Source organism: Empidonax traillii, unplaced genomic scaffold (genome assembly GCF_003031625.1).
Source record: "Empidonax traillii isolate 1590-97213 ecotype Southwest subspecies unplaced genomic scaffold, ASM303162v1 scaffold102:size1114253, whole genome shotgun sequence".
Taxonomy (NCBI): Eukaryota; Metazoa; Chordata; class Aves; order Passeriformes; family Tyrannidae; genus Empidonax; species Empidonax traillii.
The window spans coordinates 91,810-163,898 of record NW_020955295.1 but is presented as its reverse complement, the minus strand read 5'-3'; the positions used below and the strand labels follow the sequence as shown (position 1 = coordinate 163,898).

The following is a 72,089-nucleotide window of genomic DNA, read 5'->3' as shown; positions in this document are numbered from 1 at the left end:
GCACAGAATCACTGGAGAAACTGAAGTTTACTCTAATTCTGAGACAAAGGAAGATGAAACAGTTTTTGAAGTATAAAGGCCTACTTCCATGATTGCAGAATTAATATTTTCCAATTCACACATTTGTTTTATTACCTTTTTCAAATTTATAGAAAGGAATTACAAACTTTTCAGTGTCCAGAGCTGTATGTTGTATTGCAGTTACTGAATCTCTGGTGTTAAATACCATCTCGTTACTTTGTTAATTACTTTCATTTTCTTTTGATTCTCAGGCCTCTTGACTGGTGATATTACATAAAATATCAAAGCATTCTAGGATATTTTAATTAATATAAGGCTATCTAAACCAAGAAAAGTTGTTTTATGCTAAGCTCTACAAGTTTGGGACTTCAGGTATAACAGAAGCAGATTTGCTGATAGAACAGCCATGTGTCAATGCATTACTAATTGGCTTTCTTTGTTTTCCTGAACAGGCAATTCCTCTGTATGTATAAAAACCCGTTGCTTAGGATTTAGTGAGTAGGATTTGTATGCTTCTTAAGTTACAGCCCTTTCAAGATGCTCAACTTGGCTCCCAAGGGAAGCCAGCATTGCAAAATAAAAGTACAAAGATACCCAGCTTCTTAAAGATTGAGAGAGTTTTGCACATACAGCCCTAATTATCAGTGTAGCCTAAATACAATTGTAACAGTGATTAAATATAAGCAGGATTTAGGCATCTTTGTGCTACCATTGACAATCTCACCCTTTATGTTGGCTATGCAGTCAGTTTTAGTGCCCTCTGTCCACTGGCAGAATGGAGAGCTGTTCATGGAATTTATTTTTATACTCGTTTCTTAGTTTTTAAGGTTACTGATCTGCAAGAGAACTGTTCTCTTTTATTGTGTGAGAGCTTTCCTTTTTCAAGCACTCTCTCAGAGATCCAAGGACAATGATTTGACCACACTACACCTCTCTCCACGTACTTGTTGACTCCTTCAAAGAACTGTAAGAGGCTCAAAGGACATACCTTCCACCTACACAAGCTGCATGACTTCTTCCCTTCTGGTTATCCAAATATCTGTCAGTTCTAGTTTTCATTCTCATTTTTAGCTATTTACCTGAAAGTCACAATTGTTTATCTATAGTTTCTTGCACACCTGATGGAGTCCCTTTCAAAGCCTGGGGTTGCATTTGCTGCCTTCCATTCCTCAGGAGGTGAAAAGGATTTAAGTGGCAGATTTTATGACACCACAGTTAGTATGTGTTTTGCTTCCTATTTATGTGTAGTCAACTTTTCTCTAAGGACTTGAGTGCACAGGAGCGTACAAAACATCTGTTTAAAAGCTGCATTTTATTCACCTACTTCACTGAGAGGAGGGAGAGGCACTAATTTTTCATTACAGTGTAAATCAAATGTATTATTCAGCCAGTGTGACCTTGCTGGCACATCCTGAATATCTTCCAGTCCTTGAGATTTTATTTAGTACAAATTCAGTATTAGCTGGAAGAAGATCAAATGTAAATGCTGACTTACTGGTTATTAAAAAAAATGAACAATTTGTTAGATATTGATAGAATATTTTCCTATCACTGTGTTCACAACAAATAACTAAAAAAAACCCCAATAATCAATGCAAGAGGAAAGTCATACTTTATTCTTTATTTCCATCTGATGCTATCAAAAAAAGTATAAAGGGTTTTACAGTTCCATTAACGTTTTTTTCAGAGTGAGCAACAGTCCACAGGGGCCTCTCCTTTTGTTTTATAACACACATGTTGTCAGGAGAAACAGGTGGCATGAATTTTACTAGAAGAGCAATTCTCCTTATCAAAAATTTATCCTGTGTCTGGGAATAATTCTCAGTTCATTTTAGCCTGCTCTCACATGACCCACATTGGCTCAGTGATTTGAAACCCAGATGATTTTCAGACCATTTGTTTATTTCTTCTAAATCACAACTGTTTGCTTTTTAAATTTTATGCACATTGGCGATTGGTACCTGGTTTTATTTCTGCTCACACTGTGCTGACCAATCTGCTACAAACCCACTATAAGGGATTGGCAAAATTCTTTTTTCCCCCCCCCCCTTTTTCTTTTTTCTTTTTCCAGCCAGGTCAAGGTACTGTTCAAATGACTCAACCATTTTACTGGAGAGCAATAAGGCTATGCTAAAATGATTTTTCTTTCTTTATTTTAGAAGAAAAACTGGATATATAAAACATCAGATTACTTTGTTTGCTATTTTTGTTTTCTCTTCCCAGTGGAATTGCCTCACATAGCCAGGACCTTAGCATGGGGGGCAGCAGAAAAACTCAGCCTGAGCTTTCTCGTCCCTGTAGCTGGACACTAACACTTTTCAGCAAAAAGTTCTCTCCACCAGTTATTTGACATCTTGCATTATTTCTTTTACCAAGGGACTAGATAAGTGTTGCACATTTGTTTCCGGCAAAGCTGAGCTAGTCAGGAAACAGAACAAGTCCTTTATTGGTGTGACTAAGATATGTCTCTTGCTGGAAAGAAAACACTATTTAAATACTATTAAATCACACTTAATTTAGGAGGAATCAGAATAACTTCCCTTTAAAACTGCCTGCTGCCAGGAAATATTTTTACTGTCAGTATTAAATAAACACAATAGACAGTATTTTTAGAAAGTGTCTATTGTATTGTTTAGGATCACAGTGAAGTTGCCAAACCTGGAAAGCTTCAAATTGTGCTAGATTATATTCTCATCTTTTGGAAAATATCTCAGCCTTTACAATTCACATATTTTATTCCTTCAATATTCCAGAAACAGCTTGCAGTGCATTCCTGCTGGAGACCTGCACGGATGAGCAAGGAGCTTCTGGCAAACCCCAAAGGGAAGAATGAAGTTTACAGAATGTGGGAAAAGGGGCATACCCTTGGAAGGAAGGTAGGAATGCTGTCAGAGTGTCCAGGGAATTAAATCTGACAAGAGATGTCACAGACAACACGCAGGGCTTCTTCAAGGGTATCAGCAACAAAAGGAAAACTAAGGAAAATGTGGGCCCAGAGCTGAATGAGGTGGGTGTCCTGGGGGTGAAGGATACAGAGAAGGTGGAGGTACTGACTGTCTTCTTGCTTTAGTCTTTACTGCAAATGCCAGCCCTCAGGAATTGTAGACCCTGGAGGCAAGAGAAAGGAAGACTTTCCCTTGGTTGAGAAGGATTGGTTTAGAGATCCAGCAACAGTGCAGGGAGGAAATTTAAAGCTTTCACCTACAAAGCAAATGTAAATAAAGCCATTCCCTGCAAAAACATCCCTGTGTAAGCACAGGAAAGAAAAGCTGTTACAACTCACTGGTGTGAATACTCAGCCAACACTGAGTCCAGCTGGCAGCAATCAGGAGGAGCTGATCCTTGTTTCTGGAGACAATAGTGGAAACAGAGATCAGGCTCCTTTTAGGTGGTGTGAAATTGGAAGCTCTGAAAGCTGACATGGGGTCATCGATAGATTCTTGCCTCTGACATTTTTAGTCTTTTCTCATGGTCCAATTAATAAAGAAAACCTTAAGGTGTGCAAATGAAAAATTCAGCAATAAGGTCTTTTCCCAAAGACATGCACAACAATTCAAGGGCAGAGCTGGATGCATGGCTATTGCCAGGTCTTGCTCACATGTACAAAGGTTATAAAATTGATAGGAAAATGCAGCCCCTCTAGCCCTTTGCAGTGGTGTTTGAATGGCTGTTTTACACACTTAGGGCACTGTAATTAGTAGATAATGTAAGAAATTATTAGTATTTCTGAAGTATAAACATCATGGCTTTTTGCTGTATTGCACTTGCCCCAGCATATTTGGCCCCTGTTTCCAACCTGATTTATGCCATTTTTGCAGCATTGACATTGACTTTTTTGTTGTGCTTAAATAACTTTGCTTGTTAGACTGTGGTTCCCTTTGCTCATCCCTGTTGACCTCAATGTTTCAGTTGATATTACTGCCCGTAGCATTCTGGCACAGCCTATTGGAGTCAGGGATTTTTTGTTTCTATTTTCTACAACCTACTCAGTAACGTATCCACTGCCATTACATTTACATTAATGACCTCCTGTTAAATTATGAGGGTGTCTTGCCCTGAATTTCTTATCAGACCTAGTTCTGGAAGTCATCACCTTTCTGTGTTTGTGGCTTAGGAAAGCTCTGTGATACAAATTTTTGAAGGCTAACCAAATATTCTGAGGAAGTATCACAGCACTGTTGACTTGTTCACATAATCCTTTAGATATCTGGTTGTGGTCATTCAAGGGAAGAGGTGCAAGGAAATAATGATGTTGGTTCTGATGTAAAGGCCATTTTATGTATTCAACCTGTGATGCTTTATTACTTTTAGGCAGATACCGTGGAGATGCATATTCTTCATGCTTACCAATGACTTTGTCCTCTATGAATTCCTTCAATTCTTATTAAAAGGATTCAGTCTGTAGCTGTGCCATCCAAGAGGGATCCTAATATCCCCTCTGAGTTCCTCAGATTTGAAATGTTAGGATAATGTCAACCAACAGTGAGTGTGGTTGAGGTTTGCTGCACTAACATCAGCTTCAGTGCTTCTTTTTAACTCATTTCTTTTTTTCATGTTCTGGCTAGCATAAAAGGAAAATAATGAAATAATGCAGCTCTTAATTGGCTGTAAATAGACAGAAATACGTGTTAACATATGGTGACAGTTAATGGTGGCTTACTTTGTATAAAAGAATTCTATCACTTGGCTGTCCAAGTGATCTCACCAGAGAAGCATGGCAACATTTAGTGTGATACCTGTTTCTTTCAGTGTTTTCTACATGATAGCTAGAGTTTAATATTAACCAACTCTATTTTCTGTGGCTTGGTAGCAAATATGATCTTTGATTGTAGATCTCATTGGTACCACCCTTTTTTTTTCGTTTAGTAATTTAGTGTGGTTTAGTACAAATGTGCAAAATAAATGTGGTTTGCTGGCTACCAAACCAAAACAAATGTATTTTCCCCACTTAACAATCTTCACATTTGCAGTTAGCCTTGTGCATAGCAAAACAGAGACTGTGGAGCATATGTGAGGATTCAGTTTTACTGGCAGAAGGAAAGCTTTTTAAATGTGAAGCACACCCACTGGGCAGTTTGGAATCCAGGGCAAAAATTGCTATTTCACTCATTCCTTCCCCATATTTACAAATCTTTTATATAAAGATCCATAGTGCTTATTCAAAAGCAGTTCTGGAGCTGGCTGGCTTTGGCAGGTGGGTAAAGCATCTGAAAATTTTCAGCCTTAAAGAAACAACTGATGCTCGATAGTGGATGGTAACAAACAGTGCAGTGCAAATAGGAAAAGGAACACACTGTGAACGGTCACTTGCCTCTAAAGGATGAGTTAATTTACTTACAGCTGGTTTGAGTTTGCACTGTTCCTCTCCATCAAACTGAATTTTGCAGACCGAGGTGAATCTCACACCTCAGCAAAACCAGGTGTACACGTGCACAGTCTTTATAGATTTTAAATCATCAGCAAAGACATTTCACTTTACAAGCGTTCCATACGTCTCCTTTGTCAGCTTACAGAGAGCTTGTTTGAATTATCCTCTCAGTACAAATTAAGGAAGGTTATAGTGTACATATGGATTCTTTTGTCTGCAAGTACTACCACTGTGCCTCTCCCTGAGACTGTGTATGAACCAGAACTACAACTACATGCAGGTCAGGGAAGAGTAAGGGAATTTTAACCTGCACAACATGAAGGGTCATTTTTAAAAATTTCTAAAAATAGCTGTAAATTGCCTGTCATCCCAGCAGTGGTCTGTTGAGTCCCAGGTAGCTGCTCCTCGAGGATGGCTCTGAGCTGCAGTATGTGAGGAGGTTCTGGCAAAAGGACTGGGGTACAGTCAAGCCCTTGGCTTCTGGTCAATGGAAAGTATGGCTTAATATTAGAAAAGGAATGGTTTTTAGTGTTCCCAGAATGCTGCTAATTATTCACACTTCATGACCTCAACAAGCTGTAAATAGCAGGCAATCATGCATTATTTGTGCATGGTGTCCTTGCAGTTCTACTTAGTCCTACAACATACACAGTTAATATGGAAACCTGGGAATCATTCCCAGGGAAGCATTTTCATGCTCTGTAGACACCTGGATTAAAAATTTCCTTGCACACTTTTAGAGATGCATTTTTTACTTTTTAGTGTAAACCAGATAATGCTACAAATTGTTAATGTATCTGTAAATTTTGATTTTGATCTGTAAATATTTGATTTCTTGGACTGCCAAATACACTAGGGGAAATCCTATTTTTTTGCTGTTTACTACTTTACTACAAGATTGTTCTTCCCGTAGCAAATGCCATCCCATCTGTGGGAGTTGCAGGCAGAAGCTGTAGGAAGTCTCATGGTTTCCATAGGCACGTTCAGTGAGACGCTAGAGTTTTGTTCTCTCATCAGATTTCAAACTCAGTTTACAAGTTTTTTATTACTGCTCTCATGTTTGATGCAGCCTGGGTGAGATTCCCTCTCCCCATTTGCATGATGCATGTTGTCTCCTCCTTGTAGCACTGTTGGTCAAGGGACCTTGGAAGATCTAAGGGTCAGGCACAACCACTTGATTATCTTCTGCAGAAATGTGTATGGTATGAATTTTGGATAAGCTGAGCGTCCCTTTTTTCCTCAATATATGCCAAAGTGCCAGAATCAAGGTACAAGTCAAGTGAATGGGCTCCCAGGGATGAAAGAAATAGTGAAGAAGTGTTGAAGCACATTTTTTATGGAAGTTTATCTGTTCTGCTCGGCCAGCATCAGGTTAAGATTGCTAAAAGAGGTCTAAAGTATTAAAACTCGTATCTGTAGATTGCATTCTCTCTTTATTACCTGCAACTAAAATTTAACCTTTTTTTTTTTTTCCCCTAAATATTGGAAAATATAAACAAATAGAGACTTAAAAAAAATTCAGACCGCAGTGGAACAGTAAGTTCTCAGAACCCTGATACTGCACTAAAACCCAGTTTTCTATTTCTGAAAACATTTGTGTTGTTCTGTACTGCATTCCAGTGCACTTTATAACACCTTAATCTAAATTTATTCTTTATAAGAACAAAAAAATCATGAATTCATGATGAAACTGGCTCATATTTTATGAGAATCAAGAAAAAAATTATATAAAAATTTTAGAACACATTTGACATCCCTACCATTTATATTTTGACAAGGTGTCTTCCAGGTTATGTAAACATTGAGCTTGGGTCTTTATATGTGAAGAGACTGGCAAGTGCAATATAAAACCAATAATTTAACTTTGTGTAGTAGGTTCATCACTGTTTAATATCCTTAAGTAATTCCTGAAAACGATGAATAGGAAGGCAGCAAAATTTACAGAGAATAAAGGGATATGGGTTAGTGGTCACTAACTGAAGGAAGGCTGCTTATGGTGTGTGGGATGGAAAGATGTTCATATTGGATTTCTGGTTTAAACATCCATGAAGTATCAGGCTCAGAGGCCCCATGGTCTTATTCAGTAGCTTGTGCTGATGGATGAGCTTCACCAGGATCATGACAGCAAATGAGCCCCACCATCAATATATGCAAAGTATTAAAACATCTATGAAAGTGCAAAGGATTGGGAATTAATTATTCAGTTCAGGAAAGAGATTTGGATGTTGTTACAGACAGCTTAATTAAGACTTTAGTGATGGCCAGAAGTCCAAAAAGACATTAAGAAGCAAAAGGAATAGGGTGGGGAATATCATATAAAACACTATAATTAGACCTGATTGGGAAATGTTCCCTCAGCAATGGGTAATTTTGATAACCTGAACAAAATCCACACATTTATATGTAAAAAAACTTCCAACTGTGCAGACCAAAAATTTAATAACTTTCATAAGGAGTCTAGTCAATTAATAACAAGAATAAAAATAAGAAGGGTGTTCAAAATCATTTTTGAAAGAGGTAATAAGCTGGCTGTTTCATTTCCATGCTTATCCCAGTAAGGAAATACTTAAAGGGAAAGACTGATTATACCACAGATTTTAAAAAACTTTTATGCTGGACACTGTTAGGAACAGAGAGAGGATCATAAGGCTAAGTGAACAACAGGATCAAGCTAGCATATTGTTCCTATATTCTTGCCCTTTGCCTATGCTGGGTGAAAATTAAACCATGGCAGTATTTCATCCTGAGCTCTTTTGATGGAATCAGGGTCTGGGCAATGTGCATTAAAAGGTGTCTCATAGATCAAAGCCAAATGATATAAAAATTTTAAAAAACATGAAGAAGAATAATATTAAACTACAGGAGATTTGGTGAGTGCTCTTACATGAAAGGTGCAAATGTTTTTGAAATTTAGTGGAGAAAAAAAAGGATATTGAAGTGAATTATTAGTGCAAAGTCATATAGGGCCTGGGTCACACAACTGCACTCCACTGGCCTCAGTACAGTACAATATGCTTACTTTTAATTGTAATAGTTTTATTAAGTATCTGCTTTAGGGTGTACTAGAACAGACACAGTCCAGATTCCCCACTTGTGTAAATTACTGTAGTTCCCTAGGGATCTTAATAATTTTAGCAGTCATGATCTGATCCAGGATAGCCTGAACATAGAATTTCCCTCTGACCTTGTGACACTGTTTTAATTAATTTCATAAGGAAAGTAAATGCAGTTGAGCAGAGAGTAGATCCTACTAGATTTGTAACAGTGTTTTCCACAGAATGATGCAGAAGCAGAACGATCACAACCTCCATCAATAAGCAAAGGATACTGTAGAACACCTAAATGGAATGGAAATAGTCACTACTTGGCTATCAGGGCAAAATAAATGTATTGACATTTGTCTTATCCCCCAGCCAGAGACAACAAAATTTGTTCCCTCTGTCAGTCTCAGTAAATTCTCATTATCTTTTCTTGTCAGTCAGGAATGTTTGTTTACCCCTCCCATATTTTGGCATCCTTCTCACCTGCCCCTTTTTTTATTTTTTTTTTTTTAATCCTAGCAATACTGTACTCTTTAAAACTCTTACATCCCATCTCCAGATTATTTTCATTTCCTTTGCCTTTATTTCAGACTTCTCTTCACTTTTTTTTCTCCCTTATCTTTTTCTTCCCTCTGTCTCCAGAAAGTTCAGTGTGCAAGTTAATCTAACAGCATGAAGCTAACTGATATGATCAAGACTTGTGAAATAGAAACTAAGCTCTGACTTTTAGAGCTTATTGGTGGCAAATCTCACATGAACAAATTGGTTCTTGACATTTGATCAGGTCTGCTTGCTTCTTAAAATGGGCTTTAAAATTAACCTGTAAGTCTTCATTCTGGAAATGTTGTACAATTGTTTCACAGAACTTACTTTTCCATAGAACAGTTCTTGATTTGATAAATATAATCAAAGTCAGTTATAGCAAGTTCACACTTCCTTGTAATCCCATATATTAATGAGAAGTTATAGTCTCCTGCGTTTCTATAAAGATTCAAGCTTCATAGAAAGAATAATATCTTCTTTAGGTGGTTATGCCTCTCTTATTCAGAGAATGGTATTAACCATGTGCGTTTCAAACAACTGCAGCAGTCCTACTAAATTTACCCACAGTTCCAAATATACGTGGAGTATCATAGCAGTAACGCCCTCATTCTGTCACATTTGCTTGAAATGTGTGTATTTGTGTATTAGGTAGTTTTGCTCCGAGTGGAAAAAAGTACAAAAAGCAGAATTAACTGTTTCTCAGTCTTCAGACAGCTCCATTCTGTCAGTGCTGTTAAAAAATAGAAATAATTGCTTGGAGATCAGAGATAATTATCTCAGGGGCCTGTTGATACCGTTTTCCTTATAATTTTGTTTAATACAACTTTTGTTGCATTGGCTCAGCAGTACTTTTTAAACATTCTACTCTAATGGAAATCTTGTAAGAAGAGTAAGGACTTTTAAAAAAAATGGGAAATAAATGAATGGACTTGATAAACAGAAAACTTCACATATATATTTTGCTACAATAAAGTCAGTCAGTGCCAAAAAAGGCTTTGCATATATTCCATGAATACAGATAGACCATATTAAGTTGGTGCCAGAAACACCAAAAGGCAGATTCTTGACTCCTCATGGCATAAAATGGGACGGTTATGGATTCCATTTCAGAGGGAAATTATTCAAGACCACAAACTAGTGGCTTGGAGCATGCTGCAGCATTTAAAATTCTCTTTTCAACAACACATTCAGTGTCGCCTTACAAATTGCTTTGTTGCTGGGAGGATTTTCAGTTATATGAAAACTTCCTATAATAAACCACTGCTGCTCAAATAAAGTCTTTATTTCTGCTCCTACTGAATTTACATGGACTTCAGTGATACAGGATTGCAACAAAAGGGTGTAACTGGCTTGTACTATCTTTGATGGCTGCATTTCATCCTTTTGCAATAAGAAAAGGAAAAAAAAAAGTAGATAATGGGCTGATATTTTTAGAAGAGTTGTCCTTACAGCCTGAATTTACTTTCATACTTAGCATGCCTTAGATTGGAAAGTGAAGGGTATCAAATAGCAGAGCAAAAATAACAATACGTATTTTACACTTCAATGGCTCTTTCTACCTGGGACTCTCAGAACTCTAAATACCAGCTGATGGAATCTAATGACTTGTGAAAAACACACAAACCCCCTTTTAGCAGAGAAAGAAACATTTCTGTAATTAATATGACTCATCTGTATGATTTTCAAAGCACTGTTCTAAGTTACTTGATTTCTCAGTTTGCTGTTCTTGCTATAGAAGGAAATGAATGATGTGCATTTACCACACTTACAGTCTACCTGTGGGTACATTTCCTATAGGGAAATCCTTATCTTCCTAAAATTTTTTCTGGATTAGCTCACAATTATGCAATTATTGCATGGATGAATTGCCCTGTTTGATCAGTTGATATCTGAAAAAGTTCTTTTATGTAATGTAAATGAAGAAGAGAGGTAGTTATTGTTGGTTTGTTTATTTTATAAAGGAGAGAAGTGTGGATAGGTATGAACTGGGAGAGAAGAGGGCTCACCTAAAGCAAGAATACAGGCTGCATTGCATTTCTGTCTCCTTAGCACAAAACAATAGAGTAAAATGTGCATCTTTATTATTGCAGAGAGCGAGTAATAAAAAAGAATGATTATTTACTTGCTATAGAAAGTAATATCCGTGGCTTTCCAAATGAAGATTAATGGTGTTGGTTCTGTGATTAAGATGCGAAAAACCCCATTCAGGAAAGCCTTTGTTTCGTGCATTGCATTACCCATTTTGTCAGCAGAGATCACAAGAGGTGGATGGAGGAAAGTCCATGTGGGAAGGGGGTCTAGACATCTCCAGCTGATCGCTCATTTATCTTCACCTGACTTCTGCATTAGGGATGACTAGAAGTTGTGCTGTACGAAGTGGGATGGCTGCAGAGGCACCTTTTCCTAATGTGAGCACCTTGGAAAAGCTGCCACTACTCAATCTACTGCTCAGACTGGAATTTCACCCTGGGAGCTGGGATAGAGGAGGCTCCAGGAGATCCTAAGGATTGCTTGTCCTTCTGGAACTGAGTGTTCCTTAATTGCCTGAGGTACTGTTTATCTGGACAGATGTGATTGGTATCAAAATACCAGTAACTAAAAGAAGAGTTAAATCATTAAATTTTATAAACTCACATGACTTGTCTGGGTAAAATAGTTTCTCATGTTGGCGCTGCAGAAGTGACCATTTAGACACTGTCTGCAGCTGCTCAGAGCTTGAAAAACAAATTAGTATTATCTGCTCAAAATTACATGTATTTCTTTTATGACCAGGTGTCAAAGAAGTCATTTATGGTATGGCTCAACACTTACAAACCAGTAAACCTTTGAAAATGTTACCTTTTTCTCCTAAGAACTTTCATTTACAAAAGGACATGTAAAAAAGATGGAGTGATTTGTCCTGGTGAATAAGAGCAAAGAGAGGTCACTCTCTATGAGCAGTTATGATAAACAGATCATAAAGCCACGGTTGGCTAAGCAGAATAATTTTAAATACTTTGCTAGATATTCACAGCAACTGTACATAGCTGGTGCTGCCTCAGATTGATCAGCACAGAGATTCACAGTACTTGGTGGAATCTCTTGCCTGCTCACTATTCAGTACAAAACCACTCTGAGTCCCCTCATGGCAGGAACTTCCAGGCATCTTCCAAATTATTTTCTCTCTCTCCTGTATTTTCTTAGATTTAGTTGACTAAATGAGATGAACAAGTATTTTTGCTACTCTACAGACTGCTGGGTCTTTCTCTTTGTGTAAACACATCCACACGTGGCCTCTCCCAGCTGGAGACTGTGTAACTTTCCTGCTGGTATGGTGTGTGCTGCCACTGACAATTCATCTGCTACAGACTCCATTTCTGGCTAAGGCACCTGTGTTTTAAAAGGACTACAAATCTCAAGACACGTGTCTGAAAAAGCCCTATTGCCTCTAAGAAGGTAAGGAGGGAGATGAGGGTCTGTATCGTAGGAATCTCTGTGGGATTCCAGAATTCCCTAAGTCCTGCTAAAAAAGATGATTTTCAAAGGAGGAATCTGGGCATAGACACGGAAAATTTGGTACAGAGTTGTCTGAGCTGAGTATCTTCAAGAAGAGAGGTGGTTGGAGGAGATTTTAGGCTCAGGGAGCACTGAGAATGTGTGGCATAAAGGAAGGATGTGTAGGTGGCTGCATACCACTAAAAGTGTGCCCTTCTCATAAAAAAAAAAAAAAAAGAAAGAAAAAAGTCATATAAGAGAACATTTCTTGCTTCTTTCCTTTGATTATTTTTTTTTTCTTGACAAGAGCTTCACTTTGCCCTTAAAGCATGGAAAATTCATGTGTTTCTACAAGAAGCTTGAAGATCCGTATGGATGTGACTTGAAAATAAAAACTGCTTTGGAGGTTTCATCCATTTCCTGTTCAGTAAGACTTTTAGCTCTTGATTTGATGTGGGGAGAAGACTTGTCTAATTCACAAAGGCATAAATACTATGCAGACAATGGCAATTTGCTGAGGTGGGTGAGATGAATCAACTCGTGGTGGGACTGATTTCTTCTGCTAACTATAGAAAGAACACTGATGATTAAACTAGACAAGATTGCTCATGTTTAGATAGCTACTCTGAAATGACATGAATCCCACATGAATGACAAAATCAAAACGCCAAAAAAAGCAACATTTATTCTAGAGAATCATCTGTGGAGGCAGCAATGCTTATAGTTCATCTCTCAAAGGACTGTCTTTATTACCATTAGAATTTAAATCTCTTGCTGCACTGGACTAGAGAGAAAAGTCTTGCCATGTTTGGTAAAGAGATAATAATTCCTCTTGTTTAAAAGGGTAGATCAGATAATAATTCCTCTGGTTTGAAAGAGTAGATCAGTGCACAATCTTTAAGAACAAGTCAAGCACTGATCTCAAGGGAGCAACTGTGCTTAAAAAAATGATGGTGTTATGTGTCCCACTTTGTTTTCAGGGCAGAGAGAGTCCAGTGGTCTTTCTTCCATCTATGCTTACAGAAAGGACTTGGAGCCAGGGTCAGTTAATAAGCAAGACAGGGCTCATTTGTTCTTTCACTGTTGAGGTCATTAGGGAGTCTTTTCTCCCTGTCTCCTGTTCAGGATAGTCCTGTTCATACAGTTGGGGCAGATTACTATTTATCTCAGTCTAGAAATGCAAGGCTGGTTCTGTGGCATTCCCCATCTTTACTACACCCCCCAAACACATACACACACACACCCTGTTTAAAAACAGGTTGATTTCTGAACACTGCTCATCATAGAGGAGGTATAATGTACCATGTGTTGGAGAACTAGCAGAGTAGAGCTGACATAAAGTAGTTGTTCCCCCTGTTTTCTATCCCACGAAAAACAATACCTAGCTAATAACATGGTAGTGGGAATGTGTTTACTTCTACAAGGGATTGGGGGCTGCATTCAGAGTAATATAAAAGTAGAACTTCACCTCATGCTTCTTTCCATTTCTGTAAATTTGGGAGAACTTCAAGTCAGCATGAGTAATGATGTGAAAAAAAAAAATTTGGAAACTTTGGGAGACCTATGATCTATACTTTTCTGGTGGCAGCAGTATCTGTGTCACAGACAGAGCAGCAGCACATTCAAGGGGTTGTACTCTGAGATGCCAGTTTGCATCTCAGCAGCTCCATCACTGGATTCCTGTTCGACCTCCAACACAAAGTACTTCCTCTTATGTAACCATTTTAAAATTTATCTTCCTCTGTGTCCTTGTTGTCTTACGTATTTTATCTAATTTTTAAATAAAAGTGGCATGTTATTGAGTGCAATGAGATTAGGAGTGTCAGGGCAGGCTCCTTGGACTCTCTCGAGGAGAGTTGTCTGTGCCGTTCACACTTTTCCAGTCAGCTGAAGCACAAAACCCCTCAGACTGAATTCCTTAGCCCTCAGAATGGGATTGCTAGAAGACTGTTAGATTTTTTTACCAGACTAGCCAAGTTTAAGAGTTGTTTCTTTGTCCCTGTTGCAGTTCCTCTTCTGTCCCTTATTTCCCCTTAGCAGGAGCAGCCTGGCTGTTACTCACCCTGACCACTTGAGCCCAGAGGCAGCAAAATCCAATTTATCAATCCAATTAATTCAATTAATAAGCAAAATCTAACAGATTAGAGAACTGGCATTGCAATCAACATTGCAATCCGTGTTGCTAAAAGGATTTACCTCAGCGAAGGGGACATGCCATTGTTATTTCCACGCTCGTATTTTTATTAATACAGAAGAAACCGTTGAGGGTGTTACTAAATGGAATCTCATATAATAGCAAGTGTTCTGGAAAGATGCTGGCAAGGCTTGCAAAGTTTTGTTAATTTTCCTCAAAGCTTTCACAGCTTCCAGTGTGGCTTTTTCACAAAGCTGAACTTAGAGGATTAACACCGCTCTCCTCATGGTACTCTGTTTACCAAGGGAACTTTGGTCAAAGGGAGAAAAGTGGACAACTTCAGACTTTTCATGTCAGTGCTACTTACAGAACAAATATCCATTGGCAGGGTAAGAGCCTGAAGAAGAAGAAAAGCAGCTTTCTACCTATTGTGCAATAAATCCAAAGGTTCCAGCGAATTGCTTTGAGAGTTAGCAAAACTGCTTAATCAAGGATTTCAAAGGGTGATCAAAACTGTTTTCAGTTATTCCTGACTTGCACTTGTATCATTCCAGACTGAGCTGAGTCTTTTTCTCTAGTACATTCCTTTATTTAAAGGCAATAGAAAGAAGAGAAAGCAGTGAATTTCAATTATCAGAATCCCAATGTGTGGGAAATATGACTTCAATTCTTCCTCTGGAACATCTGAATAAGAGCAAATAATTACAAGTTCTTTGCTAATAAAAAGCAGAGGAAAAAAAGAAACAACAAGAGAACATTTTCAGAAATTGGATTTTCGTTATCTGCAATAATCCAGGAAGCTTATCTATTGTGGAAAAAGCAATTTTGATTCTAATGTGGCATAAATATTTGCATGATAATAAGGTTATGTATTTCAGATGGAGTCAATGTATTGCTCACAAGGAAGAAACAGCTGTGGCCTTTCTTGGGAGAATGTGACTTTCTAAATGTGACTTTGTGCATGTCCCAAGACTCTACAGTTAAAGTTTTCTTTGAAAGCACATTTACTGTTACAGTGCAACTACCACTGATTACAGACTCATATCCAAACTCTGAGGGTGTAAAAAGGGTAAGCAAGAGCTATTGAGAAGCTTTAATCTTTACAAATAAGTAAGAAGCCCCAAATGGAAGAATACACTGTATTTCTAACTCTAAGAATTAAAAGGCTTTGTGAAGCGCCAAGTGTATAAATGTATCAACCAAAGAGTTTTATTACAGAAATTAGTCATTTACATCCCAAAATTAACTAGGTAGGGAACTTTCAAAGATCTTTTTCTTTTCCAATGTGGCTCAAAATTCCAAAGCAGTGGCAAATTGTATTGGTTCTAAAGCAGTGAAATGAAAGTGAACAACTTACTGCATTGCTTATAGCACCGATCCATTATTGGTATTAATGTTGATTGCTTAGGGTAAGGGGTTTACAAATAAAGCAGCTGCATCCTCAGCTACTATAAACCATTACAGTGATGTTTATGGAGCTAAACACTGTTTACAGCAGCTCAGGATCATGATAGCCTTACTTAAATAATAAACTCTGTTATTCCTAGGAGAAAAAAAAAAAATCCACTTAAAATCTCAAAGACAAACACGTCAAAAGGATCACTGAATGTCTACATTCCTTGATCTACTTTTCTCCCAGAACTTAAAGAGAACAAGACTTTTCAGGGACTGTTTGAACTGCTGCTTTTGATGTACTTGTGCTGGTCCAGGACAGATGGCTTACACTGCACTGCCAGAAATATTTTGTGGTGTACCATGTATCTTATGTTGTAGGTAAATAGAATCTAAACAATTGCCAATTATCCAGAAGTATGAAATTGTGCATGGGATCAGAGTGCTTACCACATCCAGCCAAAAAAAAAACCCCATGTCACTTACAGTCTAATCAGGAATAATTCTTCACATATCCCATTTTATGAATCAGCAAGAAAATGAAAGCCTGAGTCTTAGCAATCTCAAAACTTAGATGGGCACAACATCTAAACATAAACCAGAACAACGGTAAATGAATTTTATTTGTTTAATCAAAAGCAAATTTAAAAGAGGAGGTGAAATTATATCTCTCTTGTGTTGAATGGATATTGTGCCACAGATTCTTGTAGCATGTAGGCCTAGGTTTAGAAATCAGCTCTTTCTTGTATGGAAGCATCAGATTGCTGGGCATGGCATGTCCACATACATTCCACAAGACTGCATGTGAAAAATGGTGGGCTTTCCAACATATAGTTGGATTTTACAGTATGTAATTGGGCTATATATGGAAAAATATGCCCACAATCTGCATTCCATGGACAAGAGGATTACTGCAGTTACTATGGAGTAGAAAAAAGGTTACAGAGTATAAGGAAGAGGCTGAAAAGAGAAGCTGAATGAATCTCTTTCTCTCCTCAGAGTGCCAGGTTCCTATTTCAGCAGCTGTCTGCCACTCAGAGAGCCTCTCTTGGCTCACTTGCTAGCATAAAAGCTGTCTGCAATAGCCAAACTGACACAATAAAAAAAGGGTGAATAAAAAAATAACTGGTATGCTAAGAACTATTTCTGAAAGGATTCTATAGGGCAGAAACAGACAAGATGATTCAACTCAGCCAGAGAGGAAAAAGTGAGGAGATGGGATACCGTGTATTTTCAACAGTTTAAAAACAGACTGTAGCTTTTCCCACCCTCCCCATTTCATTCCATGCATCTCATCTCCTTTTACAAGGAGACAGTATCTTTTCCCTTTACAAGGTAATCTTTATGGTCTGTTTTTAGCTGCAAAACCAGAAATCTAAACTAAATCTGACGTGTACACACCACCTTCTTAGATCAAAAAATATATACCAGGGTAAGAAGCAGTGCACTATTGGTGCATTTGGAAGAAACTATAAAGCCACAAGCACTCTCTTTGAAAAACAATTATACCCAACAATTCTCATCAGTAAATCTCACTACTAAGGCAGAAAGTACCATCCTCCTTATTTAATGATGCAGAAATTAAAGCATGGGGACACAGGTATGCCTTGTGCAAGGGCACTGGCAGAACCAAACAGAGAACACTAATTTTTTCAGTTCCCAGCAAATGAGCTTTTAACTAGGCCCACTGCCTCCCTCTCTAAGCAAATAAATAAATAAATACAAAAATATAAACCAAGTCCTTGGTAGTTCAATTTTAGGCATCCACTATGAATTATCCATTAGGACTCCTCTGCTAGGAATTCTTCCCATGCATTATTTGGAGAACAAAAAGAAGCCATGGAAAACTTAAGGCACCATCCAACAAAATTGTAAACATTGCATTACAGAAAAGAAGGCCACATCAATAAATAAGAATTATCCACTCAGTTGCAGTAAGTAGCTTATGAGTTGGATGCAATGGTAAATATGGTATCAGAAAACACCAGCTAAAAACTATACCACTAATTAAAGTGTGAACTGTAGCATTAAGCATTTTCCCCATTATCATTGTCTTTTCACATAAGCCATGCTTTATGTCAGAATTACAGTAAACCTGCTCTAAATTTAAGTCTGGGATTTCTCAGCTCTCCCTGGGAATTGCCTGTCCAGTTCCCTTAGCCTTTGGAAAAGCAGCCTGTGTAACATTTCCTTTAGATGTTCCACAAAAAAATAGGAATTTGTGTAAGCTCTTTGAGTCATAAACTGAAGTCCTCAGCTTTCTGGTAGTCTCCTTTTAATATCTTGACAGTTAAGACAATTATAATTTGCCTTTTTCTCCCTTCCCTCTCCCCTGCTCCCCACTGTCTTGCACAAAACCACAAAAAACCTACACAACACTGCTGGAATTCCATTTGATTCACTAGGAATCGTAATAAATCCCTCTGAAACATTCAGGTCAAAAAAAGCCCAGAAAATTTGAAAGGCTTTTACCAACCTCTAACTCCCTCTCTTTTTTCTACTGTAAGTAAGCATGTAAGCTGAATATTATAAGGTTTTACATAGATGCTTATTAGTGTGTATTTGTTTCAAGTTGGAATACATCTGAATAAAATCAACAGCTCAGCAGAACACAGCAGATGTGATGGGAGCAGTAAAGCTTTGGTAAAGCTTTGCTCACTTGAGTGGATCACTGAGTTTCTGAAACTTCTGACTTGTTCAAGTCTCCACTGCCTGGCACTTGAGGAACCTGACAAATTATGAAATAAGATAAAGGAAAAAACAAAGATTTAGCTGAGCATATTCCATCTGCCCTCCATAGCAAGACTATAGTCAGGAATGATCAGGAATTAAAATTCAGAAGAGACAGAATAAACCAATGATTCCAAGCAAAACCTCACCCTCTCAAGGAGCAAGAGATGTGATCGATAGACAAAATGTCCCATCACTCAAATGTTTCTGAAAATCTCATACTTAGTGACTTGAGTATGAACTCGGAGTATGCTGACTTCAGATTTATGGGAATGAGCCTTCAGTCTGCAAAACTCCCCAGTGACATTTTAGGTGACAGTAAGAGGACATAACCATTTTTCTCTCCCCTCTGCCACTCACAATTGAGTGAGTTCAATAGGATTGCCCTTATTTGATGAGATTATTGTCACTCATGCCAATGTACCAAATCTGTAACAAATCCCTGGGGAGAAGTAAAAAAGTTTACAGCATTTACTGCCTTAACTCCACTTCCTTTGCCTCTCAGTTGAGAGGCTCTTAGAACTAAAATCAAGATGCTTAAAAATAAACTCTGCCATATTATCAGTGATCTCAAGGGGATTTTTTTTCCAGGCTTTTGTATGGAAATAAGATTTATCTCAAGAGGAGATAACTGCAACAGGCCTGTATACATTAGTTGTGCTTTTTTTCCAGTGCAGACAGCATTCTTAAAGGGGCTGTACTGCCTCCTACTCAGAAGGTAACTGGTGTCTAATATTTCTGGAGAGCAATGCACACAGAGGGCAAGGAGAAGAGAGACAGGGAATCTGTGTTGCCAAGATGCAAATCCTATACCTGATCTGTCACCACAAAGAATCACCATTGTCATATTGCAGACACTTTGTTGTGCTGCTGTAATTTCTGTTGTGCTGCAAATATGGATTTACATTACCTTGATTGCTAAATGGTAGTGCCACCTTCCCTCTTAAGATCAGCCTCTGTGTTTTGCATTGCTCTTGTTTTGTAAGTAGCTACAAATATTGATCTGAATAGTTTGCTGAAAATTTAGTTTATATTACAGACCTTAGAAGTTAAAAATCTATGGTATTAAGTGCACAAATGCTTAATTCATTGCACTTTTTGAAATAGAAACAAAAACCATTCAGAAACGCTGTAACTAGTTCTGCTCTTCCAAAGTTCACCTTGCTTACTTTTTCCAAGCATAGTGCACAACCAGTGGTAATGCAGATGTGTGCACATGGGGTAACAATCAGAGATGGGGACCAAATTTTGAGCACTTCAGTGTATCCTTAAAGATAATGGAAATCCATCTGGCCTCTAATTTCACCCCTCCAAATGGTTAACAGCTTGTTACAAAATCTGCTGCTGTACTCAAAGGGGTGTCCTCTGTTTTCAGGATTTCAGGGAAAAAAAAAACCACTTTTATGATGCCTTGTTTTTCAAACTTCACTCATACTCTTGAGCCTATTTGGTGTTTAGAATGGCTGCATCTCCAATTGCCACTCCAACATTTCTTTCATTCAAAACAATCTATTCATCTGTATTAATAAACATGTCAATCTATGGGTTCAAAAAAATCCAACCAACCCTCTAAGAACACAAAAAACCCACAAAAAACTTCTCATTAATCCACCTCCCTCATTAGCTAGGATTAAAAACCTTAGTCAAAATGCTTGGCCTTGTGCCCAGAAAAGCTATGAGATCAATAATCCAAACAGACTTAATGATCCTCTTAGAAAAGAATAACTTTTGTACTTCTCCTATGAAACGCTTTGAAAAAGTGAAGGGAAATATACCACAAGTGTCACATCATCTGCATAAGTTAATTTATCTGTTATTTTGGAGTTGGGGGAGGTCTTGGGAAAAGAGGTTGTTTTTTTTTTCTTCTCTCTCTCTTAAATGACATTTATTGTCTGCAAAACCAGTAATATGAAAAATCACAAACTGTATCAGTGATTAGCCTTTAAGAACCTAAGAAGTTTCATTAACATTTCCAGTATCTCATTTCACTCATGAACAGTTTAAAATTATTGCATTTGTATTCCTATACAAGCTCAGTATTCTATAAGACTCTCATTTAGGTAATTTAACTCGTTGGGATCCTTATTCTGACATTATTAATCGCAGCTTCTAACTTCAAAAAGCGTAGTTTTTATTTTACAAACTCAAGCATTGATGGAAAAAACCCCCCAAAACTAAAGCCTACCGTGTAGTTCTCTATCAGCACAAGAAGGTGTTATAAAAACCTGGTGCATTTGACTGAAGCAGGCTATAAACTCCACAGGGATTATTTCTCATGGACAGAATGGAAATGTTGTGGGGTAGAGACTGGTAGATACTCAGCAGGGCATATATGTTGCTTGTGGGTGTGCTGGGCTGACCACAGCTACGTGGGAATCAGTATTATCAGTTGCTCATCATCTATCCTTTCTACTGTTCCTGGAAAAAAACCAGGCATACCTGTAGCCCAATCCCTGCCATATATTTTTGAGGGGGAATAAATCACCTTTGAATGGCCTGGTTTTTTTGCTATTTACCCTAGAGATGCTACACAACCAGTTTGAGTTTGAAATTTTAGTCGCTAATTTTGGCAAGATTAGCTCATGCTGAAGACAACTCGCCAAAATTACAGCGAAGTGTGATGTGATGTCAGTAGTTTCAGAGAGCTCATCTGTTTGCTGTCTCTCAGGAATGCTGCTGGTATGGCCAGGGTGGGCACACAGGCAATCCTGCATGGAAGCTGAAATGCTCTGGGATCTTAGGCTTCTCTTCTCTGCCCAATGAGTGGGAGAGGGGACAGTTAGGAAGACCTTCCTCCAGCACGGCCCCCAGGAATAGCACCGGGATCAGGTGTCTCGTTTCACGTCGGGTCACTCAGCAATGTCAGAAGAGGAGGTAAGGGCTGGCCTCTCAGCAGGGCAGGGACTTCAGCTCAAGGCTGAAACAGGCCCTCCAGAACTTGCTAGGGAAGGAAGGGAGTGCTTAGGGGACAGGTCCAAGTGGAAAAGGCTGGGGCATTACGTGGTGGGGGCTTTGGAAGCAATTACTAGAGGTGAGGTAGGAACTGAGCAAATGCTGGAGCCCAATAAGATGGAGTCAGATGGCAATCAGAGACTGCAGAAACAAGGACTAGCAGTGGGCATTTGGAGTGGCTCTGCAGCAGATTTGAGCACTCGGAGACAAAGTACAGACCCTTCTGCAAAAAGTGGCATTTGTTTCGTAGGGAGAAAAGAGGAAGTATGTTGGTAAACGTAATGCTTAACCTACAAAGGTGTCTTAAAAAATATGTATTCATGCTTTGGAAGTGCACTGCCCCTTATTTTCACTGGAGATAACTGCATAGCTTCAACAGTGCTTCAGTCTGCACAGTTACTGCTTCTGTAAAGGTCATTACATCCACTTTCACAAAAGAAAACTTATGAAGAAAGAAAACTATTTGCATCCCACTTTCCTGAGGGAGAAAAAAAAATACTTTGCTAACCTGGTTACATAATTTTAGAGTCCAACTTTTCAAACTACGAAATAAATTTTTTTCAGACTCATTATAAAGCCACTGCTCTCCCCTTAACAAGCAGTAGATTCCAGGGCTGCACAGCCAAAGGAACATGGAGACCTTCTATCCAGCAGCTGCCGACACACTTTCCCTGTTAAACAAATCTCTTTAAGCGTAACTGAAAAAAATCTTCTCTCTCACCTGGACAAGCTATGAAAAGAATTGCTTAATAGATGTCAGCTGAAGGGTATAAAAACAAACCTAAAAGATCTACAGCAATAATGATTTTTAAGCTGGTACTGGTGATGCAAAATCAAATCTAGTCCTTAAATAAATTCCACAAGGAAATGTAAAGCAACAGCAACCTCTATAAAGTATGGCTGTGCTACCAAGGCAAACATGAAAGTTGTCTGCTACTGAAGCAGTAAAAACAAACAATATAAAGTTACTAAAAGAACCAATTCCCCATCTCTGTTGTTTACAAACACAAGAAAATTAAAAACATTTCTGATGGAAAAATTAGCATTTTTTCTGAGGAAAAAAAACCTGTAATTGCTTCTGGTTTGCTGGGGAATAATAAGTAATGGTACCCTAGCTGCTGCCAGATGTAACATGGTACTTGTTTCGCAGGCAGTACTAAAATCATACCTGGAAAGAGTTAATTACTTTAAAATAATACTTATACTTTTCTTAGTGTTTCAGTAATAAACGTTTTTAATTACCCAGGCAAAGGAGCCATAATAAGACAGTCACTACTGGAAGCTTTCAAGCAAGTACCTTGCTCAAAGACGGATGCTATTCCAGTCAAATGTTCCAAGTTCAACTAAAGTGATACCATTTCTCCTCCTTCTCGAAGTGAGACCATTTTGAAGACTGATTCTTCAGGAGTTCGTTGTGGCACTTCAGTTTTAAACCTGATCTAATGAACAGCCACAGATGCTATGGACTCTAAACATAAAGAATTGACATGTTAGCATATTAATGTACCCAAATGCCACATAAATCATTAGAAGACAGTTTACTGAATGACTCAGATTATCTGGCGATATCACATGCAAAGACTCTTTAGCCCTTAAATAAAAAGCAACTTCCTTTTGGCAAAGTCCTGATTAGAACAACATTGATTGTAGTTATTTATAGCTTAAATGCTATTGCTGAAAATTTCTCCAAGTTGTAGATACTGTATTATTAACTGTAGTAAAGCCCCTAAAAATCAGTCAGCAGAGGCCACTTCAATCTCCGCATGATAATAAAGGATTATTATGTGCAGTAACCTATTTATGAAAAGGAAACAGTGTGCTTCTTTCAGACTCCATCAATTGCTTTAATAAGGAATTGAAAAGCCTGGCCTACTTTATATGCAGATCACCATCCCAGTTGCATAAGGATTTAGAACAGACAAAACAAAACTGTTTTTGTTGTAAATAAGGGCTGTTTGTTTAAATCGCACAATAATGTTTGCATCTAAAAATTATTTAGAAGCTAATAAGGCTTAATAAAGTTTGACTGTATGCTTGTTAATAAAAATGGTTTCAATATTCTCCAGGAAGGAAATGTAAATTGGAGGTGATAACATAAAGCTTGAAGCAAAACAGGCCCGAGTTAATGGGAAAGGAGAAGACTTATGGCATTTGTTCACTGAAGGGCTTAAGAAAACCAACGCTGAGAATGGAATTCAGTTGACTTAAAACATTTTACAAAATTTAAGATAATGAACTCAATGGTAGTTTTCTCTAGCAGATTAGAATTATTGCAGTATTACTTTTTCCTTTAGAGGCTGAAAACTAGATATAATTCAGACTACTGAAAGTTAGTGTGATGCACATACTGATTTTGGCTACCCTGATTTGGAGGAATCCAGAGACCCAGGTTCAAATTTTACCTTTGGCATTGGTTCATTTGCCTGTATGTTAATAAATTTAATGAGGTGTGGGATGACCCCTGCTGGTGTCCCTGCTTATGAAAAAAATATATATCTGGCAGGAAAAGGACATGTTAATTTCAGTCCAAAAAGTTACAAATATAAACTCTGTCACAAAATGTATAAAAATACCTAATTTAATGCATAAAATATTATGAGCAATGTTCTGTTAAGTATGAAAATAATCTTAAGCCACTGAACATTACTGTGTTAGAACTGCAATGCAATGTATTAAGAAGGACATTAATTGTTCAGTTCACTATGACATTGTGTTAAACATCTTTTATTAATGAGCTCTTATTCCCAGCTGAGGCATTTGATAACCTCTAGTCCATTGCTAAATCCTCTCAGTTGGTTTCAGTGAATCACTCTAAACAAACCTAGAAGGAAAAAAATACCCCAATAATTTACATTTGAGTCTGTAAGGTCCTAGAACTAGAGTCATTTAAAGAAGGGCAGCTTTCCTATGAATCAAACCTTCTGATTTAATGCAGCTGACATATAGATCTATTTTACAAGTTTTTTTTTTAATTTCAAAAATACAACACATTAAAATAGGTTCAATTTATCAAAGCTAAGAGCAACAATTAAGTAATAATGTACTTAAAGTGCAAAGGCACTTTAACACAAAAAAGTGACGCCCAGTGGCTATAGTTGGTAATTGAAATAGCAGTACTGTATATTATTATTTACAAAAGAAAGTCATAGTCCAGGAAAAAAAGATCTTTGGAGATCTTCTACATAATACATTAAGTTTCCACTTTGAAATGAAAAGAAAAGAAAAGAAAACAAAACAAAACAGAAAACCCAAAGACCCCCTTCCTCATTTCCTTCAAAATCAAAAAGAATTATGCAAGACCTATTACAGAAAGGTACATTTGCAGTGACAGTTCCTACAGAAGGGTCAAAAGGAGAGAGAAATAACTTAAAGAGAACGTTGCAAAAGCAACACCATATTCCTGCTGTGCTGCACAGGTTCCTTTTCTCTCTCTCTCCCTCTCTGATTTAAAAAAGTGGAAACGTTGGGAATGCGACAGATGATATCAGCACTGAGTTCAGACTCAATGAAAAGTGATGCTGAGCTCATTTAAAAAAATTTCCTTTGTCTCCCACCTCCCCCCTCACAGCTGACTGATTGCAGTTTGTTTTTCCAGAACTTCGAGGTAGTCTGGTTCTGTTTGTAGCTTTCCTTGGAGTAAAGGATGCTCGGGTTTAGACTGTTCTGCAAAATATTTCCTGGGAGTTCCATATAAAACAGTTTTATTTATCCTGTCCTGGTTTTGGCGTCTTGATTCATACGAAGGGGCAAACTGCCTTTTGGGTAAGGTACAAAAGTTATAATGAACTAATCCTCCAGCGGGCAGTTCCTTGACCCTTTCTGCAATATTTTGATACAGAAGCTCTGGTTCCCTCGGCGAGGATTGCTTTTCCAGTAATTCAGCTGCACTGATGGTAAATGCAAGACTGGTGGGGTCTTCCTTTTTGTGGTCAAGACTGCTGTAGCTAAACTCATGGAGATTCCTGTAATAGGCAACTGGATCCCCTTCCTTTTGCATGTAAATTGGGTTTTGGCACATTTGTCCAACAGGAGGGGGAATGTAGTTATAAACATGTCCTTCAGTTTTATCGTGGGTCTCAGTGTTGTAAGACCCATACTGGAGCTGAAATGAACTTATATCTACGTTGTTTGCGCTGCTGGGCATGCTTTGCACCCCCTTCCGGCGCTTAAGGACGAAGACAAACAGGCCTGCCCCAAAACAAACCGACAAAATAAACACAACCAGCAATCCTAAAATTAAGACAGACAGTGGAACTTCAGTGTGTAATTCTGGGTAGGAGCTGGGTGAGACACCGAGGAGATGGGGTGTATCTGTGTTCTGGTTCATGGAGAGGAGAGAAGAATCTGACAGGTTGGGGTTCTCTGGGCAGATGGCTTCTTTGCTCAGGAATTTCAGATGCTCTCCGGAGTGCTTGGTGGGAGACTCGCATATGACTTCATTGATAACTACAGGGGGATTTGACTGCTGGTTGTTCTGGTCAGTGACTTTCTCTATCCAGTTCCTCAGCCCCAGGATGTCACACGTGCAGTCCCAAGGGTTCTCCTGGAGGTCTATCTGAATTAGAGCTGAGAGCTGGTCCAAGACTCCTCTCACAGGCAGGTGTGAGAAATGATTGTTTCTAAGGTTGAGTCTGGTGAGGGAAGTGCCACCAAAGACATTGTCAGGCAAGGATCTGAGCAGGTTGTTGTTGAGAAACAAGAGATGAAGATTACTCAGAGCATCAAATGTGCGTGGCAGGATCTCCTTAATGACATTGTACTCTAGGTAGAGATACTGCAGGCTGTGCAGCCCTTCGAACATAGAGCGGTACAGGATCTCAAGGTAGTTGCCATTAAGATAAAGTCTACGTAAACTTGTGAGGTTTGTAAAGGCACCTTCTTGTATCACTGCAATTCTGTTATTTCCTAGATGTAGCAAATCCAGAGAGCTGTACTCTGTGAGATCGGTTCTATAAATGACTTGCAGATAGTTACTGGTAAGGTAAAGTTTCTTTGGACTGGTTGGCCTGGGGTGGAGATCGGAGATGTTACTGATCTTTTTCTCTTGGCAGTTGACGTTTAAACCATTGTCTGAGCTCTGTGACGTACAGATGCAGCCAGCTGGGCAGGTGATGGGCACTGGAGACTTTGTCTGGTAAACCATGATAGGTCCGAATATTTGCCTGTCTTTTGACACAGAGACACGGGGGGTGGGGCGGTTCCTGGTTTTGGGTGGCCGGCTGGCTTTCGGGGCTCTGGTGGGATTCATGGCAGAGTTGGCTGTGGGCGATAGCCTGGAGATGTGCGGGTCTGAGAGGACAGGATGTTTTTCCCTCTGGTTTGAATCGCTGGAGCTTTTCCTAGGGCAGAGATCTTGCCTGGTGAGCTGGGTCACATCTTTCCCATGAAGCCTGAAGGGGGTTTCGCAGACTATCTCGCCCACAAACACGGTGATGGTGTCCAGCCAGGCCTTGAGTGGCAGCAAGTCGCAGGTGCAGTTCCAGGGGTTTTCCTCCAGCTGGATTTCCATGATGCCTCCAATGTGCTCCAGCACACCAGCAAAAGGCATCATCTTCAGCCGGTTCCCCCGCAGGTCCAGGTGAGTGAGGAGCACGAAGCGGAAGACATTGCTGGGCAGGGACAGCAGGAGGTTGTCATTGAGAATCAGCACCTTGAGCTTGTTTAGCTTGCTGAATGCCCCCGCTTCAATGGCACTGATGTAATTGTAATCAGCCTGAAGGTATTCCAGGCTCTCCAAGCCCAGGAACGTGTCTTCCTTCAGCACTTCCAGCTTGTTGTTATTGAGGTGCAGCCTCTTGAGGGTGCGAAGGCCGCTGAAGGCCCCTGTGCGGATCTCCTGCATGTCGTTGTTGCCCAAGTGGAGGGTCACGGCGTTGGAGTAGTTGACGAACTCATTGGGGAACAGGCGGGTCAGTGCGTTCCCATTGAGAAACAGCTGGTAGATCTTGGACGGTGGCGGCAGGAGGAGGCTGACGGTTGTAAATCCTTTGTTTTCACAATTAATGTTCAGCACGTTCTCCTTCTCCTCACAAGGGCAGCGGCTCTTGCTGCAAATGTCTTTGGCAGGTTTGCGACTCTCTGTCCGCGAGATCCCAGCCACTGTTAACAAACTGAGCAACCAAACACCCTTCAGCATCTTTATGCGCCGTCGATCCCCGCTTTGGTACCTACAGTCAAACCTTTTGAGACAGGTAAGGAGAGAAAGAAGAAATCCCCAGTGAAAACGGCCGGGAGCAGAGACTGCCCGGGGAGGGGGGAGCAGAGGCTTCTCGGGGAGAGCGAAGCAGGTCGGAAAGTGGGGAGGGGGGGTAAAGGAGAAGCTGCAAGGTAGCGACTCGCAAACTCCTCTGGAATCCCCCCTCCTCCTCCCTTCCTTCTGCTCTCCGAAAGCGCCTGCGGAGCTGCTGTGGGGGAAGCCCCGTCGGGGAGCTCCCCAAAATCCAGGGTTCCGGCGCCGCGCTCCCCGCCCGACCCCTCCGCCCGCTGGCTCCCGCTGGCACCGCGATCCCGTCCCCGCTGCCCGTCCCGATCCCGATCCCGATCCCGGCTGCCCGCGGCTCCCGCTCACCCTCAGCATCTTAAACTGGGGCTGGGAGAACAAACGCCGGCAAACCCTCCCTAAGCCTCTCCCCGCCGCGGGGAGCCCCCGGCCCGCGCCCCCCGCGCTCGTACCTGCTCTCGGGGCGCCCGAGCGGGCAGCGGGGGCAGGGGCCGCCGCCGAGAGCCGCCGCGCCCCGGGAGCCAGGAGCCCGGCGGCGAGAGGCATCGCCCGCACAGCGCCTCAGGAGGAGCCCAGCGGGGCGCCGCCGGTCCCGTCCCGTCCCGTCCCGTCCCGTCCCGTCCCGGCGGGAAGTTGGGCCGGGCGGGGGCCGAGGCGGCGGCGGCGCCGCTGCGGGAGCGCGGGCTCAGCGCGGGTTCTGCGCGGGGCGCGGCGGGCGCGGCGCTTTTGCGGGTGCCCCGCGCGGAGCCGCGCTGACGTCAGCCGGGGGCGGGGGGGACACGTTTTTCCCAGCCCACCCCTCCCTCCATCTCCCCCCCCTCCCTCCCAATCCTCTGTCCCCGTCCCCCCCACCCCCGCCTCCCTCCGCGGCTCTCGCAGCCGGCTCCGCTCCCGGCTCGGCTGCGCATCGCGGGAGCGCTCTGACAGCACCTGCAGGACAGCGCGGGCACCCGGAGCCGGGAAGGGGAATAAGGTAACGAGCCAGGATTTACCTGGGTCCGGAGAATTTTTGGCCCCGGGTCCCTAAATCCGTGCCCTCAAAACCAGAGAGCAAGTCAAGCAGCTTCTTCGGCACAAGCCAGCCGGAGAGCGCGCCCGCACCGCACACACACTCACCGCACACACGCATATCCCACACAGCCACACGCACACCCCACACACACGCACACCCCGCACATCACGCACACCCCACACACGCACGGTCTGGCTTTCGCAGCAGCGGTGCTGCAAATCCCGGATCTGGCATCAGCATCGTTTCCCCCACCCGCTCCGGCTGCAGCAGCCCCTTTCCCAAACTGCCGTGCCGAGCTCTGCCCAGAGCGTTGGTGTTTTCTACACGTTCAGGGAAGTTCAACACCTTCCACCAAGCCGGGCTGGCAGGCAATTCTCGTACCTGAATCCCTGCACCCTCTGGAATGCTCCCCCGAGTGCTGAGCAGCCAAGACCACATCTAATGCCATCATTCCCACTGGCTGGATTAGTCCCACTGCCCCATTGCAATGTTGTGGTGTAGCGTTTGGCTGCCTTTAAAAAGAACAGGATGGTGGATGTGGGTTGTTGTGACTTCGCTTAAGCCCCATGCCCTGGGCACAGATCTGTTTGATGGGAAAGACTGTCTGCTCTTGATCTTTATCTGAAAGGTAAAACTTTGGGTTCATATTGGGGAAAAAAAAAAAAAAAAAAAAAAAAAAAAAAAAAAAAAAAAAAAAAAAAAAAAAAAAAAAAAAAAAAAAAAAAAAAAGCAAAAGACACTCCACAATGAATTTTTAAAGTGCTAATATGGCAGGGTGCATTACTGACAGATTCTTATTGGGAACTATATGCACTTTACTTAGTCTTGAGAATGTAAAGGTTTGCTGCCAAAAGAGTGCTGGACTTGGCAAAAGTGGCGCTGTCATCTCGTGGTGTTCTTTAGCCATTACGTACCAGAGCCTACATTTTAGGAGCAGCATAAATGTGCTGTCTGTTCTTATCTCTCTTTTTGAGAATGGAAAAGCCAACATCCTGCAGCAGCCAGCACAGATGCCTTTGCAGTGCTCCTGGGCAGGAATAGTGTTGGAGTTTGCATTTGGGATTGGAGCAGTTGCAGTTTTCCTATCTAAAATTTGGAGAGCTTGTGGAAAGAGCAGGAGCATCCCACATTGGAGCGTGCTTTTGCTGTGGTGCTGTGTGAATTTCAATAAGACTGGGATTCTGAAAGGCACTCAGAGCTGCTCCATTCTAACTCTCTTTATCCAGCTGAATTCAGGAGAACAAATTGCTATGATCAGGAAAGATGTTTGTGGCAGATCTGCGGTTTTACAACACTAATACACCAGCAGCCAGATTATTATTCTGTGAGATTTTTTTCTTGTTTTCAGCTTTAAACAGTAGGATATGGTGTTTGGGGAGCAAAATTGGACTAGTTACAGCATGTAAAATCCTGTTTTCAGCTTTTTCTAACACAGTCTGGGGGCATGAGCCTAAAAAGAGGAGGTAAAAGTAAACCTAGGTTGATTTTTTTGTTGTTTTATCTCTTTCTGAAAGTAGCATATTCACACACACCTGCCCACACTAACACATGCACAGAGGCACACACACGTTCCTGTAACCTGCCTGCACAGTGTTGCCTGAACTCACAGGGCTCACTCCAACACACAGAAAAACGAAGGCAGAAGTCCAAGTGCATTTCCCCCTCATCCCACAGTGTACATTTGTTTCATGCCCGTGGGTTTGCAGTCATGTGCAGCTTTCCGGCGAGCAAGGATCATGCCCCGGAGTTGGCTTATGAGGCAGCATACACTGTCCCACTTGCTTGTGTTTACTAGTACGTAGGAAATGTGTTTGTGGTAACTGCTGGTGCTGCCTTGGAAGGGAAAGTGTACGCATGGCATGCCTCAGCAGTAATTACCAGATTCATGTGGGATGGAAGGAACAGCATGTTAGGGGATTGCAACAGTAATAAGACACAGAGATGATACTGATTCTATTACACTGCAAATGCATGCATATAATAACCACTGTTGTAGGAGGAGGAACAAGGGTTTATAAAAAAAAAATAGCTACAGCTTTTTATTTAGGAACAAAGTCATGATTTCTCAGCATGCCTGAAGTGTTTTATAATCCCTTCAATTAAAAACAGGGTATAAAGGAACAGCTTTGTTCCTCCACCTGTTTTACAGCCTTTTTATTTTGCATGCTGAATGCGGGAATGTTTTCAGGCTGGGAATATCTGGGAGCCTCCAGGAATGGAAGGCCAGGAGGCAGGTTGATACAGCAGCCCATGAGGGTTTAGGGTAACTCTGTTACGCCTGATTTGTAAGCATTGTAAAGGTTTCCTTTTTCCCCAAACACTTTGCTGTGTTCCCTCATCCCCCTTTCTGTGCAGTTATGAAGACTGAGTACAGACTCAGATTATGAAGCTTAATAGAACCATTGTGGCTTTTGGGTCTTGCATAGCCCAGGCCACCAGCTAAATTGAAATTAATTCCTGCTTAAACTAGATCATACTCATAGGAAGAAGGAAGAGAAAAACAAAAAAATGAAACCCCATAACATTCCCAGGCATATTTGAGCAATTGCCTGTGGTGAAAATCTGCCATAATGTTTGGTAAATTGCTCCAAGAGGTTTCATCTCCCACATGTAAAAAATTGTGGTTTCTACAACACCACATCTATTTACCTTAAGTTTGAATTATTTATCCTTGTAATATCCTTGTCTGCTGGCTTAAGAGCCCTTAATTATCCCATACCTGTTTCCCATGGGGCGCTTCCAGACTGCTGCAGAGCAAGTATGAACTGAATACTTGCCTGACACCAACCTTAACTCACTTCAAGTAGCCTGTTAGTCCTGTGCTGCTACAGACACCAGAACAGCTCTTGACTCTTGCATGGTCCTGAAGTCACAACTTTATTGATCTGCTGGCAGGGAGAAAAAACAGCCAGACCATGGCACGAAGCATAAGCATAAAATTTGGCACAGATCATTACCCTTCCTGCCTAGTGCACATCATGCTGTTGTCCTTCTGGGAGAGTAAATATCAAGAAGCAGAAAAAGTCTGGAAGTGTGGGGATAATTTTCCTTCTCCACATTGTGTCTGCAGGTGAATGCTAAGCACTTCTTATACATCTTTGTCTATCAGTTTATCTGGTTTTGTTTCTCTGTATATAAATGAAGAAGGAACAAGCATATCCACAAAGTCTCATGGAATAAAGAAGACAGAAGAAAGGAAGCAAAAAACTTTGTGAATTGGATAGAGGGAAGGATTTAAGCTTTATTGATCATTAGAAACTATTAATGTAGCCTGGATGCTGCTGGCAAGTAAAGAAGAGTTTATTCATGTAGTGTTAATAGATGCCAATGTTTATTTCTCTGAACAAAACATGCTGACTTATGTAGTAAAATAATGGGAATCTCTAAATTTAGTTATTCAGTGATCTCATGTGTTCCTTCTGTAATCTTGAACTGCATGTGAAGTACCTCCTCTATGTCAGCTTTTAGGGTTCTGAGACAATCATCAGTGCTCTTCAAAAAGTACCTTGTGTTCTTGCTCTCTCTCTGTGCCTCTCTGTATATGTGTGCCTATTTGGAGCTGGAGACATTCTCCCTCCATAACTACGTACACTGCTGGGTGGGATCTTTCCTGTACTGTAAAGTGGGATATTTTTAAGCCTCACTTAAAAGTAATTATTAAGGTAATAAACGGTTTCCAGATTTAGCAGTGAGCAGCATGCAAAATAATTGTTACTTGTAATCCAAGGTTTTATCTCATCCAGCAGCACTGGGAAGTGTGCTGTAAAGGACAGGATGAAAAAGGAGTCTCTGGCTTTCAGTTCCTTCGGGCAAGGAGCGAGCAGGGGGTGAGTGAAGGAGTGTGAGCACACAGGGCAGGGAGGAAGGAGCTGGCAGGCTCTGCCCACCATGGCCCTGCCTCCATCCCCGCTCACCCCTGCTGCCCAGCAACAGCAGACTGGAGCACTGCCTGCCCGAGAGAGCCAGAGCAGAGACATGTTTGTCATGAAGTCTCTGTGGAAGGGGAGCTGGTGGATGAGCCAGTCTGTGGGCACAGGGACGCTCTGGAGTATGTGGTGTCTGTTGAGTTGCCTTTTGCTGGCAATCGCTAATTGCCTTTGCCATCAGCTGTAACAAATTTGTTTGGTTTCCAGATGAATTTTTTAGCTTCATTTCTCCTAACCATTTGAGCATATGGAGAACTGGCCTACCTCAGAATACTGTTTACTGACACATCGTGACTACCTACTGTATAAATAAAAGAATTTAATGAACTATGACTTAAAATCAACAGGCTTTCTAACTCTTTCCTCGGTTTCTGCTTCCTCCCAGGAAGCAGTTTTGAGACCCATTATCTTACTGCAACATAATTTTTTTTGCAAAGAGACTTTATCATCATTTGTTTCAGTATATCTGGGATAATCTGTTTTGTAACAGCACAGTGTGATTCTACACTGGTGGTACAAACCACAGCAGTAGAACTATCAGTTTCTGATATTTGGTATCATTAATCCTAACTGTCTAAAGAAGAGAATTTTGTGTGTTATAATAGCAGTAGTATTGGTTTCAGCAGGAAATGTGCTAGAGAAGCTGTGTGTCAGGAAGCACTCCAGGTAGCCTGTGCTTTGGGGATACTGAGAGACTCATGGCTATGTAATTAAGACTGAACATTATTTTAGATTTAGCCCATTTTTTTTCTCCTTCTTGCGTAGAAAAATAAATCTCCATTCCCCTTCTACACTCACACCTTTTATCACAGGGCCCAGCAAAGTACTATAAGACAGTTGATATTTATGGATGTCTTCATCCTATTCAGCAAAGTAGTATGTCTGATCCAAAGCCCTTTGGTGTCAGTGGAAGGACTGCTACTGATTTCAGTGGGATTTGGCTCAGATCTCTGAACAAATGTTTAACATCAAAGCCTGCACTTATGTTTTACTGAGTGGTTTAAATATTTTTGGAAGTGCTTTGTTTCATCATGTCAATGGGTCTTTTTCTCTGATAGGAACAACGAGATGAATCTTTCTGATGATAGATATTCTGTGCTGGCATTTCTGAGCATCGAACAAAAGAAAAAGTCTGGTTGGTTCTTTTTTTTTTTCCCTCTCCTTAAAATGACAATGGATTTATCATTTATTGCATTTCAAATGCGTGAATGTCTAGAGTAATATCTACCACTACCATTTCTAAGTGCAATTTTTCAGATTTCCTCAGGGTCATAATCTATGTGTTACGTACCGTGAATATTTTTAACTGGGAATGTCCCATCATGCAAGCACAAGTGCACACAAGTGTTTTTAGTGATTCAGAGAGTCTTGTTTAAATTATTGGGTCTTCTTGCTTTACTTCAATGGACGTGGGGCTCATATTTGCATAATGCAGTTGATGTATGGGTGTGATGAATATTCCCTGTTGAAAGTCTGGTGAGTCGATGTGAGGGGTTTCTTCCCTTTATTTATTAGTAGTAAAAGAAACATAATGAAATCTCTCCATATCATTATTTTTATGGCAGTGATGTTGAAAGAACACAAATCCCACTGTGCTAATGACATATCCAGCAATATGTGAGGAGCGGGAGCAATGGGTGAAATTCAGTCCTGGGCAGAGGGCCAACCCGGAGTGATTCATCATGAAAGCCCCCAATTAAGACCTCAAAACAGGGCTTAAGTGAGACTTCAGTGCCCTATGCCTTGAGCTGGCTTTCTGCAACAGTGGGAGAAAGTTCCTTCAAATGAATTATTCATCATAAATAATGCATTTTATTAGTTTAGCCTATTTTTCTTGATTCCTTGAATTTATTTAATTGAAATTACTCACCAAATAATTTCTATGAATAATCATGGCCTGAGGATTATTTTTGAGCAGTTCACGGTGAGCATTTCCTATTCCACATGCAGAATGAGAGCCGTGTCATTGAGTTGTCACTATGCACAGAGGTCACACAATTCTGGTTTTGCTCCAGAAAAAAAAAAAATTAGATGATTAGAAAAAACACCAGCATTTTTTAAGATTCCATGTGTTCCCAAAAGATGTTTCCATTAAGTTCATTCCATGAGATGTTTGCGAACAGTTGCCGACTGAAGAAAAATGTTGGTTTGTCATTGATTTTTGTGTTTTCCACCTGGTTTCTAACAAGAAATGTAATGGTGTATGTGCCTGTCTGGCTGTCAGTCAAGGTCCCCTCCCTTCACAAAAATTTTGAACCAGGTCTGATGAAAGGTGGTGCTACTAGAGATTTTATTTTCCCACTGAAGTGAGTGGAAGTGGCTGAGAATTGCCCCAGCCGGCTGAAAGGTTTCAGCCTGGCCTCAGTGTGTTGGGTCTGGCTGAGATGGAATTCATTTTCCCCAGTGCAGCCCTCCCAGTGCTGTGCTGGGTATCAGCAGCTAGAAAGGGTTTGATAATACACCAGTGTTTTGGCTACTGCTGAGCAGAGTTCCCACAGCATCAAGGCTGTCTCTCCAACAGCTCCCCCTCACAAAAAGAGAGCAGACTTCCATCGCTGGAAGGAACTATATGATAAATATTAAAAGGACATTTGAAAGGACTTTTATTCACTGCTATGAGCACGGACTTTATGCACTTACATGATTGGACAATGTTTAATGTGTTTAATGTTTGTTGTAAGACTCATAATTATATTGTATTAGTATAGGTTTTTATTCCAAGTTCTATTCCCCTCATGAAATACTGTAATCCCATTGGTTAAGATCCCTCAGCTAGGATTGGACGGTTATAGCTGCAGCATGGGTGAGGTGATTCGTTTTCCTATTGGTTGCTCGTTATGGCGCGTTCTCTGTACGGTTCCCTATTGGTTGTACCCCTTGCCAATCCCCAAACTCCTCCCATGTTCTAGTCCCTTCTCCCTCCTACCCTATATAAACCCCTGTTCGTCCCTCTCTCGAGGATGCCATTTTGGCTCGCTAGCTGGTGATATCGCAGCCCCTCTTGTTTTACCCTGAGGCTTTGGCTGAACACTTAATAAACATCCCAACTGAGCACTCCAACAATAGTTAGTGTCCGTCTCTACTTCCGACACCGGGCTGTGGCATATGGCGCCCATGCGCGGGGCTCTGTAGAGGCTTCTCACATTGAGAAAACTCCAGAGTGCCCAGCTGGGATACTGAAGACCCAGGGTTGTGGTGTTCTTCCTGGCAGCCACCCCCAGCTGGACAGTGGACAAGAGGATTGTCACTTCCCTCCGCACCTTCCACCGCCGGCGGAAGAAGGTGAGCAGCTGGGGCAGTCCCTAACTCCTTCCCCATTTCCAATCCCCGTAACTAACAATGGAAGTCTGCTCTCTTTTTGTCCTCCTCAGTAGGCTGGGGAGGAGGAAGGTCTTGGGAGAGCACAAAGCCAGGACAGCTGACCCCAACTGGACAAAAGAGTATTCCAGGGAAAGAAGGACATTTGTTACAGGGTGTTTGTTTTCTGGAGCAACTGCTAGTGAAGACCCACTTCTCGGGAAGTGGCTGGACAACTCCTGCTGAGAATAAATCTTTTGTTTTCCTTTGTTTACACATGTGGCCTTTTTGGTTTTGCTTTATTAAGCTGCTCTTATCTTGACCCATAAAGCTTTTTTTCCATCTTAATTTTTCTCCTCTGCCCCATCCCATCCTGCTGAGGTGGGCAGTGGTAGAGCAGCTTGGGGGGTACCTGACATGTACCTGAGATTACACTGGAAAAGCAACCAGTTTACCTCTGAAATGAGGGTATAATAAATCAGAAAAAAAAAGAAAAACAAAAACAACAACCAACAACTCCCCCCTTCCCCCGTCATTAGCTTTTAGGAAGAAAAAGTTTCTGTTTTGTTTTTCCAAGGATAGAAAAGTCAAGTTTCTGAAAATTAAAGACTTCATTTTTTGACTAAGGAAAAACATTTCCTGATTTTCTGCAGTCTTTTCCACATCACTCTAGCCAGAAACTTTGCTGTCTCTGAGCAGTAATCATTTACCTGAAAAATACCCTATAATATTTCTCTTTGTGGAGGTTGGTATTACAGATGCTGACTTTGAAGCGTGATGTACAACTCCAAGTGGCATGAAAAGGAATTGATGGGACAATTAGAACTTATGAGAATGGTGGCTGCATTAATATGTTGGGGAGAATCACCTAGAGTAAAGTATTTCAAACTCCACAGAAACCTCAAGATTTATTTGGCATCTGAAGTAGCTCCCTGAGTTGTTATTGCACAAGGCACAATGCATACATAAAATCCTGACCTAGACTTCAGCCACTGACTAATCTCCCTTTGACTTCATGGGGCCAGGGAACACCTGAATCTGTTGAATACTCAGAGGATAAGTGTTGTGCCTCACTGCTACACAGGAGGATCTTGTTCCTTGGGTGGTGTCTTTCTAGTCCATGAGATTCCATGTGAAGTGGAACAGCTTTGGCAAGAGGGCATGAATATTTGGCCTCAGTATGAAGTGTCCTTATGCATTCTGTAACACTTGTGGCATTTCTTTCCATTCCAAAGCATATAATTTTTGAATAACTTCCCATCCTTTACGTGGCCTCTTTTTTTTACCATCTATCAGTCTACTTCCTGTAAAGCAATAAAAGCCTTTGCACAGCAGGAGATTTTTGTGTCCACTTTGTGACTGAGCAGCAAGTAGAGCTGGGAGGAGAAGAGGACAGCTCAGTCAGCCTTGGTAATCAACTCTGGCTTAGAATCTGGAAAACCCATTTGAGAATGCATTTCCTCCGGAGTGTTTTTGCTTTGCAACCACTGCACTGGTTAGCATTTGAGATTTCTGACTAGAAATATTGTTCCTTTTGCAGATAGAAGTGTTTGGCTTTATTATTTCTAGCTGGTGCTACTGATGCACTTGGAATTCTCTAGGGATGAGGTCACTCCTTTACAGCTGTTTACTTATAAACTGGTTGGTGGTCCAGACCGTGTCAAGTATAAGCATTTCAGTACCTTCCTTTTTAGAGATGTTTTGTCTTTCTGAAGTCTCTCTTACCTTATGACAACTCCTTTTTTACTTTTGATAATTTTTTTTTTTTATTAATACAAGTATCTTAAATATGTTTTCTTTCAGCAGAATACTTTGACATCAACAGCTACACAGGTCTCATTTCGCAAACCAGAGCTTACTCTGTACCTGCAGCACAACTGGGCTCAAGGCAGGTGAACTGCTCCTACAAATTTCTCCCTGCAAAAAAGATTTTTAGTTGCTATATTTTCTACCCTTTCTGCTATTAAAATTTGTACTCAGTACTGTTAGTATTTTGATACTGCAGGAACATCTGATAACATGAGTCACGAACCAGCCTCATTGTTGTATTATTAGCTGTTTTGCTTATCTCTTTCCTTCTTCTGTAGAGTGCAAGTTTAGCTGTGAGGAGGGGGTCATATAATTTTTTGTTCCATACCTTAAGAGCTTTTGTAATATGAAGGTTTAGATCTAGAATTATAATTGTGTGGGATGCTGTATGCACAAGCAGAATGACAGCCCTTGCCAGGTAGTTTACAATGCTGTATTGAGAATTCTTTAAACTGAACGTGGACATGAAAGATGTACCTATCTCTGAAAGATAGGTACAATTAGATTGACAACTTGGATGTCAGGCTTCGTGTTGGTGTCATTTAAAATAGCTGAAATACAGTGTTGCCACTCCCTCCCTCCCTCTATTCCCACAAATTAGTCTTATGCTGGAAGTGCTGACAAGACCCTTATCATTTGTGATGGCACCATGTGCAGCTTTAAATACTGGTTATAAATGTTAATGTGTTATCTGAATGATATTTTTTCCACATGTAGGCAGCTCAGGATGGAATCTCAGTAATAAACTTAACGAGTTCAGGGGGAAGACGCAGTATACGCTTATGTGAGTATTATAATGATTGGCATTTTTGCAAACAGCATATGATAAGTGGCGCAATTTTATTTTCAAAGCTTAATCAATAGAGAGCTCTTTGATATTGCCATGTGCTTTTCAAATAGATGCTTCCTAAGGATGATAGCAAAACAACTTCTCTGTCATGGTGTGTTTATGCTTGGGGTTTAATCAATCTGCTTTAGTGATTGTCATAAATTTTGATAGCCCAAAAGATAAATAGAAGCTATAAAATAATTGCGCTTTGGGGTGGCATCCTGTTGCTGCTTGCCTGGGTCATCTGGCTTCACAAATATTTAAAAGGATGCAAAGTCCACCACTGTGCCAATTGCAAGAGCATGGACCGTGTACCAGTTTATTCCCATTTACTGTAAACCCACACCAGCTGTTGCACAGGAAATTGAGATGGATCTTCAAGGGCTTAAGAAGGACTTTATGGATGTCTTGTGTTAAGCTATTGGGAGTGAATTTGCTCTCAAATAAGAGGAGCTAGAAATTACCACCTCATTACACAGCAGCCTCCCCTGTAGTTTTGATCCATGTGGGGTCAGCAGAAGTGGCTGAAGCTCCCTCTGTGTGAGCCTGAACATCCACCTCGTCCAAAACCCCTGGGGCTGTCCCATCCGTGGGACTCTTCTGGGAGTTTGAGAGGGGCAGTGCATCCCTGTCCTTTCTTTCAAGCCAGTAGAGAGGACTTTGGGGAGATGCCCACTGCTGTGGGTGAGCTTTGTTCTTGCTGAGCAAAGCCCAATTGCCTCTGTCCCTTTTGTTCTTGGAAACAACAGTAGCAGTTGAAAGCTGAGCTTTGGAAGATCATTTCACAAGCATTTGAAGGCTGGCCATGTCCACGCAGAGCTGTGGTGCCAGCCCAGCTTATCCTCCCTATTGCAGGAGCCTGCAGAAATTCATGCTGGTCCCACAAAAGCAGTCCCAGGGAAATCTGCCTGGAACAGACGGTGTTAACGATTTATTGGATGTGGCAGCAGAAGGACACACACGATGAGCTTGGAGATAACCTTTGGCAGGGAACTCTCTCTGTCACTTCCACTCTTTCTGTTAAAAAAAAAAAAAATATAGTAACTGGTAGGCATTTGAGAAACAAAGAAGCTGGAGCATTTCAGGTGATTTGACCTGAATGTAGCAGAGTGCCACGAGCACTGACGCAGAACCTCCAGAGATGTCAGTAGATCTGTGCCAGGCACCACTGCAGGGGATGACCCGGTCAGCATCAGGCCGGATCCTCATCTCAGCACAGGAATTCCTCCAGAGCCATGAGGGATTTTGGCAGGCTGACATCAGTGTAAGACCAGGGTTTAAGTGTGCTGTGCATACTAGATGAGTTGTTGTCGACACCCGAGGGAAAAAAAAAAAAAAATCTTTGAAAATTTATTTATTTTTAGCACTTTTATTTGCAGCAAGAAGACACTGTTTTAACATCCAGATGTTTCAGCTTCTGCTGTAGTTCCGCTTACTTTCATACAGAGATTCAAGAGGATGACCTCTTGGTGTTTTACTCTTTTTTTATATAATTTTGTTTTGTAATATATATGTGTATGAGCTCTGTATGGGTAAATATATACATGTAAGTATGTGCATCTATTTGTTTAAATAACATGTGTTTTCCTTTGCTGTTCGTGACCAACATCAATTGCTGTGCTGCCTTTGTAAATATGCTGCAATGGCTGATTCTTTTGAATTCTTTGTGCTATCTTTGCTTATGCTGAATAGCAGCTGACACTTTAATTGGGATGACTGAGCTGAGTGCATTCGCCTTTGGAATTGGACACTTTTCAGTGTGAAGAGAGGGTACCACAGGCTGACTCTTCTGTCTTTATCCTCAATCAAAGCTCCATTAAATCAGACCTACAGTTTGTAGCAAGGGACATTCTCCATTGCATTGAAGCACATGGGAAAGGCTGGAGACTCGGTTTTGGAGGTTAATTAGATCCTGAAAAGAAGAATTAACTGAATTTGTTCCCCATATCTTTTTTTCCCCCCAATTTTAAGAATCTTCTTAATTACTTTCATTTCTGTTGGTGATGACCACTTTTCTCTTTATAGGAAAAATATCATGTGCTTTTGAGTGTATTAAAAACCTTTTTGTTAGAAAGATTCTAATTCTCATTTTAAACAAAAAAGAGCGTAGTGCTGGCACATTGTGTTAAAATTTAGGCATCAGAACTTACTCTATATTAATATGAGCTAATCTTTATTTTTGTTTAACTGAGTGCTAACATTATTCAGGTACTAAATGCAGTTGTGTTTTTTTGTTTGTTTGTTTTGTGGTTTTTTGGTTTTTTTTTTTTTGGTGTTGGTGGGTTTTTTGTGGTTTTGTTTTTTGTTTTTTGTTTTTTTTTTTTTTTTTTTTTTTTTTTTTTTTTTTTTTTTTTTTTTTTTTTTTTTTTTTTTTTTTTTTTTTTTTTTTTTTTTTTTTTTTTTTTTTTTTTTTTTTTTTTTTTTTTTTTTTTTTTTTTTTTTTTTTTTTTTTTTTTTTTTTTTTTTTTGTCAGTTGGCTAAATTATGTTTGGAAAATAAGGAAAGGAATAGTTTAGGACATGACCATTCAAAAAGTCTTTGATGAGGGGTGTAAGTTTCAGCAACCAATTCTTTTTTTCAGGTTCCCATTACCACACCTGCTGTTGACCCTACTGTTGATTCAGAAAGGTAAATATTCTCCTTTTCAACTCTCTCTGGAAGGTTGTCTTTGGCTGCATGAAAACATGCTTCTTGTATTGGTATAGTAATAATAGTTACGTGACCTGTCCATGTGCCAGCGTGAGCCCTAAGAGGGCTCTCAAAACCTTACAGTTCCAGCAGAGACAGTCTCCTTGTGGCAGACCATGCAAGGTTTGAGGCAGGAGAAAACTGTTGTCTGGAGTCAGTCTCATAACTTTCTTCTTTGTGTGGCTGAAAATAGAGCTGTTGATCATGCTTACTCTTTGGTGTCAATATACATGAAGAATGGAGTGTGTTGTAGGAGGGAGACATCATCTTGTTCTTTTACTCAATTTTCGTTGAATTGATTTTGCAGAGGAGTAAAGTTGTATTTTTAGTCCTCCTCCCCATTCCTGGTTTCCTTGTGTTACAGTCACCTCCAGCCCTTTCCCAGACATCCCTTCAGAAAGGACTGTATATTCAGTTTTAACCCTTTGCAATAATCCAGGCAGGTGGTGGTTTGAGCAAGTTCAAGAAAGGCACTGTAATTTCAGCAGTGATAATATGGCTCTTCTCATTCCAATGGTGTTCCTTGATCCATGTTAGATTAAAGCAGTTTGCTGTGACTTTACTCTTGCTGTACAACACACTTCAGTCATGAAAGAGTGATGTTCTCGATGAATTGGAAGATCTTCTTCTTGATCCTTTTTTTCTGTTCTTATGATCTCAGCTGTAGTTTTAAATCTGTTGTACTGAATGTAGAATACCTGAAAAAAGCAGGACTGGACAGAGACTGACAAGACAGACTTCCAATCAATAGTGTTGCCAAAAAAAAAAAAAGAAAAAAAAAAAAAGGTAGTCAAAGTGGAAGAAGCACAGAGGAGGGAGTGCTGTGGAAATGCAAAAGAAAAATGGGGTAAACTCCATTTTTAGAGCGCGGTTTGGGGATCCCGGGGTTCTCAGAAGTAACCAAATGCTGGAACTGGAAGCAGTGTCCATGTAAAACAGTGCTGAAACTAATTGTCCTGGGGTGATGCTGAGGTGAGATATCTCACAGTGTTTATGAACGAGTGCCTGCTGCAGTTTGCTTTGTTTCTTGAAATAGATTGAGGCTCATATGGCAGCAGGTCAGCCACAGCTTGTTCTCTCCTTTCTGTATATTGGGTGATGAAAAACAAGAGATGCCAATGCTTCTGTAGCTCTGCCCCTCTGTCCCCAGAGGCAGTGTGAGCCTGTCTTCTGCCAGGACTAAGACCCACGCACTCTCATTTTGCAGACCAGTGTGGTGATTCCCAACTGGGCAAAGGTAAGCAAGCAGGAGCTACTGTAAGAACACAAGTCCCTGCATTTTTCCTGGTGTTCTGGTGCTCTATTTACATGACCACACACTGGTTTCAGTGCTAATGACCAACTTGAGTTGCTGAAGGAATACAGTCCCACAGTCAATCAGACTTAGATTCAGAAATTATTGAGGCCATTACTAGATCTTGGAGTTTTACTTTTCCATTCTAGCTGTGTTTCATTCACGCTTAGGTATTTCACACCTGCTATCATCTAAGAGTTCCTCAGCACAGCCCCATTTCACACATCCTCAGGCATCCAGGAACATCTGGAGAGTGACTGATTTCATCCAGTTTACAGCACATTCTCAAGTCTTGGCATTCTTGCTTTGGGGTTTTGCAGTGTAAGATCAAACAGGCATCAGTTGACATAAACAGGTACAAAGAGATTAACTGGAGGTACAAAGCAGGGAGGTGGGGGTATTCACAATTGACTAGTGTTGTCTAATGGAAGCTGCCTCATGGATTCCCCACAGCAGCTTTGAAACTGCTGGCAAAACAAAGTCCAGGCTTACTTCACATTAAACCCAGTACTACAGTTGGTGTCTGCGCAGTGCCCAGAAACCTTGACTATGGCTCAGAAGCCTGGATAAGGGAAAACATGTCATTGCCCCAGGTGTAACTACTGTGTGGGACAGAGACTCCTGGATGCCATCATCAAAGCAGCCTACAGAGACCACAAAATCGTCACCTTTGAAAGATATACTTGGTTTTGCTGATGTTACAAGTTGTTTGGATTCCATACAAGGGAGCATCTGATGATGAGTTGCTTTTATACAGAGAAAGTCAAGATGCTTTATGTAATTGCTCAGTGTCAGAACAAAGCTGTATTAACAGAGCTTAGCAAGTTATGGACCTAAAGCCATCCTTTTTTGGCACCTCCTGAAAGTAGAATATTACTTTGCTCACAGGTGAAGTGCTGTCTGAGCAGAGGAGCTGAGGCAGGCAGATGAGCACCATGGCCAGGTTCATCTAATGTTTGCTGAGGTCAAACCTCCTGGAAGGCAGTGCAACAGAGGTGCTGTGTCCTGAGGTTCTGAGGCTGTCACCTGCTAATTGGATAGACTGCCTCTGCCTTAGTGCTGATCAGAGTTAATGCCCAGGATCAAAAGATAGCTCAATGAAGATAAATTTGCAGCGTGAGAGAATTCATCATGTATTTAAAGTTACTGAAATGAGGAATAAGCAAAGCACTGATATTATGGAGGTGTGCATAAGAATGTAGCGAGGCAAGATCCTGAGGCACTCACTCAATCTGAACAGCTTACCACAGAATTTGAAGAACATTAAGGGTCCTAATTTGTGTTTGAAGTTATAGACTCTTCTCAGTATATTAAAATTCCTCCCTCAAATTCTCTAGGAATGGTCCCACATTTCTAGAATATGCCACAGGACTTTCTGTTTGCTGTCTGATCTCTGTCCCACTATATGAGCATGTAGAACTGAGGCAAAACTGGCTCTGCCTGCCATATTTCTGTGATATAGGGGACCCTGACAGCAACAAAATCAGAGAAATTCCTGCCACACAAATAAAAGAATGGGGGAGCACAGTGTTGGGGATAATATTCTTTCCCATTAATGAAAATTAAATTGTTTTACAGCTGAATCCCACTTATGTCTATCCTGAAGGGCCTCAATATAGGTGAGAACTCGGGCATTATGTAAACTGCTGAAACACCTGTTACAGTAATTTTTCATTTTACTCAAATCTTTAAAGTTTTCCCAGTTACTTTTCTTTCTATTCAGACCCTTTGGGATATATGGCAGGTGAAGGCTTTTGAAATAGAGTGAAGTCTTATTTAAAGCAGGTGCACATACACACAGTTCCTAAGCAAGCAACCTTCTTTTTGCCCATGTGAAAAGAAATGTTTTGTCAAAATTTGCAGCCAGTACCTCGTGTTTACATGTGTTACACTTTCAGGGCATCAAATGGTGATCAGCAGGGTAAGGCTGGAGAGGACAGAACCTTTCTTTCTGTTGCAGAACATTCCACTGGGGTGTAAGACAGGGAGGAAACATGGGGACTGCTGAGGAGGTCTGTGCTGTACAGGTGGCACTCACCATCCTCTGACCAGGAACAGAATGCTTATGCAGAGGATGAAAACCACTGTTTGGGGTAGATGGAGCCAAGCTAGAATCTACCAGGAGCATATTGTGGTGCATGTGTTCTGCTGCTTCATTAGCATCACTCAGTGTTCCTTCAGTGCTCTGACCCTTGATGGCCTTTGAGCATGAGACTGTTTCAGGTGTTCTGCCTCATCTGCTTCCTCCTTATCAGGTGGCCTGTAGCAGACACCCACCATAATGTCACCCAGCATGGGATGCCCTCTGGTCCTGGCCCGTATGCTGCCAGCTGTCTTGTCACCTGTGCCAAGGCACAGACAGCTCCAGGGGCCCCAGTTGCTCTCTCACATAAAGGGCAGCTCTCCCTCCTTGGTGCCCTGGCCTGTCCTCCCTGTAGAGCTGGATCTATGCAGAGCAACCCTCCATGGCAGCTGAACACCCCCCTCCTGATCCTACCAAGCTAGTTCATCACATGTCTGTGGTGCCAGCGAGATCATAGCCCATCCCACCACCTTTATTGCCTCCTGTTTGTCACCTGTAGTGTACAGACACTTACTGAGGACCATTATGAACCACTATGAGCCAGCTTTAAGACCTGTCCCAGCACCCTGGTTACACTGCTCTGCACTTGTGTGAGCCCAGCTGCCTGTCAGTGTGCTGTTTCACAGGTGTACCAAGTGCACAGAATTTAGCAAAACTGTGACCTGAGCCCTCAGCCTGGCACTCATTAGCAGCAGGCTCAGCCCTCAGCACCGCCTGGTGCATACTAACAACTTGTTTTCATCCTTCCAGGGCATGGGAACTGCCTGGGATCCTCAGCCATTCCTCGTGTGGCTGCTCGGGGTGCTGGGGCAGCCCTTGGGGTTTTGGGAGGTGACAGGTGATCACATTTACAAGAGGGGAAAAAAAGGAAAATATCACTTGTTCAGAAGATTCTTCACAGAATTTGTGATAAGTAAGAGTTTCCTTTTTCTTTTTTTTTTTTTTTTTCCTTAGCGTGACGACACTTTTTCTGTAACTTCTCTTTTTCCTTGGGTTGAGACAAGATGCCCTCTACACCGGCAATGTGATGCTATGGATGTGGCAGTCTTTCTTCTTCACAGCCCCATGCTAATTGCAGGGCAAGCAGGCAGGGGAAAATAACTCTGAAAAGGAAAAAAGGTTGTGCCATTCTCTTTTCCCTTGCCCCTTTTCTGCCTGCTCTTTTTTTCGGGTCTTTTGCCCTGGTAAAAATGCAGGTAAAAGCTTCCAAGTCCCAACTAGAAAAATGCAGAGAGCCACGGGCTCAGTCAGGATCTATCTACTCTAATTTCTCTTTTATTTCTCCTTGTAATCCAGACAAGTCTTGCATGTTTTCTTCTCCGTTCTTTGGGTCAAGAACACACTGGTTAATAGCCAATTATTTCATACCCTAAGGAAGTTTTGGGGAGAAGTTCCTGGGAAGAGTCAACTTGTTTTGGGAAATGAGACTAATATTCAGTGAGATATTTCCCTTTGCTCTCCTTTTTAATACTATCCCATCGCAGCACAAGGCTGAATTTATTGCTATAATAGCTGTGATTCAGATAAAGCATAATAGTTTCCCTGATCTGCGTTGTGGATTTTTTTTTTCTACTTCACAAAAACTGAAGGTTTAGCCAGGGCATCGTGGCAAAATTTGTTAGGTAATTAAATTCTGCTAACTGAAAATTCCCCTTTTAATATCTATCCCAGAATACAGCTAACTTTTCCTTCGAGCACTTTTGAAGGACTAATTCATTTTAAATTCACAGCTCTCCAAATTCTGAAGCCTGCTGAAATTTTCCTTGACAGCCTAAACCAGAATGTGCAGTTCCACCTGAGGCATTCAAAGGTACATTTTTGCATGCTTAATTGTTGTTGGCTGTATTTTTGTTTAGATACAATTCATTTAGACTCAACCTATGGCTAGCAGAAGTAAACAAAATTATTTGCATGGGAAAAGCAATCACTATTTAAAATTATACTTTTAGTAACAAATAATGTAGACCATGAATAAATTCAATTTGTGTTTTGTGTGTGCAAAAATCCAGTCGTGAAAAAATAGGCTGAAAGATAATCTGAGGGGTACAGCCTGGAACAGCAATCCAGATCATGTGATCCACAGTAAAAATTACTGCAATTAAATTTTTTTTTAATTTACTTCTGCTGCTCTAATTTATTATTGTTTATTCATTTGATAGATGGCATTTAATTTCAGTTTGAGAGCTTCAGGATGAGTGTTTGATGCTAATGATTGGAATTTATTCCTGGGCAGAAAGCCAACGTGCCACAGCCATGTTCCACTTATGCCCTCCAAGCTGGATTTAAGTGGCCTTCTGTTGCCCTTGGGGTATGTTTTACCCAGGAAGCTTAAAGCCTGTAGCAGGCCTGCAGATCACTTGCAGGAGCAAGGGGAAGATGGCTTTCCCTCCCTTCTGTTCTCTTCAGCAAGAAAATCAAATTATTGGATTGCTGGCCCTTTGATTGTGCTCAGCACAAATAGTTCAAAATCCCATTGTATTGGACCTCTGAGATGAAATGTAAATGGATAAAGGGAAAAAAAATGCATTAAATTGGTCTAATATGTCAATAGTATGCTATTACCTGATTAAGTGGAATGACTATGACTTTTCTTCTAAACAGCCTAATGTGTGTAAGATACCTGCTGCTAGACTGGCCACCTGAAAAGAAAAAAAAAACCAATAAACTAAAAAAACCAACCCACAGGACCCTATTAGAGGGGTAAAATAATGCAGATTTTCTTTCCTTGCTTATTTTTATTTCTGGAAAAGCAAATCAAAGCAAGCAGATTGATCCTTTGCAGGGTCAAAGTTGCAATTAACCAAGGATCTACGCAGCACATGAAATATTGGGGGTGATAGATTAGAACCTGACTGCTTTGTTCTACATATACCTTCATGTGCATTGACTTGAACTTTGAATTTACAACTCTCTGTCGTTTTTTGTTTCTTGCACATATGTTCTGTGTATTTATTTAGGGCTAAATTCTATTTGTTACATATACAACAACATATTTGTTACGTTGTGTTTTTAAGACATAATGCCATAAAGAAAACTTCTTTAATAGCTAAGGATTTGATTCTGCCATTTTATATTAGCCTGGTTTCTCTACATGTTCCTTGTTAAAGTTGTTATCTCACTGTCCTTTTGTACTTATGTGTCTATAGAGCAATAAATAGCTATTGAAACGCAGCTGTCATTGTGACTGTGTGTGAATTCCTTTCACTCCCCAGTTTTGATGAATGCAGTCTGTGCAGGGAGCAGAGGCTGCACCCTTGGATGATGTGAGCAGGTACCTCTTGTGTTCAAGTGAACTGTTTGCTGGCCAGATATCCGAGTAGATATTTTACAGGGCTGGGTTTAGAACAGAGCCTCCAAAACTGACTAATAAAATACCCATTAAATTAGAAGCTCAGAGAGATTTTTGTAGCTTGCTGAGATTTTAGCACATATTGGTATTAGTAAGATAATAAATGCATAATGGATGTGGCGCTTACCCACCTGAATATTTTTGAGTTAAAAAAAAAAAGATTGATAGACAACGCATTCCATTAGTTCTCTCTTTTACAACTAATAAACTTCCAGTTCATTAAGTTATTACATGCCATTCCTCATCTCACAAATAGAACCCATAATTCAGTTTTTCCCAGAGCTGCACATTCTTTAAGTCTACAGACTTAAATTACCAGAGCACATTTTGTCAATAAAGCTTCTGTTTGGTGGGGGAAGGAGGGGGCAGTTAAGTAAAGTAATATGAAATGCAACCCATTCTTCGTGTCAGAGGTCATGCATTTGCTTCAATATTGCTTTTATTCTATTAATAAATTCACTGAATGATGATTATTATGGAAAGTCCGTGGTTATTCACTGCATTATATTTAAAATGTTCTACATTTTGTTTCAGGCTTTTACACTTGCGAATCTTTAGCATTATCTTGAGAAGCAAACTGTCCTTTTGCAATGAATCCCCGACAATGTATTAGTTCAGCTGTGCATTTACTGGGGGATAAAGGCTTTCTTCTGTGAGCAGTGGGAAAACCAGAGAGGCAAACAAAAATCAGCCATGTTCTGCAGCCCTAGACCAAAAAACTTGTCGTTTCCTGAGCCAGCATTGCCCAGCACAGTTGCAGGCAGCCAGTGACACCTTCAGCATGGAAAGTTATATGGGACTAATTTGTGTCCTAGACCAAGTTTCCATCCCTGTTTTTCTCACCAGGGCTTGAAGAGGGATCACTGTACTCTGTGTTGAGTATAATATATAATATCTATTTGTAAAAAATACAACCTGATGATAAAATGCTTGCCTAGGGAGTGGGATAGAGTAGTCCAGGCTCTTCGCAGCTTGCGGTGATTTAAAACCATTTTTACTGTCCGGAGAAACAGGCAATTGTGATGAGATTTAAAAAAAAAAAAAAAAAAAAAAATAGTCTACCCTTTGCTCTCCCAGCCCTGGCATTTGGGTAGATGCTTAGATAAGGGTCCCAGCAGGTTGCAGCTGATCTGCCCCATGAGAGAGCACTCTGTGAGGAGGGAGTGAAGTCAGGGTCGGGAGGGGAACAGGGCAAAGCAGCCACACAGCAGCAGGTTTAGCTCTATTTTTGGGGGTGGCAGGGGCAGACTCTGGGAAGCATCGCAGTGCCTGCCTTGGGGAGGAGTTGTTCTAACCCTGGGGAGGCTCAGAGCCTGTCTTTTCCGTTGTCTCCCCCTCTTCTGATTAAAGCCTGCTTGCTGTTTTCTTCTCAGTGGAAAGCAGTAGCTGTGAGCGCTCAGCATTTTCACCAGAAAGAGAAGGAGCTGTTCCCTACCCAAACTGTCTGGTTCAGTTTGCTGCAAGGGTGTCAGCAAATTAACATCACCTCTATTGGCAAATGGGCACTTGGTCAGGGTTAGTCTGGCAAGGAGAGGAATGAGAAAGGTTGGCACTGAACAGGACTATTCAAGCCTGCACACTACTGGGAGGAGGTGCTGAGTAACATTTTAGCCTGTCTGGGTCTGTCCAAAATGCTATCACACTGTAATATGGTTTTTTATTATCAGCTAGAAATTCTTCTCATGATATTTGTAGTTAACAAACATATGTGACTGTTGTCAATTGAAGTAATAATGGTGGAACTGGAAAACACTTTTTTAAAATGAGAAGTTGTAAAATGGTGCTAAGACTACAGTATAATGGGATTACTTTCATGACAATTACAGACTGTGAATTATAAATGAGAGAATAATAGAAAAACCTTTTTTTTTTTTTAATGGAAAATGTAATAAATGAGAGGGAAACCTAGTTTCTCATTGATCCTTTTCCCAGAGATCACTCAGGAAACCTCTCGTGCAGAACAATCTATCTTTGAAGATGCAGTTTGTGTATGTTCACTCTCTGCAAGTTCCTCACAGCTACAGCGGAGTGGATCCATATTGTTACTTGCTCTTGGGCTTATCTCCATCCAGACTTGAAACCCTGCTTAGAATATATCCTGCCTTCACACTATGGATTCATGCCTTGGTGTCCTAAGCTAACCTCTGAAATGCTGGCTCCCCAGACCATCATGGAATGGAGTCAATAATGTTTTTGCTTTATCAAAGCATTTATAAAGCCTGATTTTTCTAGATAGCTAGGTGGTGTAATATTCAGTATTCTAATTGAGTTTCTTCCTCTACCATCACTCTTTAGTGTGATCGTAGCCCATGTAATTTGATTAGTCATTTATAACTTTAGTACCTATTATATAAAAAATGGCAGTGAGCTGAAAACACTGGAAATATTCTCAAGAACCAGAAGAGCAGACTGAGAGCTGTGGGCCTCTTGTAACTGCTGACGTATCCTGAGAGGCCCTTACACTGAATTTATCTAGTACTTTTGAGCTCTTGCTTTATGTTAAAATAAATAAATAAATAAAGCTCTTATCTTTAGGCTTGTTGTTGGTTTTTTTTTTCTTTTTTTTTTTTTTTTTTTTTTTTTTTTTTTTTTTTTTTTTTTTTTTTTTTTTTTTTTTTTTTTTTTTTTTTTTTTTTTTTTTTATCAGGGAAAGTTTTAATGAGAAAGTTTAACTCATCAGTGTTAAGTTTTCTACTAATTACATGAAAGTGATTTTTCCTCTGCAGGCAGGTTCTGTTATCTGGCACTCCTGGACTAATGGGGAGCATCCACGGATGGTGCTACCCTGCTTTAGCCTTTAAAAAAAAAAAAAAAGTTCTAAGAAGTTATTGATTAGCTAAATAGACACTTCAGAGCTCCATGCTGCTTCTGTAATTCCAGGATTGGGATAGATATGCTCAACCTTTTGGCTATAATATACGCTGCTTCAGTGGGAAGATGATTTATCATTGAAAATAATATATTTGACAACGTAAGTGAGTGGTCTAGGTCATACCTAGTAACTTAAGCATGTGGGTTTGATCCTTGCTACATAAAAAAACAACCCAAATCTAGTTAGGAGATCAGCATTCACTCCTGGCACACTGGTTGTTTTTGCATGCTGGTTGTTTTTCATTTTACAGGCCTATCATGAGCTGAGATTGAAGCCACTTTTTTTCCCCACTGAGTGAATAAATTACAAGTCCTGGAGCAGTGCTGTAATTCTTGGCTATAACATCTATGAGATATGTTTAAACTGAATGATCCACTGCTCACAGGAGTGATGGCTTCTTTTATAGCCTTCTGGTTCTTGTAGATAGTAAACCATTGAAACAGACCATGAACACAAGGGCAGGTTCACCATATTTTCATCTTTTCTGGAGTCTTGCATGTACTTTTGTCTGTTCTGTGGGGCTCCTTACACCTCGCACATTCAGGAATAACTAGCAGTGGTATTTTTTCTTCAGTCTATATTTTGAATATTAAAACTGATAATTACTAGGCAAGTTTGTGCATCTCTTTGAAGAAGATACAATCATGTATCTGCTTCAAACTCACATGTAGCCTGTATGTATCAAACCCTTTTTTATACATGTTATTATTCCTTCCAGTAGGTCTTTCTCCATCTGCCCAGAAAATGTTTATCTGCTTCCAGACAGACTCTACACTTCCTACCTCCTATTTATTCAATCACCTTGTAAATGCAGAGCATTATTGTATAGAGAAAGCACAGCTTTCTCACCGACTTTATAACTGAAAATTGCACTTATTGTAATTTTTCTTCTCTCCTGCCCTTGAAAGATCCAGCAATATCATTTTATCCATTATGTGACTCTCTTACTTGACATTCCTTTGTCATTGCTCTAAAGCCAGGCACAAAGAACTGAAAAAGGCTGGGATGGATGGGAAAGGAGGGGCCAGGATTGTTCCACACAGATCACAAAGCAGATGTGCCAGGGAAGGTGATTGTGCTTGAAAACCCCCACCCCAGACTTTACTAGGTTGCTACTAGTGAGTAGTGTGCTTTAGAAGTTTGTGTGATAAACTGTTTTCATGTGTTTAAATGTAATGTCTACCTGGGTACTGATTTTATTTTCCTTTTTAATTTATTCTCCAGATTCTCCGGCCTTCAGTCAATGCACTGGCTGATTAAATTATTATCCCAATAATGAGATTTGACACAATCTATTCCAGTTACCTGTGTGACCTGCTAAGTAGGTTAATTGGCAACCCTGAATAATTATCAGCCACCTCATCTTGCTGATTGAGAGTCTGCCAATAAATGGAACATTAAAATGCTGAAAAAGACACACAGTTTTTAATTTTGACTTCTGAATTTTTTCAAAGAAACCTTTTAGCTATTAGCTTATTAATAAAATACAGCAATTTAAAAAATACCTCGTGATTTTATTAACATATAGGTGTGTGCTCTTGTGCATTTTCACAACTTCCTGGGAGAAAAAGAACTCAGTGACATATTAGATAAACAGGTTCCTCTATTCTGCAAATTGCTTGTATAAGTGAATAGTTGCATCCTCAGAGAGCCAGTTCAAAAGTGAAGAAAATTCAAGAAGTCAAAATGATATTTGTGGTGACATTGCAAGACTTATGTTTTAAAGCCTTTCTGTGAAACCTTGAGAACTAGAAATTAACTTTATTGTTCAATGAAAGCTGTGATTTTTCTATTCCCATTTCTCAGGAAACAAAGTTAAGAAAAATAAATATGGTACCTAGTGACTCTGACATGTATTGTGTGTATCTAATCTTTCCTACTTTGTTCATTTCTGAACAAAGTATTTCTTTGGTATTTCTTTCTACCCTAGAAAATGTAAGATTGGAGCTTAGAAAGGAAAAAGAGTGGACTCCTAGGGATGAGAAGATGAGGGGAAAATATGTGAGATTTAAACCTGTGGTCTTTTCACAAGGTAATGAGCCCACATTAGTGGTTCATGGACTTAATCAGATTTTTTTCTAAAATCATTCCTGTGCCCTGGCCAGAAATCCCATCAAAACTCGAGGTGGAAAGAATAATCAAAGAATCCATTTCTTGTTATCAGCATTTAATGACTGCAACATAAAGGGTGTTGTTCACAGAAGCACTCTGGAGACTCCCACTTGTGCTCTGCCCTGTCCTTGGGCATGTTTGTGGCACAGCTGGTGGTCCTGGGCTGCTCCTTCTCTGCTGTGACCCTGCAGCCTGCGAGCACAGGCACCACTGATGGAACCACACAAGTGCATAGTAATTTTGGCCCAGTTTAAATCTGATTATCACGTGCCATCTCTTATAAAATTTTAGCAGAGTTTTCCAGCAACTAAAGGCTTGCAAAGTCCTCTGATCCACCCCCTCTGGTTGCCATTGACATTCCTCTACTTCAGCCTCTGTATATATTTCCATGTTTAAGCTCATGCCATAATGGAAAGCAGAGCGTGCCCTTTCCTGTGTGCAGAAATGGGTCCTTCAAGAAGGTACCCAATCCAAAGCCACTCAGTCTTTCAGTTTGTTGGCTTATAGACTTTAGAGCGGGGTGATATAGTTCAAGAGAGAATTCTGATGAAATCAGGTAAACCTGAGCAAGTCAGCAGAGCTCAGATGATGAGAGAGTGACTCACATGTTAACACCAAACATATGCTCAAGCCTTTTTCTGGATCATGGCCATATTGAACTATAATGACCTAAATGGATTTACTCCCCAGACAAATTCACCCTTCACTTTCCTCCTACCCACACATACATTTGCACCTCAATCAAGCACTTATGTCTCCTTCTATTTCCTATATCCCACTTTTATTAAAAACTTTATGGCTTGTTTAATCTCTTCTAAGCATGGCTTTATTTCCTCTCTTGCTTTCCTCTGTGATTCATCGTCAGGGCTTTTTTGCCCCTACCTGAAGGTTTTCAGTTTCTCTGCACAAATTTAATAAAAGCAAAATTGTTAAGGCTTATTAAGGAAGCTGTGCTGTCTCTTTGTGCTCCCTCATTTCACCCCCCTCCTTCCCCATAAAAAGATGAAGAAGGTGTTGAAGTTGCACATCAGGTGAAACTACTGTCTACAAATGGAAAAAATAATATCTTTCAGCTCTCTTGCTGTGGATTTTTTTTTTTTTTTCTGGCATGTGGTCTTGATGTCTAAAATTATAGACATTTAGATGTCAGGTAGCAGAAGAGAAAAAAAAGTAAAAAAATAGGAGAGGTATTGTGGCAAAATATCGAAGAACTGTTGTGTTGCTGGTAGTTATAACGTCTTTTATTCCTCAATAATAGCACAGCTTTATAAAGTTTTTATCATACCTGATAGAAAATTAAGGGCTGCTGATATTGTGCAACTCATTACTCATTGCTTGTTGATTACATAAGTGTTTTTGAATGAAGGAGCACTGTAAGGTCCTGTGAGAAGCTAAGCTGACATGACTTCTGTCTTTCCTTTTTATTACCATAGTCAATAGCTCAGTTGTAAGGAACAGAATTGCTCTTTGTGACATTCTTTTTGGGAGAGCTAGCTAAAATTTGAGAGCAGAAAAGCATTTCTGGAAAAAAAAAAACAACCCAGCATGCCAGACAAATCAATAAGTGGATGGAGCCGAGTCTGAGACTTTTGGGTTGGGTTAAAACCTAAATCAAGATAGTATTGACTCTGCAAAGCCTGTATTTTTGGGGGTGGGTATATCAGAATCAATAGTGCCTTCTTGCTTTATTGGAAAACTTCTTTGCATTTGTGCAAGCAGATCCATTCCACAATTGCATTTCTTTTCTTGAGCTAAAGTTTTCTATTTGATGTGTGCGTGACCTGTGTATTGTGGCTCTATGGAAATAACAAAAGGGGGATTGTATGTGGTATCTGTTGCCACTGTTCTCTACTGATGACATTTGCAAAGGAAATGAAATATCTTTGTAAATCCTATGATGAATAAATTATGTACAACTCATACATGTAAGTTCTCTACCAGCTGTTCACCATTACCTTTTATTTTCTGGGAAAAAAACCCAGGCATACATTGATCATCATAACATGAAAGCATGTGTGGGTTTTAATGATCTTATGCTTTGCATCTGTGAAGTTACCCATCCAAGGACAATGCAAATTTTACCTGTTTGGGCTCTTAGTTAGTCAAGAATCTCGTGATTCTACACTTGGCAAAAGAATTTGGGCTGATCCTGACTGTTAGGAAAGCTCAGCTGGGCTTAGTAGTTTAAACAGAGTTATATTGCTCTTGTTCAAAACTAGTTTGTGTTGGCCACCTCAGAGTGCACCCAGGGGAAAGCCTGTCCCTTTGCTCACCTGCCTATAGAAACTTGCCTTAAAAAAATCTGAAAATGAGACTTAGGTATCTTTGAACATTTAGCATGGAGTTGATCCAGTATTAGCTTGCTTATAAAGCCACTGAAAAATCTGAACGTAATCTCCACAGTTAAACCATCAAACACACCACAACCTGGCCCTGTCTTCTGCGGGTTTTAGAAATAAAAAGCATTGCTAAAATTTTAACTAACTGTTCTGTGGAGCAAACCCACTGCATTCCCAGTGAGCTCATTATGGTAGAAAAATGCCTATCTATCACAGTTAACATTTCCTAACTGCTAATGCCTCTGATTTTTGCCTGTGCTACTGGTCTTCCCTTATCTCTCTCGTAAGTACCCTGTATGTGGTATTTATGAAATAATATCCAGGTATGGTATTAAATCTCTTAGCAGGAAAGCAAAAACACAGTGCACTTACTCAGCACCTCCTTCTGAATGGTGCTCTGGTGATCCGATTTTCTCTCTCTGGATACGACCAAGTTCTCACTTCAGCAGAGCTGCCTGCAGTGCCAACACACACACACAGATGAAGTCACAGCAACAGTTCATTTTACACATACGTGTGCACATCCTCCAAATGGTGTTCCTAAGAATAGAGGTTAGAAAACCTGCTTGGTAACATGAGTATGAAAGAGGGGTTTGTGCAATCGATATACACATTCTGCTTGATTCTTGGTATTGATTGCATCTGCTTCTGCAGGATGTAAAATAAGTGTGTTAAACACTAGACCTGTGATTCCAATAAGATCAAAATTCTGAATTATTAGCTATATTTTCTATTATATTTTGTTACATTTAGTGTCTTGGAGTTAATATTAAAATTCTTCCTGAGTCAGAAGAAATAAATTCAGTCTTCTGGGTGAAACAATCCCTACAGGGCTGATGAAATTCAGGCTTTAAATTTGTATGTATTGTAAACTATGGTTCACTGCAGAATGACAAAAAGTTTAAGAAAATATAGGTGTAAGATATGAGTGCTTGAGGGCCTGGAGATTCAAAAATGTGTAGGTTCAATTACGGTTTAGCTAAACTGTAAAGGGAGGAAAAATTGGAATGGTTTATAGCTATGTAATAATGGTGTTCAATAATGAAGCATTCATTGCAGGTGGAGATCAGAAGTGTAATGACCACATCTTTTTCTGATGGATTCCTTTATAAACCTTTCTGAGAAGATGTCCCATCATATGTTTCCACAGGGTGCTGAAAGTGCAGGAACTCTCTTCCTAAAGGAAAACCTGCATGGGCAGTCACCCTGGTTGCCCTACAGCTTTATCCCTAAGACTAAAATTTGCTTAAGGAAAGTTTCAATAAGAAGGCAGATTCGATGTCTGAGTCCCACAGAGAGGGGCTGGGAAGAAAGAGCTCTTCAGCTTCTTGTGCACCTCACTGGATACCAGTCATTGCCCCTGTGCCATGTCTGCAGTTTGTGGGGTCACTTACGAGGCAGATCAATGGATTGATCCCTGTTAAGAGTAACCTGTCAGGAAAATCAATTAACACACTGAAAGTAATTTCATAAAATAAATCAATTTGCACCACCAGAGGAACTATTAAAAACTGATGGGCAATCTCACCCTTTGGGCTTGAAATGAATAGAACTGTTCTGATACAAAACAGCAATGATTTCATTAAATAAAAACAACCAATTTCTAACTTTTTTTGTAGTTTAGGAATCCTTTGGTTTCCTGAGAATACAAAAGAGGCCCAATAGCTAGAGAAGTACCTTTGCTGTCCTTTGCATATACATAAAAAGTCTGGACTGAATAGGGCACTGCCCAGCTTTATATAACAACTGCTGTAATCCTAATAACACCTTTTGACTACAATCAGTTTCTTCTTGTGAGGTCTTCATGGCAGATGAAGAGCAAATTACTGCTACATGTAACAGCCTGAGAAGCAAATAGTCCCATTAAAATATTTTGCTGGTGTTCATAAACCAGTGCTTCCCAGAACTCCATCCCTGTCAAATAAATAACTTTTTGTTTCCCGTGAAATACAGAGAGCGCAGGTTACTATGGTGATCAACAGAACACAGAATAAACTCTGATTCATCATAACTGCCACATGCTAGAGCAAAAAAACAAACAACCTGAACATCATCTTGCGGTTTCAAGCTGGATCTCTGAAAAATATTTTGAGAAAATAAAAAAATTGCGTGATGTCCAAATAACACGGGGTGAAGCATCACAGAAATGAAGTGTTGCAGCAGTGTGCCACTTCAAATAAAAGTGCTTCAAGTCTGAAACATTTTAAAACTCATGATCTCAAACCTTAGTTTTTTTAGTCTAATCAATGAAACGCATAGAACTGTGATGGGAATGCTTTAGGCCACATGGCTGTGCATGTACATCTTCATCTGGGTCAGGGACACCCTGGCCTTTGCCTGTCATGGACTTTCAGTACCCAGTTGTTAAATCCTACTTACTCTGTGTTTTATGTTCAAAGGGCTGAATCACTGACACTGGGCAGCCACTGAGCAGGGACTGCTTTGATGCCAGTTTTGGAGGCTTCACTCTTTTGATAAGTATGACACCCATGGTTTTAGTTGCGTTTACTTGCTCTCCTTGTTGATTTTTCACTATCGAGGCTTAAGAAGGTAATGAAGTAGAGTTTTACATCTGCTCTCTCAGTAATATTTCTAATATTGGTAATCAGCACACTAGTTTTTCAAATGCATGCAGTGAATTCCGCTGCACAAAATGCATTGTATACCATTTATTTTCACATATTTCACCTTCTAGCCTCAGCATTACATCAGATCTACAAAATTTTCAAATTACTTAAAACAGAAAGATCACCTAGTAGCTTGTATGCTGACCTTCTGATCTCAACTCTGCCAAGTCACCAAAGTCTACATTCACATTCATTAAGACCTGAAGAGCAGCACTGAGATGGATGTCTGTTTTTTCCTGCTCTATCCGTTCAATCTACTAAGCAACAGCTCTTCCTGCTACCCCTGATGTGTTTTTGAAAGGGATAATAACCTACTTTTTAATTGTAAGGCTGCACGAGGGACTTGGTGGAAAGTGATTTAAAAAATTGTGGTCCGTTGTAAGATGCTTCCAACTGGTGCCCACTCTGGAGGTTTGAAGCCCCTACACAGTTATTATCCAGCTGGTGTCTTTGTACCAGTTTTATCTCTAGTCCCAGGCCTTCTCTCCCCAGACACTCCTGGTAGTGAATTTAAGTCACGGAAACCTCGTGCAGCATGAAAGTTGTCTGCAGCCTCTGCGGTTCAAAAGGACCTGCCTGTGGGTTCACAATTATTCCCTCAAAAGGATTGAAAGCAGGAGATTCAAAGGCTAGTAAAATCCAGGGCCCACGGCTTTTATCATTTGATGATGTTGCAGAGGATGTTTCCTTCCCAGCTGAGTCGTGCTCACCACTCCCCTTCTCAGGTGGGGTGGCTCCCCTTTGACACCCCTGAGAGAGCTGCAGACTCTTGCTGACATGGTGTGTCTTCCATGTATTTAAGGTGTGGAGGGGAAGGGAGAGAGGGAGACAGAGGAATAGAAATAATACCTTTCACATTTTATATTATTGGCTGCCATTTCTGAATTTCTTAAGGACTTCAGAACTTGGTAAGGATAAAAGTGTTTTGGTTTTTTTTTCTTAAAAACATGCTATAATTCCAACAAAAATAAGTTCAGCAAAACCATCTGATTTATGCCTTAGATCAGACTTTATAATCTAGATGTATAATCTAGATGATAAAGTGAGCCTGCTCACTCAGAAGGTAACAAGGCATCCTTGTTATTCTGCACGTGTAGATTACAAAGTAGCTCTTATTTCCCAGCCCTTAACTACTTGGTGTCACTCTGGTGTCATTCTTCTAACCCACCATTTCTCCCTAGTATGGGTACCTTTTGTCTTTAAAATGTCATATTAAATATCATCAGCATTTGCAGTCTCCTGGATAGAACATTTAAAATTGAAATGGTTGGGGTCAATATATATAGACACTAAAATGGAACTTATTCAGTAAAAATCTATATGGATGGACAATTACTGCAGTACCAGCTCTTCTCTAACCCAAATGTCATTCAGCATTATGGCCTGGATGGAATGACTGCATCACAACTGAGCCATGAATTCTAAAAGCACCAGCCATTTCAATTGCACCTTTAATAAAAAAAATAATAAAAAAAAAAATCTCCAAAACTTAGTTGCTTGCTAACATCTTTTAATAAAGGGCACTGTATTTTATGTGTATGACTAATATCTCTGTATGCTTAATAAATTCTGTGACAACTGTAGAATCATCCCTACTAACTGTGGGCTTTGAATGGAAGAAACAGCTGGATAATGGAGACCTGGAGAAGCGCTGAGGTTAAATCTCCTCTCTTGGCTCATGAGCAGGAGCCTTTGATGGGATGAGTATGCCCCAAACTCGTGTAGATACAAATGCCCGTGTCATACTGTGCCTCCCTAAGCAATATTCTGCATAAATATTTATGCCTTTCTATTTTTGCCTGGTATGATCATGGAAGGGGAGTGTAGTAAGTATACGAACATACCCAAAAAATTACTCAGTTTTCATCTCAGAAAAAAATTTAGTAATTTTTCCCATGTTAGTCCATTGTTAGTGGAAGTTCAAATAATCAACAACTGTCACTTTTACCAAACTGTAGGCAGAATACACACTTAAAACCCTGGGTTAAATTTTAAATCCAATTCTTAGTTTTTCTGCTGTTTTGTTCTCTGTGAATTTGACCAAGAGATTTGTTCTTCCAACTCCACTGCTCTACACAGATACCAGATTTCCCAGCTGGACAGGCAGCAGAGACTACACACATGAATGACGGGAAGGCAATCAGGCACAATGGGAAGTCAGATGAGAAGGCCATTAACAAAAATTTGGCTCAGTTTGACTACACTATCTTCAGGGTCTGCTGTTACTAATTTTTGTCCTGGATTATGTTCCCCAGTATAAATTATAGGGGAAGAGAATCATAAAGAATACTACTAAAGAGCATTTGATGAGACAAGTTGGTACCCTAGTGAGAGATTTCAATAAAAGTGATTTTAGTGAAAATAAAACCAAGGATAAGCTTCAAAGCAAAGGCTTTGCACACAGTTTCAGGTGGAGAAGCCAACACCTTTTAGAAAGAACAAAAATCTACCAGCTGCTGAGACTTGAGCTCAGGGTGGGTTTGCTGTGAATGAAGATAAAGGTAGATAGACCAAAGTTTTTAAGCAAACCCTCTCAGCCTTTGTAACTTTCCACGTCAAAGCAGGTACTTACACAGGTCCAGGTTGAAAATGTTTTAACAATGACTTTCCATTCAGGAACTGCAGCTTGAAAGTCATGCTCACACCGGATAACTGTGAGGATAAAATGCAGATGCTGGTGCATGAGACTGTGGAGTTTAGCTGTTCTACCCTGAAAATGCTGGATGTGCTCAGCATCACCCTGCCCTTGGGCAAGGATGGGAAATACCTGTTCTTGCAGTGCCCTGGCTCTGCAGGCCAGCAGAGAGTGTATTCTTCTCCAGCCTTTCTGTCCAGCCTCCTCCCTGTCCCTCACTCAAAGATCACAAGCTGCAATTCCATCATTACTTCCTGGGCTCAGGAAAAGCGGTAGCACCAAGACAGAAGCCATGGAGTTCTGTTTCCCTGGTCATTCAGTGTTGCTTCCTTGATGAACTTGGAAGGCTGTTATTCTAAATGGTACCTCAGCCATCTGGTTGTGCACCAGTGGACTTCAGGAATCACTTATGACAACTGTGTCCACTTCCATTTTTTTTCAGAGCAACTCTCCTGACGCTAAAATGCCTGTAGTAAACTGTCTTGAGCCCTTTCATCCCACTACTAACATTTGCAAAAAACAAAACATACTCTTTTTCCTTCTGACATACAAATAACTGTGGTTATATTTCACATCGCCTTGACCAAGAGTGAAAGTTAATTCTCTAAAATGTAATTTAAATACAATTAGAGATAAATGCTGTCAAAAATCCCATTAAAAATGATGGAAGTTCTGATCTTACGTTGCCAATTTTAGAATGCTTAAATAAAATAAAAAAAAAAGTGAGAAATCTGCACCCAACAAAATTACATTTAAACAATGGAACTGATAATATTACTATTTAGCTTTAAACATTAATTCACTGAGGATGAATTTCACCATGAGTAAAACATTCCACAATGGTGATATTTTATATTAAACTCCAGTTTAATACAAAGCACTTCCTGCTTTGTAACAACTGGTGTTGGTGCAGAAGAAGGGAAGAAAAAAAAAATGACAGACATTTTCTGGAGTGATCTGTCTATATGGAGAGCTGCATTTAATTAATTGGAAGCTCATTTATTACTGGGCTCCTATAACACTTCTGATAGGATTTTAGGGAACATTCCAGTAAACATATTATTGCTCTTGAAACAGGAAATAATTAGCTTTCAGTTTGCCTCAGTTCTGACCAAAATAAACTAAAGCAGTCCTGGTAGGAGGAGAATCTGAATTTCTGCTTCCAAACACCATTATGTGTTTAAAAAAAACTTTAAAAAAAAAAAAAAATAGGTGAGTGGACTCAGATCTTGAGAGCTCCTCAAACTGTGCATGAACAGACTTTTGAGGATGATTCAGTGCAGTTTCTTGAGCAGAAGGTCTAAAGAGGAGGTCCAGAGCTCAGCTGTGTGTGCTGATAAGGTGCTGAGTAGCTCCCTTATGGTTCTGAATAGCTGGGCCTCACTGCTGGAGCCCCTGGGGGCAGGGAAGCAGCCATTCCACCCCCTCTCCCGTCCTGACAGGCATGAACTGAGATATATTTTCACTGTTTTCCCACATTCCTTGTCAAATACCTCAGAAGTCATCCCTGAGCAGCACAAAATAGCCTAATAGCAAAGGCAAGTCTTAGACTGTGGGGCTCAAACTAGTGTCAGCCTTTTTCTACTTCTCTCCTAGGCAAGAGAGTAGAATAATATCCAGGATTATTTTTAATGAAGATTGTGCAGGAGATGATTGATCTGTAATAAAGACTAAGAATTACGTGGTATCAGGGAAAGTAATCTATACGAAGATGTCCATTTTTATATTCAGTTGTCACAGATCTGACATTTATTTATCCAGGTCCTGTAAGATATACAAGAGCCTACATTAAAGTGCAAATCCATAGAAAAGTAGAGACAGTCAATAACTATCAATAGTGTCACTTACTGTCATTAATCAGAAAAATGGCAATTTTTTAAAAAAAATCCTACCGGTTTTGACAAATTTCCCACTTGATAAGGAAGTAGAGAAGTTCCAAACCAAGTCCTGACATATTTCCTAAGAGTTACTTTCCTTCCGTGCCTGTCTTGGTTTTATGACGTGCTATATCATCTCAGGGCAGCTGGGTTGCAGCAGTGCAACTCCACAGCCCCGTGCTGGATCAGCCTGGTGTGTGGCACACACTTGGCTGTAGCTCATCCCTGTGACATTCTGACTCAGCCCCGCAGGATTTAGTGCCTCGAGAACCCTGTCGGAGAAGGGATATTTATGCCTGGAGGAGGGGGAGAGTTGTAGATGAGAAGGTTTCTAATGCACGGCTTTCACTCCCAACCCCAATCCGTTTGGATTTAGTGTCCTTGTGTGGAAATCTTCTGGGGAAGGCACCTCCTTTCCCCTGAGGTCAAATGAATGTGTTATAACAGTGCTGGAATTAATCTGAGCAGATAGAAGGTCAGGAGGGAGGGGCTTCACTTCAGAGGGGAGATATGATTATACTCGTCATTGGACCAGTCCTTTGATTTGCTCACAGTACCTGTGGGAGGTCCCTGATGCCAGCATCCCTCAGGGGCCCTGGTCTCAGTATTGTCACTTAGATGACAAGGCAACTTGGAAGTAACAATTGCTCTTTTGACCTGAGCATTCACCCACACGTTCAGGATTTTGCAGGGTTTTCTGCTTAGAGGAAGTATGTGTGGAAGACCAGGAGTTCTTTGAAGAAGACCTGTTGTATAAGCCTGCAGTTTCTGAGCTCTCATACAGAAGTTTGAATCTGTTATACAAAAATCCTCTCAACACCGCTTTCTAACTTACCTAATTTCCATATGCAGCTTTGGTAGAAATTCGTTCTTTCTGATGAAAGAGAAAGAGGATGAACATATTTATATCGCTGCTGCCCTCCCAACAGATTGCACCAGTCTGTGGGACAGCTGTTTCTATGTTCTCCTCTGAGGAAAACACTGAAAGAAGCTATAACTTTCTGTGGCAATCTCGACTCACCTGCTTTCCTTGCTTTCTCTGAAGCAGTGGAGTTCTAGTGGGATCACAGCTCCAGGTCCACCTCCTGCATAAAGGGAATTTCAACAGGCTCCATTTTTTTGCAGTATAACTCAGCACCTCCAGGCATCTAACACTGAATGAACAAGACAGAATTTGAAAGAGGGAAATGTTGACTTTTTTGTTCAAGTGTTTAAATAAGAAGTGTCTGATTTGGCAATAAATCTGCTAAGTTGTCTTTTTACTTCGCTAGGACTTCAACTAAATTTGATTTCTCTGACCCTAGATTATCCTGAGCAGTCTTTACATGGCTGGTAGTACAGAAGGAATGGATTTGCCATGGGTTAGTAGTTAAGATTCTGTTTTTTCATCAAGAAATCTCAATTTTTGCAGAGGCATGCCACTTCCCAGACTGGAAAAATGCTGGGCATAGTGAAAAACAGCCTGACTTTAGCTTGAACTAAGAGGTCTATTGGACCTCCATCTGATGAGGTCTCAAAAGAGAAGCAGTGCCAAGGGTTGGCTGTAAATAGCTGCAGAAATCTTTACACCTGGCAGTGACACTTGGCTGGAAATGCCACGTTCCAATTTTTTTTCCAGTTCTCCCTTAATTTCCCCTGAAAACTCAGTGCAGATGATACTTAACCTGGTGTACAGTGCTGAGATCATGAAGTTAATGAGAAACCACGCATTCTGGGTAAAAGAAAGTTGTGCATCAGAAACTCTCACACTAATGAGGTTTTAAGGTCTTCTCCCATCCTTTCCCTTCCCAGGAATTTCTAGGCATCCAGCCAAGCAGCTGCCAAGGCTTGGACATGTCCAAGAGGGTTGTTCTCTGTTTGGGTCCCTCCAGCCTGGGGGCAGTGCTCCCTCTGCTCTACCTTTTCTTTTCCTCTGGAGTTCCAGAGAAGGAGTTCCAGAGGCAACAGCCATTTCTTCCTTGGCTCATCCATACACAGGGAATTCAGGGAGCCAGGTGCCAGTGTTTCCATGGGATTTATTGTGCATGTGCAAGGGAGGTTTCCCTTTGTAAAAAAACCACTGGAAGAGTGAGGTAGGATTAGTATTCTTGACCTGCACTTGTGTAGAGATGGAATAATTCCTTATAAAATAGAAGGGATGGGATTTAGTGGACAGTTGAGGGTATATCTTAATTAATCTCTTTGCCAATTAAAAGATGCAAGTTCTAATTAGGATGACCTCAAAGCAATTATTCAGACTTGTGTATTTACATTAATTAGACTACCAAAGCATTAAGAGTAAGATTATGACTTTGCAGATGGCACAAAGTCGATTTTCCATGTCGAAGTACCTCACTACCTAATTTGTAATGAGGGAAGATGTCACAATTGCACCATTTCTACTTCACCAGTTATTTTGTCTCCCAGGGTTTCAGGTCTAAAATACAATTAAGAGGAGGATGCTTGTGTTGAGGATTTAGGTCACAATTTCCTTCCTGATGATGGGGAGATTGATGTAGAAACTTATTTGTCAGGTGCAGTGAAAGTCTTCTCACAGGAGGCAACTGGTTCTTTTCACTCCCACTTAAGTATTCACCAAATACTTAACAAATAGTTACAAACAAATACTTAACAAAAACTAACACCTAATCAATATGATATCACTACTTCTGTTTAGCACATGCATTTGAAGTTTATTCTTTTCTAGATCAAATCTAATCTACACATAATATACCTAATTATTGTGATGATTAAACAGTGGAATTTAAGACCATAAATACTGTTAAAAACAAATGAAAAAACCCCAAAACAAACCAAAACCCCACAAAAAACAAACAAACTTTTGTTTTTTCTCATTCACTTTCCCTAACAGCTTCTGTAGCTGTCCACTTTGCATGGACAATAATAACTCATCTGCTTTCCTGTCTTCTATTTCCTCTCTTAGATCTTGTCTCTCTGTATTATGGTTTTTCCTATTCTGACAGGCAGCTTCGAGGCAGGTGCCTAACATCTTACCAATAATTCCTTTACCCTCTTTAATATTTCCTCTTGCTATTTTTAATTGTTTTTCAATAGCAACCCGGTCATGCCAGTGGTTGTGAGCCCCTTCTGAGAATTTGGGACTTATTTCGTGTTTCCGTAAGTAATCAGTGACACTAATTGCCCATCCTGCCAACTATATCAATTCGTCACGAATCCATCACGAATCCTGATTTAGGATCCTGCTGACTGCACCAATTTGTTGTGAATGGGTGATTTAGATTGCTTAAAGAACCACTGTCAAAGGTATTAGCAAAGTTCCATGGCAAGGCTCACTCTATTACTGTACTGCACAGTCATTGAGGCAGTGATTCAAACCTACAAAAATCAAAATTACCAAGACAAAAATCAAAGTTATCACACAAGGTTATGCAGAATATTGTTGTCTATAGTTGTTGGCTATAATTGATAATGACATTGTGTGATGCAGCATGAAACCATCTGCCTTTAAAATGTTTTTGCCTGTCAAATTTATATTTTACCTGATATAATGTTATCAGTATTTTAGCAGAAAAACAGCCAAAATTAAATTTTTGTGGGAAAGAAAAAATATTGTAGAGAATAAGATAAAATTTTCTACAGAGCCACCTGAGACACAGCCATCTGACTTTTAAACAATTTTTAAGAGGATAGTATTGCTCTTGCAGAAGAACCAGATGAAAATCAGGAAGGACTTGGAGCTCTGGATAGGTCCACTGACATTTTTCAACTCATGAATGTCCAGCTTATGTCCAGGGAGGAACTTGGGAAGGAATCACATAGATATTTCTCCTTGAAAATGTGAAATCTACCTTAGCTGCAATCTCCACACAAATCTGCCTTTGCTTCACACCCCCCTTAAAGTCTCTGTTCTTTAAATTTTCTTCTGAAACATTAATCAGCTAATACAAAATCATGCCCATTTTTTATCTTCCAGTCACTCCAAGCACTCACATACACTCTCTTTGCTCTTTTCTAAAGTTGGTTTAGAATAGGGTAAAAGAGAAGTAGCTGGAGGTTGGAGCAGACTTACTGATTAATCTCTCTGTGGTTCACTATAAACTGTTCTGAAAAACACAATGTAAATTTGTTCACATTCAAAATATCAGAATTGGACTGCGTTCAAGATAGTATCAGACTACAAAAAGATACTATTTTACTGGAGAATGCCTGGAAGGATATGGACTGATCTCTTTTGACCCAAGTAGAGGAATCAATATTTAATGGCTTTGGGGAGTTTGCTGGTTCAGCAGGGGGAAAAAAAATGGTAGAACTGTTGAATTTCTGTTTATTTATTAAAAATGTACAAAATTCCACCTTCTTGAGCAGAGAATCCAGTGAGACTGGTTTTAATGTTTGCAGCTCCAGACTCTATTCAGCTGCCACATTAACTCAAAAACCTACTTGAATTTGTTGTTGAGGTCAAACCCAGGTGCTGCTCAGGCTGTACAAAAACATCTGCTGCCTCACTCTTCCACGTGAACAGCCTGTCATCCAAACCAACACATTCACACATCACCCATCCCAAAACAGTGCAATACACAGAAAAAATCCTGAAACAAGAAATATTGAAATTTTTACGATATTTTTGGCTGTGGAAAGGACTGCATATATCTTAAAAATGCTTTAAAATAAAGTTAAACCCAAACATTTTAAAAGCTTTAGTCCAACCTTTAAATATAGGACAGACAAGAGCAGGAGGAGGAGATTTCCTCTGCAAGCCAGTAAGTTATTTGCCAAAAACAAAGCCAGAATTAAATTCTCTTCTAAAGAGTTAGATTGTCAAAGTTGGATCCTAAATTCAGTCTGAATTCACAGAAGTGTGAAGAAAAGGGATTTTAGTGCTGCTTTCACTGTATATTTCAACCAACCATCTTTAACTGTGGCATCTCTTCTGACATCTCCATAATGTGTAAGCATGTGCATTAGTGTATACACAAACTAGGTTTATTATTGAGTCTAGACAGTGGAAAACAATTTCTCTACTGTCATGAAATTCAGTTGCATAATGGAAAATTCCACAAACAGCTGGGATTTGCTCTTCAAAAATATCCCACACTCTATTCAAAGACACTTAATCCATTTTCAAAGATAATTTTTCAGTTTTCTTATTTCACACTTTTGGCTTTTTTCCTTCTCTTTCCTACTGTAAAGTTCTGGTGCTACATTCAACTTCTTACCTTCTTTTCCTGGAGGTGATGCTTCCACCCTGGGCATCTCTGAGTAATGCCAAACAGAGAATTACCAGGGCTGCATAACATAGGGACAAGCTATTTCACAGTTGAATAGATCTAAGCTCTCCAGGCAAGAAGATAATAGAAGTTATGGCTATGAGGTGTCTGGGTTACTCCTTGGGGGGCAAAAAAATCCATCTTTACCCAAAGGTGAAGGAAAATATAGCAAACTATGGCAGAATACAATTGTGTATATAGTTTTCCCAGGCAACTTTTATTCCTTTGATGAAGGGAAGAGCAGAAGGAGAGAGACACTCAATGAAAAATAAATGTGTCTTACTAGATCATACATTATTTGATCTCCTATGGTGATCTTCCAAGAAAGAAGTGAAAAATTTGGTTTACAGTAATTCACTATAGAAAAGAATATTGCCTGTATCTCCTTGCTAATTTACTTACCAAAATTAATGCACAGACACTCTAATTTTATAGCATGGAATACCTTAGAGCACACTGAAATCTGATAAGCTCTACCCACTTTTTTTTTTTTACAGTTTGCATACAAAGACTGTCAATGGCCTTATGAAAAAAAGAAAATTGGAACAAACCTTCTGTACAGGAGCCCTGCAGCTGTAAAGCAAGATATATTCACCTCGATTTTCTTCCTAGTAAATTAATGCAAGTCTGATTTTAATTCAGTTGTGTTGTAATATATCAAATGAGTCTGTCCAGGTATGGTAAAGAGGTAAAGGAAATATTGGACACTCTCCTTCCTCCCCCTGTTCCCTCCCTCTCACCCCCCAGCAATGTCACGAGTATTTTCAACAAGCAAAAAGCATCCAAACAGGCCTGTGTGTTCCACTCAGAGCTAATCCTCATCACAGGAACTACAGGGCATTTGTCATTTTTCTTGAAGCTTGCAGCACATAAGTATCATTTATATCTCTGGTCCTTCACATACCAGCCCTCAAACAACCACTCACCACTGAGATATTCCATTAGTGTCACGCTGGGAATGGAATACGTTTCTGGGTTTTATAACCCAACTTCGAACCAGAGCCTCGTAACTAGTCTTGCTCTCAAGATTACAGTTCATCTTACAGTGGGAAGGAAAAGTGGATGTGATGGATTTGAGCACTTCCCTGCTGGCTGACACACGGCTGCTCTGGCCCTGAGTGAGCAGTGAAATAGGGGCTGCAGTCAGACCAGGGGACAAACTGTGACTCAGTCAGTGTTTTTCCCTGCTCCTTGCTTGCATAAGGAGTGAGTAACTTTGCACCTGCTTGTTAAATAACTTACTCCCTGTCTGGGGTGCAAAAAAAAAAAAAGGGAATTATCCGAGTCTTTGTGTCTTTGACCTGCCTCCTCTCTGAACCCATCTACGTCTGATGGGCTTAGTGACAACACACCTGAGCAGCAGCCTAAGGAAAGGCAGTTTATCTCCCATAAACCCCTTTTTGTTGAGCCAAACAGGTAATAACAGCACAACACCAAACGAACATCAAGTGGCTGTAATAATCATTATTTGAATCTTTACCCATTCTTATTTGGAAAATGATATTTTAAAATACTGTGTTCAGAGAAGGGCAGGACTGATAGTGGCTTCAGCTCGAAAGTGCTCTCCTTCCCTTTCAGAGCTCATCTGGCATTTTCAGAGAGCTATGAAATCCAAAATGCAGGCCTATATAGCCTCTTTACATCACCTGAAATCATTATACGGAATAAAAGCAAGGTTGAGTTGGGTCCAAATGAACTAAGAAAACATTGTCAAAACATATTCTGCAGTAATAAGGACAGAGAAAGAAAAAAAGGACTTTTTGTTAGTTCCCATTTTTTAATGATGTTATAAACTCCAAGCTAGCTATTTTGTGTGTCAGGAAGTAATCGTGCATGACCAATTTTTGCTCTTGTAAGGATTTTACCTTGTGGCTACATTCTGTTTGAGATGATTTCAAGGAATATTTTGATCACCTGCAGGCTTTTCAAAGGCTTGTTCACTTACTGAACAAGGTAGGGGAAGGACTTTTCCAGGGCAAATTTGTACAACTGATTAAGGAGTTTTATGCATACTTGAGACTCTGATTTTATTAATCATCATGACATCATATGTAATTAATATTAATCCTCACAATATCATATGTAATACTCAGCGTAAACAATGGAGTTAAGTGTCACTCTTAGTAATAATCAAGAACAACATTTGTGAGGCACTGAAGCCCAGGAGGTGTTGCTTTAAAATAAATTATTTTTAAGGGACAATTTGTTAACACATGACTTTCTCATTATACATGTTATTATCAGATATCACAATGTGCTATCTTTGCAGCACAGAAGACCATGCAAGCCTTAGAAATGTAAAAACCAGGGCAGAGTGAAAACCACGTTGATCAAAATTACAGACAAATTACCCAGGATTTTAAATAATACAGTAAGTACCTGGCAGGCTTTCAATTACTGAAGACAATTACCAGGTAGTTCTATGCAAATACCTCCAGTTCAAGACAGACAGCAATAAGGCAATTTTATCTTTGATACCCTAGTATTTGAAATATCTCGAGATCTAAAAAGAAAATGAGACATTTCAGCTGTGTTGTACTGCATTAATGGGAATTTTAGATACTTACCAAAACCAATAGTCCCAGGTATGTACACAGTATCACTACTGTGTTACAATCACACATGGCTAAATGGTTGACACGGTGTTTAGGAGTTTTAAAAGATGACTTGGAAGCTCAACCTCTTTCTAAAGATTAAGTTTTCAATAAAACTGCTGGAAAATAAGCCTGTAAGTTGCTTATAATTGCCTACTTTGCTCCCATTTCTTTACCAGAAATAAATCAGAAGAGAGAAGTAGAACACGTATAAACATATATAAATGGAAAGGCAATATAACTTAAAAAAAAATGAAATCCATAATTTTATCTTTTCACCAAAATTACTTGTATATTTTGCAAACCACTTTTTTTGTTTTTTTGAAACCAGGAGAGCTGAGCATAATTTCTGTTTTAGCTCATCTTCAGCCTCTGCCAAGGGGAAACAGGAATTGAACCAATCCTTCCCAGTCTAATGTAAAAATATTTGCATATCTATAGATGGATGTATAGATAGATAGATAGATGATTGATAGGTGTATAAATTAAAATATAAACATGGAAATTCTTGTTCCGTCAACATATTCTCACGTCTTATATTGACTGACATCACCTCTGACAAAAGCCAGTGAGAAGGAAAGGTTATAGAAACCCCTTTGAATAATATTCCTCACAGAACTTCAATAAAATGATGCAAAATAAATGGAAACAAAGTTCAGGTGAACAGGGCACATACCTCAGGGTTTCTTTTCCATGTGGCTGTAAAAATCCTTTGAAGTTGGCCATTAGGGGATGCTTCTTTCAGCAATTTGGAGCATTTCTCAGGGGAAATATAATTGTCTTTTTACCTGATATTTTTCTATGAGACCCGTGAAATTGCTCTGAGATATTTCCTTTCCCACAGACAAATGGAAAGGTAATGTTTAATATGAAGACGAGCACAGTCCTCTGATGCAGCTTAATGTATTTTTTACAATTCAAATGCCACTGCATTACCAGCACAATGGGTCAAATTTGCCCAAGGGGAGTTCATGTAGATAAAGTGTCAGGAGTGCTGTGGCCAGCTCAGAGCAAGGTAAATATGTTGAACATATTTACCTTGGGAATGGCTTCTCTAGGGGAATTAAACACATCTCAGAACCTCCTTTAATATTTTCATGTTTAATCTCGGTTAGCAAGTGGCGAAATCAGATATGAATTGTATGACACACATTTAAATATGGGGACAATGACAAGCAAAGTTTAAAGAATCTGAGCCTGGCTGACTACACAAGTAACCCTCTTTCATGCTCTTGTCCATGCCTGCCAATGTAGTCAGCTGCATTTCTTTTCCCTTTTATATTTGCAGCCAGTTCAATCCAGGAACAGCAAGTGAATGAGAAGACACCAGGAAAGTGCACAGAGGAAGTAAAAATACAAAGGACAAGCACATACCATTTTCTATCTTCCAGAACCAAACCTTAAAAGGGAGTTTCAAGGCCATACTTGCCTGTTGCGGTGATCTCTTGGCTCTTTGTGTGCTTGATGACTGAAAGACGTGGGACTGGCTCAGATCAGCCACTTTGGGCCTCGTGGTTTTAATAAGATGATTCTAGACCTAAGGAAACAGGAGGCATGAGGAGCAAAACTTAGGTATAATTCAGGCTGGCTGAATCTGGATGTAATTCTTCTCTAAAACACGTTGTTTTCTTGTGCTGTTAACA

The 72,089-nt window shown here is 40.2% G+C and overlaps 1 protein-coding gene and 1 long non-coding RNA gene across 7 annotated transcripts; one reads left to right on the top strand and one right to left on the bottom strand.

Moving 5' to 3' along the window:
• Positions 1 to 24,363: 24,363 nt before the first annotated feature.
• Positions 24,364 to 28,982, bottom strand: SLITRK2 (SLIT and NTRK like family member 2). Of its 2 annotated transcripts, none has more exons than XM_027882161.1 (2): positions 28,868 to 28,982; positions 24,364 to 27,834 (listed from the first exon to the last, which is right to left on the bottom strand). In XM_027882161.1, the coding sequence occupies exon 2, from the start codon at positions 27,789 to 27,791 to the stop codon at positions 25,218 to 25,220; it is 2,574 nt and encodes an 857-aa protein (XP_027737962.1). In that variant the 5' UTR covers positions 27,792 to 27,834; positions 28,868 to 28,982; the 3' UTR covers positions 24,364 to 25,217. The 2 variants fall into 2 exon arrangements, with proteins under 2 accessions (XP_027737962.1, XP_027737963.1); XM_027882162.1 differs by lacking the exon at positions 28,868 to 28,982 and adding an exon at positions 28,328 to 28,529.
• On the top strand, positions 28,750 to 71,847 carry LOC114056729. 5 transcript variants are annotated; one of them, XR_003571075.1, is made up of 6 exons: positions 28,750 to 28,848; positions 45,564 to 45,726; positions 46,544 to 46,623; positions 56,636 to 56,946; positions 63,896 to 63,985; positions 71,735 to 71,847. It is a non-coding gene; the product is annotated as an uncharacterized LOC114056729 (long non-coding RNA). The 5 variants fall into 5 exon arrangements; XR_003571077.1 differs by lacking the exon at positions 28,750 to 28,848 and adding an exon at positions 42,291 to 42,408; XR_003571074.1 differs by lacking the exon at positions 28,750 to 28,848 and having other exon boundaries at positions 45,371 to 45,726.
• The last annotated feature ends 242 nt before the right edge of the window (positions 71,848 to 72,089 follow it).

Coding starts and splice junctions, on each gene's coding strand:
- SLITRK2 (XM_027882161.1), bottom strand. CDS start 27,791: ATGCTGAAGGGTGTTTGGTTGCTCAGTTTGTTAACAGTGGCTGGGATC.